At 36.9% G+C, this 72,089-nt stretch overlaps 4 protein-coding genes across 13 annotated transcripts in view; 3 read left to right on the top strand and 1 right to left on the bottom strand.

Annotated features, from left to right (window-relative positions):
- The first annotated feature begins 1,404 nt into the window (after positions 1 to 1,404).
- Positions 1,405 to 7,024, top strand: LOC128232659 (bcl-2-like protein 2). The gene is made up of 2 exons (XM_052946352.1): positions 1,405 to 1,953; positions 4,474 to 7,024. The coding sequence occupies exons 1-2, from the start codon at positions 1,525 to 1,527 to the stop codon at positions 4,594 to 4,596; spliced, it is 552 nt and encodes a 183-aa protein (XP_052802312.1). The 5' UTR covers positions 1,405 to 1,524; the 3' UTR covers positions 4,597 to 7,024.
- Positions 7,025 to 18,501: 11,477 nt separating this feature from the next.
- Positions 18,502 to 34,610, top strand: LOC128239209 (ribonuclease P protein subunit p25-like protein). Of its 3 annotated transcripts, none has more exons than XM_052955766.1 (7): positions 18,502 to 18,576; positions 18,912 to 19,133; positions 30,929 to 31,082; positions 31,234 to 31,326; positions 32,200 to 32,276; positions 33,147 to 33,221; positions 34,157 to 34,610. In XM_052955766.1, the coding sequence occupies exons 3-7, from the start codon at positions 30,942 to 30,944 to the stop codon at positions 34,539 to 34,541; spliced, it is 771 nt and encodes a 256-aa protein (XP_052811726.1). In that variant the 5' UTR covers positions 18,502 to 18,576; positions 18,912 to 19,133; positions 30,929 to 30,941; the 3' UTR covers positions 34,542 to 34,610. The 3 variants fall into 3 exon arrangements, with proteins under 3 accessions (XP_052811726.1, XP_052811711.1, XP_052811719.1); XM_052955751.1 differs by having other exon boundaries at positions 18,554 to 18,750; XM_052955759.1 differs by lacking the exons at positions 18,502 to 18,576; positions 18,912 to 19,133 and adding an exon at positions 28,193 to 28,285.
- Positions 34,611 to 41,264: 6,654 nt separating this feature from the next.
- On the bottom strand, positions 41,265 to 42,386 carry LOC128228102 (uncharacterized). The gene has a single exon (XM_052939212.1). The coding sequence runs from the start codon at positions 42,384 to 42,386 to the stop codon at positions 41,265 to 41,267; it is 1,122 nt and encodes a 373-aa protein (XP_052795172.1).
- Positions 42,387 to 44,537: 2,151 nt separating this feature from the next.
- Positions 44,538 to 72,089, top strand: part of LOC128229120 (band 4.1-like protein 5) — a 40,307-nt gene continuing 12,755 nt past the window's right edge. For 5 of the 8 annotated variants that reach the window (XM_052940811.1, XM_052940860.1, XM_052940827.1 and 2 more), the window contains exons 1-18: positions 44,538 to 44,838; positions 50,105 to 50,209; positions 52,337 to 52,379; positions 56,125 to 56,203; positions 57,082 to 57,179; positions 57,839 to 57,959; positions 58,721 to 58,808; positions 59,150 to 59,238; positions 59,493 to 59,562; positions 61,192 to 61,361; positions 61,820 to 61,990; positions 62,422 to 62,568; positions 63,610 to 63,698; positions 65,814 to 66,023; positions 66,455 to 66,533; positions 68,304 to 68,468; positions 69,830 to 69,931; positions 70,596 to 70,695. In XM_052940811.1, coding sequence (XP_052796771.1) covers positions 44,698 to 44,838; positions 50,105 to 50,209; positions 52,337 to 52,379; positions 56,125 to 56,203; positions 57,082 to 57,179; positions 57,839 to 57,959; positions 58,721 to 58,808; positions 59,150 to 59,238; positions 59,493 to 59,562; positions 61,192 to 61,361; positions 61,820 to 61,990; positions 62,422 to 62,568; positions 63,610 to 63,698; positions 65,814 to 66,023; positions 66,455 to 66,533; positions 68,304 to 68,468; positions 69,830 to 69,931; positions 70,596 to 70,695 — 2,067 coding nt within the window. In that variant the 5' untranslated portion in view covers positions 44,538 to 44,697. The remainder of the gene's footprint in view (positions 44,839 to 50,104; positions 50,210 to 52,336; positions 52,380 to 56,124; positions 56,204 to 57,081; positions 57,180 to 57,838; positions 57,960 to 58,720; positions 58,809 to 59,149; positions 59,239 to 59,492; positions 59,563 to 61,191; positions 61,362 to 61,819; positions 61,991 to 62,421; positions 62,569 to 63,609; positions 63,699 to 65,813; positions 66,024 to 66,454; positions 66,534 to 68,303; positions 68,469 to 69,829; positions 69,932 to 70,595; positions 70,696 to 72,089) is intronic. The other 3 variants (XM_052940819.1, XM_052940836.1, XM_052940844.1) reach the window with 3 other exon arrangements.

Below are 72,089 nucleotides of genomic sequence, written 5' to 3' on the forward strand. Positions count from 1 at the left end.
GCACTTTAAAGTATACCAAAGGCCAAATTTAGCATTCAGCTATTAGTTCAAACACTTGTTTCATTTGTGGATACGGTAGATAAAATTATGCGTTAACACAACAAGATCTTACCTCTGGCAAAGAAAAACAACTGCATAATTGTCTGTTTAGTTATCACTTTTTGAGCTATATCCGTTGTCCGTTCCCACACAGTGATGATGATGATGATGATGATGATGATGATGATGATGATGATGATGATGGTGGTGGTGGTGGTGGTGGTGGTTGTGGTGATGATGATTTTTATGATGAGGAGGAGGAGAAGCGGAGGAGGAGGAGGAGCAGGAGGTTGGTAAATTGTGACGGAAAGAAGTAGCAAGATTACTTATCGAGAAATAAAACATAGCTAATATTTTTTGGTCACATGATGATCATGATGACGATAATGATGGTGATGGTAGTGGTGGTGGTGGCGATGGTGGTGATGAGGAGAAGGAAGAGGAGGAGGAGAAGGAAGAGAAGGCCGGGTGGAGGTTGATGATGATGATGATGATGATGGTGATGATGATGATGATGATGATGATGATGATGATGATGATGATGATGATGATGATGGTGATGATGATGATGATGATGATGATGATGATGATGATGATGAAGATGATGATGATGGTGATGGTGGTGGTGGTGGTGGTGGTGGTGATGATGATGACGATGATGATGATGATGATGATGATGATGATGATGATGATGATGATGATGATGATGATGATGATGATGGTGGTGGTGGTGGTGGTGGTGGTGGTGGTGGTGATGATGATGATGATGATGATGATGATGATGATGATGATGATGATGATGATGATGAAGATGATGATGATGATGCATGGCCTTTGTCGGGGATTCCGGAATCATCGTTTGGCACACGCAGTAAGCTACTCGAAATGTTGTTCATTCATTAGAAGTATCTGAGCATGCAAACGACTATTTTAGTAAAGTTGTCAATATTAGATACTTCCGCTCCATGTTCAGGGAGTCCGCGATTCCCAAGTATTTCATTGGACATATATCGATACAACTAAGAAAGTAATTCCGGACCACTACGGCTCTTCAACAGTAAATCGCAAAAAAAAAGATTATTGTTTATTTCCTTATTGATTTGTGTCGGGTTTTTACTCCATATCATCAGCTTTTTAAATAATATGCACATTTTGGTAAACAAATATTAAAGCCGACGTGAAACCTGCATTAAACCATTTAAGCCTTGAACGTTGTTTGTAAACAACTTGAATCGTCAGCCAACCAAAAACGAACAGACATCGGAAAAACTCGCTATAGCGGTATAGTGTTTATCGGAAAGTTAACAACGATAAAAATAGCTCACGGAAAATTGCGAACTTTAACTATTAACACGGCGATCGATTCGACTCTGTTCATTATTATACTCTGGCTTGTATCGTGTAGCTGGGTTAAGTAGAACACGGACAAAACTTAACATATTTTAAGATATTTCAGAACTTTTGGGTACACGATCAGAGGTGAAAATGGATGAAGATTGTTATACGATCAATACAGCGTGTGTTGTTGCAGATTATATGAATTACAAGATTCATCAACATGGATTTACATGGCAAACTTCGCCGACAAGAAACACTCACGAAAACAAAGTAACTAGCACAGTGCGGGCGCTATGTCGAGAGTTTGAACAAAAGTATGAAAAGCATTTCGACGAAATGTGTCGGACTTGTGCGTCTGTAGAAACGAATTCTGACAGTTACATGAACATTTTAAGTGAACTAGTTGACGGCGAGCTTAATTGGGGTCGTGTAATAGCCATATTTGCATTTGCCGGAGCGTTGGCAGTTTATAGGCTAGAAAAGGGACACGAAAAGGATGTCGATATGATCCGAGAATGGACGTGCTCCTTTATGCATAAACATGTAGATGAGTGGATCGCGAAGGAAGGCGGATGGGTAAGATATCATTAACATTCTGTGCATTATTTTGTAATGATCAAACAGGTGCGCCGAGCAGAGCTAATAACTGGCAGGTAATGGTTGTCGAATGTCGGTCGCAGGTAAAATGAGCGTGTTCGATTCGTTGTGCGGAGTAGTCCGATGAACATTTATTTGAGATTATTTAATAGTATCGCATTTTAGTGAAATCATTTAGTAATTAAAACAGACGAAAAATTTAGAGATATGTTGTCACAGTTGACAGAAATGAATGCATTTTACATAAAAACTGCATACATTCTAGTTAAATATTTAAGTATTATTATAATGAAAAATTAGACTCCCCAAGTTATTTTCTTTTGGGATACTGGTATTACAAATTTTTGTTTTGATGTCTAGGATTTTAATGTCTTAATAACTGTTCGTGTATTTTTAACATTTCAAATCTATTGACTTTGTTTTGTAAGAAAAGGGTGAATATAAGAATAAAATTGCAGGGTATTTTGTTAAGAATTTTTTAAGAATAATGATATTTATTGGTACAAAAGAACAGATAGTTGTGGTTAAACGATATTTAAAACCCTAGGTTGGCCAAATACCAATGCTTCAGAAATCTGCCGATATGTAACAATGTATTGTTCACTATTGTTATGCATGAATAATGGATTCATTCCATGGTGCCAAGGTTCAACATAGGTAATGTTACAGGAATGTTTGCCAAATCTGATGTTTACTGCCATAAGTACTTATCGACTTACTTAAATACTGAAATATTCTGAGTGGTATTATATTCTTCAAGGAATTTGAACCAACGCGTTTTTGAAAATTGACAATTAAGTCAATTAAAAATAACCGAACTACGGTCTAGAATTTGAATCAAAGATCAGTACCTAGCTGTGTTCATGTCATTGTTCAGATGAAGACAAGTTTGAGCAATGTCCACATAGTTACAACCATGTATGTGTCCCAATAACCTATTGCCCCAGATTCCAGCCTTATGCCGTAACTTCTTTTTTCAAAGTTTAAAATCAAAGATGAAGTAAGACACTCGTGCCCCATAATTCAATAATTGTATGATAAAAAATACACAAACGAAACATTGACGTGCGATGTCTCCTAACTGTGTCACTGTCATGCAGTGTCATACATTTTAATACGGGTAGCTCTTGTTAAAGGAGTGTTAGTTCAATTAATAGAATGAAATTAAACATAGTATATTATTACGTGGCGATGACTTGTAGGTGGGTGAAAAAGTAGACCGACGAAACGCCAGTCAAAGCATGGTATTTAAATGTTCGATCTTCAAGTACAATAAATCGGAGAGATAACAGTCCCTGATAAAGGAGACTATTGATAGATCCATCTGTACAAGTACTGTGTACGTCTTTTTGAACTTGGTGAACTTAATTTGGCCATCCTGTGAATGATTTCATATTCATGATTATGAATAAGATCTGGTATTTCATTATACATTTATTTATTTCTAAAGTACAAAAGTACACCCATAAGCAGACTAGGACTATGAGCACGTGATCGAACTAGACTGTGCTAAATTTCGTAATTCTTCGTGACACTCTGTGCCCATGAGCCGTTCGTCACACCTTAAGTACCGTATGATAATGATGTTAATCAGGACAATTACAGAAATGTTTAAAGTATGTAGACAGTTTTGACATAAGTGTATAAAGTGCACTTGCAAAGCTAGATAGATACAGGATGTTCCTTATTAATAATTTTGCGACGTATTCGATTGTATTGGCCGATGAGCATGTTTTACGTCTTTATTGACGTACATAGATACATGTTGAATAAATTGATTAATGATAAATCACTTAAGAGATATGAGTGTTAAAGTACATTGAATGACATTTGTTAAAATACGGAAGATTTTTATCTAAACATTTGTTATAAACATACATTTCCCTATGCGAGGAAGAGTTTCGGTAGAGATTGTTAAACATCGTTTAGTGGTTGATTCCCGACATTGTCATGATACATACATAAGTGCCAGTAATGCTGTATGCCTTTTATCCATGTTAGTCAGTGTTTTATTTTGCGGAAACCGTAGGCCGTTATGAAATGTCTAGTCAGTATATGAGGCATAAATAAAATATGAGGAAAATTGTGCACGCAGGTATTTTTATTTAGCCACAAATCGATTCAGCAAACCTGTTCATGACGTTCGAAAACCATTACCTGTGTTCAATGAAGCAGAAACTTCATTGTTTCAAGTTGGGTTTAGCCTGGCCAAGTTGTTTTCCTTCATTTATAACGTATACTATTGAATGTTGAGCAAAGTTACCGAAGTTGGTGTATTTGCCCCGGCGGAAAACTACATCATATGAACCTAGCTTTAAAGATGAAATGAAACCCTGATAAAATAAACTCGACACATTATTGATTTTGCAAGAATGTTTAGTTACATTTCATTTGAGGCGTTGCGAAATTTCAAAGTTACACATGAAGATAAAGGATGTGATATTTAGTAGTAAAGTCTTAATTGTTTTCTAAGTCTTTGTTCGATTTGTCTCATTTCAGAAGGAACTTGTCAAGTTCTACGAACGTCCGCAAGAGGAAAAGAAGAACGGAGGATGGGGGTCGTTAATCGTCGGGGCGCTAGGGGCCGTCTGTCTGGGGGCACTGATCGTCAACAGGAGCTAAAAAGGAGTCATGGGCTACCAGGTCCAAATTTAGACACAACGCCTTTAACAATTTGCATTGGCCCAAAATTGTGCTTAATGGACGCAAAGGCCAAAGATTGTGCTTAATGGACGCAAAGGCCAAAGATTGTGCTTCTCTACGCTCTCTTCGGAACAATGGTTAGGCTTAGACTTTGACTTCGAATGCTTTTAAACTATGACCATTAAGAGGTTTCTAAGCTGAATAGAACTAGCAACGGCGTTCGCATTCGGATAGATATCTGGTTTGGGAAAGTGTGTGCGAAACACACACGGTCTGCCAGTATCAAGTTTGGAGGGATAAAGATCTGCGCTCCGCTAACGAATACATTTTGTGTCGTCATGAGACTCAGACGTGATGTCGTCGTTAAAACCAAACAATAGACGGATAGCACCAAGGTATTCACAAGAGGTTGCTGAATAATCAGAATACGACAATAACAATAGAAAGAAAAAGACCAAAAACTATGTTAAAATGAAGAAAACTTGAATAAAATAATATACAAGACAAGGCTGTTATTAATATATGAAGAATAGAAAGGAAATTAGTAAGACTTGTAAGGCAGCTTAAATCCGATCGTGTGTATTATGAAATATGTATCATATTTATTTTAATGATTCTTTATTTCTAATTTTAAATAAGATTTTAAGTGCTGCAGTTATTAAAGGCAAGTTATTTTATTTATAAAACAACATAACAAAATTGGAAATCCAAAATGAAGTCAATTTGCTTGAAGTGGTTCTAGTCACCATACTTTCATGCCATCACTATGTAAGTATTGTAATCATATGAAGTGCTTATTGTACAAAGTTTCATGATTGTACCCACTTGTGTTTTAGATGGCTTGTCTGATAAATCACTCATGAGGTTATATTTTTCCAGTAAAAACCGCGCTGTTACAGAATGATTCATTCCCTTCGCGGATTTCCATAGAAACATATGGCTCTTAATCTTTGAACATGTAGATCCTGGTGCGTCGAAATGTTATCCAAGTCGATCTACTTGTTTTGTTGGGGTTTTAGCTGTAATTATGGTATTTTTCGGAATATAATAACCAATTTTAATTGACGAAACATGTTCATTAAAGGGACTCGTTCACGTTTGTAGGGTCAGACATCGAAAATAATATGTCCAAAAAAAACAATAACCAAAAGTTTTTTTTATTGTGAAAAAACATCATCGAAAGTAAACATTACTGCTCTATTGATAATCATGTAATGGAAAATGATCTTTTTGCCGAATTGCGTAGTAACGTTTTTAAAAATTGAATAATTTTAGGTTTTATTTCAAATGAGTGCTGTATATGTATATATCTGTCAGTTGCTGTTAATAAAAGAAAGTAAAATATCTCAATTACAACAAATCTACAAACGCCGTTTCCAACATAAAGTGTGTGAGTGATTACCTAATGAAACGAAATTAATTTATTTTTATTTACTTTCCCTTTTTAAATTTTCCAAGAAAATCTACGTCTTGCAAACGTACATGTACACTTAACCAATATATTTCGCCCACGTACAGATATTTATATTGCTTAAGTTTCTATCAGACCTTTTGGCTGAGCTGTTAGATAATTCAACCACAACTATGCGGTTATCCCTGTCAAAACAGCGTAGGTGCAAAAGCATGTAGCAGGGAAATGATTGCCAGGTTTAACCAAATATCGATATGAGTTTATGCATGCAACTTGTCAATAATTTTTTTGATCATTGATATCAAGTTCATTTCAGATAAAATGGTGTTCAATCTAATTTACTGCGCAGTGGTTTGAAGAAATTAAGCATAAATTTGTATTCATAAATAACTCTGTTTTTTTACCGAAATATAAAACAGCTGTACTGATTTTTTTAATCTCTCTCAAGTTACAAATATGAATTTGAATCCGGGGGTTCTTTTGTGATACACGAAACACGCAAAACGGCTGCAGCTAGTTCCCCTTTCCATCATTAGTGGCAGGAAGTTTGATATTTGAAACTGGCAAACAATGTGAATGAGTTGTTTAAACTGCATGAATCATTCTTTAGTATCTAGAAGGTTACAATTCAAGTTTTCCTTACTTGGAGAGAATGGTATCATTACTCATGCAGTCTTTCTACTTAATGTTATGTTCGCTGTATTTATTTTTAAACTCTTAACATGCACGAGCACCCAATAGAGTAAATACTATGGTGAAACTGAATTTCATTGCATGAAAGCTTATGTAATAATATGCAATTTCTTTTCATAAGTAACTATATACGAACTAAGTTTGATATAGGTAAAAAAGCTTACCTGAGTGATTTTATATATGTGTATATAACATAATTGCGACATCATTTGACATTACTTTCTTTGTAAATAGTCATTCAAGTATTTTATTGTGTGAATTGTTAATGATATTTGTTATATTAAAAATAAAATGTGAATATTACTTTGTATGTTTGTTTTTGCAACAGTATTGTGCAAAATGGTTCGACTTCTTCGACGAACTTGTTTTTAGCTCAAGCTTCGAGGTTATAATTGATGTAGATGTCGGCGTCGTGCAAATAATTTAACCTTGGCCATAACTCAAAAACAGTTCAAGATATTCTAACGAAACTTGGCACACAAGTTGCCAGAGACATGCCTGTAGAATATTCTAGGGTTCCGTAGTAAGGACACTTAAGTCCCTTTAAGACCCCTTTTTATAGAAAAGGCATGTCTGAAGTGTTTATGCGCTTAGGGCCGTGTGTCTGGGGGCACTGATCGTCAACAGGAGCAAAAAAGGGGACAAAGGTCGCCAGGTCCAAACTCGGACACAACGCCTTTAACAATGGGCTTACTGAATCATACACGGGCTCTAAATCTTGCTTAATAAACGCAACGACCCAAAACTGTGCTTCTTAACGATCTCTTCAGAACATTGGTTAGACTTAGACAAAGAAATTGATTTCTTTGAAACATGCGAGTGGAAATAGGTCCCTTAGCTGATCAGAACGAGCAACGGCGTTCTCATTCGTGTAGATATCTAATTTGGGCAAGTGTGTAAGAAACAGAATTGTATGGAAAGCCATACGTCTTCCATGAAATGGTGTCTGTCAGTAGTAGCAGCAGCAGCAGTACCAGTAGTATTTGTAGTGTGTTTAATTTGCGCACAGCAAATAAACACAATGTGCAAGTATTGATTATGTGCTAAATATAACAAGACATTCAGTGTCAACAGTCTGTTGACTCGACCTTTTTCTATGAGAGCTTATGTAATATCGTTTGCATTTTTGCAAAATGTTAATCAGTAATTCTATACACGATCTAAGTTTGACTTATGTAAATAAAACCGTATTCAACATACTGCGCAGTAATGTAACGTTTAAACACTTACCTGCGTGAATTTGATATATGGTGTAAACCTAATGCCACACCATTTGAAATATTTTTTTGTAAATAGTCATGCAAGAAGTTTTGAGTACTTTAGCCCCCTCTAAAATTGTTAATATTTCAGACTTAAATGTCTCAATCTTTCCTTTGGGACGACTTCAAGCCCGAACTAACCCATTAAAACAATGTATTAATCGTATTCTTTGTGAAGGGAGCGTACGTTCTTTAAGGCACTTCCAAAGTGCGCCCTCACGCGAAATCCTGATCTAATTTTTTAATTAGATGTGCGTTTGATTTCGTAAAAAGTTTGGGTGAATTGCTCGACTTTTCGACAGAATCGTTTTTAGCTCGTCGCAATGCTTTTGATATCGGTGTCAGTGTCGTGCAGACACTTTAACTCTGGCCATAACTCAAAAACAGATCACGATATTCAAACGACACCTGGCATATAGAGACATACCTGTAGAATCTTCTGGGTTTTATCAATCGGAACACCTCAACCATTATCCAACAGATATATCCGGAAGCTTGCCGGAGATGGCCGATTTGTTACGATTTGGGTTCTGTAATAGGAACACCTCGCCCATTGTCCAACAGATATACCCGGAAGCTTGCCGGAGATGGCCGATTTGCTACGATTGGGGTTCTGTAGTAGGAACACTTCAACCGTTATCCAACAGATATACCCGGAAACTTGCCGGAGATGGCCGATTTGTTACGATTGGGGTTCTGTAGTAGGAACACCTCGCCCATTGTCCAACAGATATACCCGGAAACTTGCCGGAGATGGCCGATTTGTTACGATTGGCGTTCTGTAGTAGGAACACCTCGCCCATTATCCAACAGATATATCCGGAAGCTGGCCGGAGATGGCCGATTTGTTACGATTGGTGTTCTGTAGTAGGAACACCTCGCCCATTATCCAACAGATATATCCGGAAGCTTGCCGGAGATGGCCGATTTGTTACGATTTGGGTTCTGTAGTAGGAACACCTCGCCCATTATCCAACAGATATATCCGGAAGCTTGCCGGAGATGGCCGATTTGTTACGATTGGTGTTCTGTAGTAGGAACACCTCGCCCATTATCCAACAGATATATCCGGAAGCTTGCCGGAGATGGCCGATTTGTTACGATTTGGGTTCTGTAGTAGGAACACCTCGCCCATTACTCAACAGATATACCCGGAAGCTTGCCGGAGATGGCCGATTTGTTACGATTGGTGTTCTGTAGTAGGAACACCTCGCCCATTATCCAACAGATATATCCGGAAGCTTGCCGGAGATGGCCGATTTGTTACGATTGGTGTTCTGTAGTAGGAACACCTCGCCCATTATCCAACAGATATATCCGGAAGCTTGCCGGAGATGGCCGATTTGTTACGATTTGGGTTCTGTAGTAGGAACACCTCGCCTATTACTCAACAGATATACCCGGAAGCTTGCCGGAGATGGCCGATTTGTTACGATTGGGGTTCTGTAGCAGGAACACACAAGTCTCTTTTTCTGTAGAAACGGTATGACAGAAATTTCACTTGCGGGTTTGTGCTATGTTTTAGAAGTACGATGAAGTGGTACGCATTGTTCGGTAATGCTTGCCTCTTAACAGCACATATTTTAGCCGGATTAAGGATATTGTTATTTCTGTGCATGCCGATCGAACAAGATCTTCAAGTTTTGTTCAATTTTGATTTGAACAGCATCGAGTGGCAGAAGATTCCACATATTAACAGCACGGAAAAATTGACCTAGGGTGACCTTGGCTTCTCTGTCTAGTTTTTGACTCTGAAAAAAATGACCGCACTTGTCAATTTGAAAGTTTTTATAGCAGCAGCTTGGTAAATCTTTCACAGCACGAAGATCTTTGGTACATGAAACAAGAATGCTGGTAGCCTCTGTAGTCTGTCAATTGAGAGTCAATATTTAGCGAATTCCAAAATGTGGTCTTACCATCTCACATCACAACATGCTTGTCCATAACACTGAAGGAATTCCTGATTAATGACAGAATAATGTTTGCTTTGTGTCATTTCTTGCAAATACATGTATTAAAGTTTGATGAATTTCATGTCCCTTTCACACACCCCCCCCCCTCCCCCACTATATAGCAATTATCAAAAACATTTTAAAGTTCTCTTCCTTGCACGGAGTATTCGTTTTCAGGATGTTTGTGCCCACAGTAAATAACTGCACCCATTCACATTGAACGGCAGGTTCTTATCTCCAGAAAAAATAGACAAACTATCATACAACTTGAGCGAAACTGCACTGTACTGCAGACAATGTCTGGCACACCATTCACGTAGATGATAAACATTAAACGTCCAAGGAAACTTCGCTTGGGAACGCTATTCTCCAAAAAAAAATCGGAGCCAATGTACTGCCTTTCATAGACACATACTTCATTTGTTAGAAAGTCCACCAACCAAGCTTACATCAATGAATGCCCTGTGACGAAACAAAAAGATGAAACTTGGTCGAATGCTTTGGTTATGTCTAGATAAATTGTAATCCAACTCACCCAATCAGCAATGAACTCACACGAGTCAATCAGTACACGAGTAAAAGCTGAAGGTGACATAACCCACATGCGTTGAAAGGGCCATATCTCTGACTTTAATAATCATCGAGTTATTCACCTTGTTCGACTGACAGAAAAACCAACATACGAGCGTTGCCGGTGTTCAACCCACGGTGTTCTGGTTTATATAGCATAATCAATGGTAAACATATTTTAAACTAATCGAAAGATTTTGAAACAAATTATGACAATAGTATACCAAGCATTCTCGTTGGCTCGATGTTACGTCAGAGTGTGGCGTACAATATGCTGGGCTAGATCGCATAAAGCTAATCTCGGATATATGCGTTACGTGTGCGTTACGCTAATGGCGGTACTTGTGCGTTACGCTATATGCGGTACGTGTGCGTTACGCTATATATGGTACGTGTACGTTACGCTATTTGTGGTACGTGAACGTAACGCATATAGCTAGTGACAAGGTAAGCGTGAGCTATATGTGTAACAGTGGGGAACTTTCACACATGTATACAGCTCACGCCTTGATGTGTTTAGAGAGCCGGGATTCCCGGGGAAGACGCTCTGTCCCGGGCTCGGTGACCACAAACTTAACTCAAATGCCCACAGGACGCCAGGAAACTATATACAATTATAGCATTATCATAATTTTTATTTGCTTTTATTATGTAAAATGTAAAAGTATTCAATGTTTTAAGTTCAAATGTGTATACTAATTTCAAACTATATACATGCAATTTCTCACGCCAACTTAAATAAATAAATAATGTTTGTAAGGTATTTTAACAAAAATGTTCAAAAGAATATTTGTCATAGCCTGAACGATTGATCTTTTGATATGTATTACATTTTTGGGCAAATATCCAGCAAATTTTGCCAATAATTGAAATTGTCTATGTTGACTGATTTGGAAAGTTCTCTAAAGCAGTTTTGCACTAACTCAGGGTGAAGTGACCTAGAAAAGATTTGAATTGGTACAATACTTGACAGGTATTTAAGCCTTTGTCCACGGTTAAAAGGTTATTATATACAAAATAAACTGTTTGTTACGAGCGATCACAGGTAAAAATAGAATTAAATACTAGAATGTCGATAATCGGATGACGTTTTTGAGTCACTGAAAATGTACTATTAATTAACTGTTGCCGTTGTTGTTGTTGTTGTTGTTGTTGTTGTTGTTGTTGATTTTATTGTTTTTGTTGGTGGTTTTCCATCAACACGGGCTGATATGAGTCCCGTCAAAGGCTGTTGCTTCAATATAACCATACCGGACTGTAAACCAGAACTCGCCGGGTTCGAACCAGTAACCCCTACAGTGATACAAAACACATAACAAGGTCGATGCATTATCTTTCTTTGGTAAGTTGTGTCATTTATCCCTATACGCATCAGTCTGTTACTAACTTACTACCGCTTCCCATATGTTTAAGACGCAAGTAACATGATATGCTAGAGTTAAAAGATGGACTGTAACTTATTTAGTGCTTTTGGTGCATTGATCAGAATCGATCTCCGTAAAATAAATGAGTAGAAGATTTCAAAAATCCCCGTGGTCATTTGCCCACACAAAAATGCAAAGACAAAGATTTTATAAAGGACTTAAATTTAGCTTATCAAGATTTGCTAAACAGCATTCTCTTCCTTATTTCAATTTTCTCATTTTCCTCAGTTAACGAATCTAAACAAATGGTTTGTAAGTGACAGGGAAGAAATGGGGAAATCTGTCTTCTCCAGATCGTCATGGCCGATATGGAGAGCCACTTGTGAATGGAAGACAAATCATTGACTCGTTCTAATAAGGAAACCAAATAAAAAGGAGGCTAGAGAAACAGGCTGTGAGCTTCGCGAAATAAAGGAAATTATGTGAGGATGTTAAGTGTTTCTATTTCGGGATGTTTTCTAAACCACAAACTTTTCATTTGATTGTATTACACTTTGTAACAATAATGATTATTTGAGAAGGGTATTGCCTTCTCGTGTTCCTTGGATTGAGATGATAACAAAACTCGAGACGAAATGGTTATTTAATGATAACATAAGAGAAACCCTTCTGCCGCTCATAGGTCACAGATACACCGAAGGAAATAGTACAGACATGCTTTTGAGGACATGAAAGATAGAATAAAATAAGTCCCATCATGTCCGAGTTCAGTGAAGATAAAGAACAAAAACAGGAACTGTGATATCATCATCTACAATGAAGTTTCGGCCGTTTAGTTTATATGTATTAAAGTTATCAGCAAACAAGTCCTATTCAAATGATATCAGAATAATAGAGGGACATCAGGCATCCACCCACATATAGCATTATTGCCAATGGCTCTATGAAATGTCAAGCTTATTGTACCTCGGATACGATGGTTACCTTATATATGCGCTACTGTGCGTCAAAAAAGGACATTGTTCTGGTCAGGTTGATGCCGCCGTCTTTTCTCAGTTTATCCACCTAGACAACCTGCTACCGTAGCATGGTGTCTGTCCACCCGCCAGTCCTTCATTCCGTCCGTCCGTCCGCCCGTCAGTATGGACGTTATTAATCGGTCTTATCTCTTTTGTCTTGTTAAGTGTAGTGTTTTATCTTTCGATTCAATATGTACTGTTTCTTTTTTTGTTTCTTTAATAAAATCGAAATGGCAATATTCTATGTTATATATATGCTTATACTAAAGAAATGCATCCATGTATTTCATTCATGTACATACTACTAAATATAGAAATGTGTCGATCTATTACTGTAGCAGACAGTAAATTTCATCATATTATATAAACCAAAATTCTTCCGAGCCATGCATGTAGCGAGACGATCGTTGCCACAACTTTATACATTGGTTGTGAAATAGCAACTATACAATTTCGATGTATACACCTATTTTGTACCATAAAGTGGTCTTATTTCGATTTACATTAGCTGTTTTGAGCCCATCGATTCCGCGTCTTGTATCATAGACAAAAATCGAACCATACTCGTAAATATAAAGGTTGATCACGAATATATGACTCCTTTAACGTCATTTTATTGAACACAAACTCTTTGTATTCATTCGTTCTCGGGTCTCCAATTAATGGTATATTCAGTAAATAAAGTGTTTTCAATACGAACATTAGCACTATTGTGTTTCATTTATAATCTATGGCAGCTGGAACACGGAGTTACCTAAAAATAGATTATTTTTGTTTATGTTAATTAAATTACAAATACATACAAGAAACGGGAACACAACATAGGCGTAAAAATGCAACGCCTTTCTGCGTTAACAAAATGTACTAAATACTTATACAAAATAAAAGAGTGATTAAAATTGAATACGAGCATATAACCGATCGAAATAGCCTGTTAAGTAGTGTTCCTATTGCGTGGAAGAAAAAACATATATAATATACTAAGGTTTTTATCACAATTATCACAGTCGATTTCGAGGACCGGGTACGGGGGCGAGGGTTGTGGTGTAAGATGTGGAATGGCGATGAAGATGGGAACACATCATAGTTTCTTATCGTAATACTTTAAAACATGTTCTTATCCTATCCTTCTGAAATACTTAAAATGAACGCAATCATTAAAATTTAAGCCCAGGAATTTTGCTGATTTTTTTTAAGGATACAAGTACAGTTCGTCTTCTTGTTAATATATTTGTTTAACAGGCCGATACTGATTGAAACATACCCTTGGACATACCTGTTCATTTGTCAGTTCATACTCAAAAAACCCATTGTATCGTGGCAAGCCTATTGCACTAATAACAATATATCTACAAAACTAAAGTGTTAAGTTTCAAAGTTTCTGCTTGTTTCGACCGCAAATTTTATCTCGATGCCAGATAGGAAATGCCAATACTGTTATTCTAACCTACTAGAGAGTTGGCATTCCAGTAAACTGGTCATTAAAAAATAAAACATACCCGGCATGCAGAACTGACAGAAATTGTACTAATTAATTATATCTGTATTATGGATTTAATTAGAAATATTTAGCTTGCAGACGTCCCTTTATTTGCAATGGTATCTGGTATGTAACTGAGTATTTTCCGAATACTTATGTTTTATACTAGTAATTTCATTTCACGTCAACTTTGGGTGAGAGAGAGAGAGAGAGAGAGAGAGAGAGAGAGAGAGAGAGAGAGAGGGGGGGGGGGGGAGGGAGGGAGGGGGAGGAATTAGGAAGAGAGAGAGGGGGGAATAAGGAAGGGAGAGAGAGGGGGGGGGGGTAATGGAGAAGGGAAATGAAGGAGGGAACGAAGAGGGGAGGGTAAGAGAGAATGAGGGGGGGGGGGGGTAGTTCTGAGAGCCGGTCCGCCAGTTCTATTTAACGATGCACTCTAACTCCCAAATAAGAATGACCACTATTAATGTAATTGTTTTAAAACATTAAAACGGATGACTATATGTAAAAAACAATGGTTCTTATGAAGGATACCAAGTTTTATTTAGGAAAGGTGCAAAAACACGGTATTTCTACCTTATGGGACGATAGTAGATCACAGTAAATATTTTAGAACTCACCAAATATTTAAGTATTTTGCTTTTTCATCTATTAAATACACAGTTACAAACTTATCAGTAATTAATATTTTCTATAAATGCATTTTTAGTTAGTAGTTAAAGGTTTTCCAGTCAGAACTTATGGTCGTTATATATGTGTATGTACTGATGTTGAATAAGAGTGTCACTTTAAAAACTCATCCAAGATTTGAAATCCTTGGTGATTGTTTGTCTTAATAAGAAATACGATGTTTAAACTGCAGATTTCTATTACAATGTCATATTTTAAGACAATGTTTTCTGGATTTTTTTTTCATCGAAATTGCGTAAGTTGTTAGTTGTTGGATTTATTGATGTGGTTCTGTTTTCCGTTCGTTTCCGTCAGTATACTTGTAAATATTCTAAAAAAAAATATTATGATCTATGTTTTATTATTGCGCATTTTGTGAGCGAAAAATGTATATGAATGACAAAAATGATAATAACTTAAGTATCGAAATATACATGTAAAATATTGCAGTTCAATTGTTAAGTCATGGAGGGTGTGTGATTGGGGGGGGGGGCGGGGGGGTAACAATCGTATTCACAAGTGGATCACTTGACGACGTGATTTAATGTGGGTTTTGACCATATTTGTATTTATTTTTATTTATAAATACAGTCACTTATCGGTATATTCCATTTCTTAACGTCCAAATATCATTTGAAAACACATATTTTTCCTCCAAAGTTCAACTTATGATTATTCACAATAAGTCAGAATAGTTTCTCAGTCACCACCGCAACAGATTTCCCCGAAGAAAAACTGTGACATGTTTTAGCCGAAACCTCCTTTTAAAAGTACGTATATTTGAAATTGAGACTAACTGAGTTTTCCTGCATTTGATGGTAATTGTATTTATGACAAGCTTATCAGATTTTAACTTAGTTGTATACCATTTTAAGTACGGGATTTCCATTGGTATGATCTGTTTCAGTATTTTGAATTTTGACCTTGTTCCCACGTTCAAATCAAACTTTAGCGCGCACAGTGCTGGGACACAATTTTAATGACGTCGTTTCCGACATGACGTTATGTTCGAATACAACTTGGAGTGTTTTTCTTAAAAACTACAGTAAATGTCATTTTATATCCTATTAAGGCATATAACGAAAAGTTCACCTCATGAACACTTAACGAGAATATTTCACTCGTGGTTATGTGACTCGTGAAACATAACTGTTGTTGACGACTCGGTGAAATATACGATCTTACACTGGAAAAACAAGTATCCAGTATTTAACATGATCTTATGAAGATGAAGGTTTATTAATTATTGACTACTTGGGCCAAAAACACATGAATGAAAATCACCCGCGCCCCCCTATTCCTGTTTTTATTGTTTCTGTTGCACCAGTCAATTGTCCCCCCCCCCACAAGGTCCGGGGTATACCGGAGAGAGCCGGGAAAATGGGCCGTGTTTTTACCTTTCAGGTGGCCCGGTGATTGTGGTGGTTTTGTCTTCGCGCAAAATATTGCGGGGAATTTGCCTAGGGCGTGGGGGCATTTGGTGGGGATTGACCCCACAGGGCGGACATTTTACCCGGGGTTGGCTGGACCGAAAGTCAAAGTCCCCCCTGGGGTGCGTGGTTACAATTGACTGGTGCATGAGAAACCCACAAAGATATGTGTTATTGATATAAGTCACAAGTTAACTTCTTCTCAAAATGAAAACTAATTCATTTTCCTCGATGCATGAGAAGATTTTCATACCCATACACGGTTGATACAAAATTAACACATTGGCTCGAGATGAAGGGCAAAACCTTTTTACAACACACATATATCAACGATACAAAAGCATGCATGCCATAATAAGATGTGCATGCCTCAGAAATAAAACGTCAAAGGGCAATAAATTCAACAAGATCATCCACCATTCAGTAATAAGTTATTTTCCCAACTGCATTTGCCCAGGAACTACATAAACGTGTAAATGGGATACTTTGTAATGTAGTCTCACGCAACCTGGCCCCAATTTCTCAAAACTTCCTTAGCTTAACAGGTTTAAATCACTTATTTCAATTAGCCAAAATACGTACTTAAAATCAATTTTGATAAATGAAAAATGGTTTATTGTGTTTAACGTACAGATAATTCCTATATAGCATCTAAAAACTGTTCAAAGCTAAATAGAACGCATATTATATAAAATCAAAAATAGAGAGCTTAGCTAAATCCTATTATAAGGGACTTAAGAAGTTTCGAGAAATTGGGGCCTGAATTATTGTGTTTTTGTATTTCTCATGTGACACTTGTAAAACTGTAATGGCGTAGTGTTTTTTGTTCGAGTTGGTACTATTCTGCTATTTTCTACCCGGATACTGCGTTACATGTATTATTTAACGAGTCTGCGTACCAAACGATGCAACATTTTGAGTTTAACACCTTATTGAGGGCAGATTAACGCATTCCAAAAATAAGGTGAGTTTAGTTGAAGTAAGGATTTGACATCGGCAATGTCCTAAGCCGGCAGTGTCACTGATATGGACAAGGTGACGTTTTATAAAAGAATGCTCCAAAAATAGGAAAATAATGCTAATTGTCTTTGATAACACCATATAAACAATAGAATTTACATGAGACAAAACTCTCAAAATATGTCAGGACTTCGCAGTTCATGTTGGTTTGTTTTCTTCTGCACCTGTTTAACCAATGTGACAAGTGTATTTTATTTACAGGCTGAATGTCATCAGAGACATCTCTGCCAACTCATGACTCTTAATTGTCAAGTCCCTTTAGTGGCGATAGCCAGTAAAATCATTACATAATGTGAGGTAGGGTTCCTATAAAGGCGGTAACCGAAACATATAGGAATTTGTTGCAACGGATTCCAGTAGTAATTGAAGGAATATTCAGTACGCAAGAGGGTGAACGATTATGTTACACCTGCATTCAACTTCAAACCTTTTTTAGGTAAATGAAAACGAATGTTAATTTCTGTAGTATGTATTTTTTGCGTTTTACAAATATACATTATGCAAAATAAAAGTAACTTTCACAAGCTTGTTAAGCGTTGCATAATTGTATTATACCCATTCTATGTCCGTTCTAACAAAAGTAATGCACTGATATAATAAAAAGATATTGCGTGTTAAACATGATACTATATATAAGCTATTTAGCTGGTGATATCAAGGACGCCTTTTTGTATCCTGTTCCATACATATCTTTTTCGAAATTGCTAACAGCGGTTAATAAAATCCGTTTATTAGTTAATAAAAAGCAATAAACATAATTACCGTTATATATGTACATGTAAACCAATATAGAGACTTATTTTTGGAAAAGAAACGTAATATGCTTTTCGCTATAACAATGTATTTTATACATTCTGAGAATTGCCCCCGATTTTTGAAAACAGATATAATTGCCCAAATTTCACTCAGTAACCGAGTTTAGTGTTAATTTTTTTTCCTTAGCCTGCGATTTGTTTTGTAAAGTTGATATGAAAATAAGAAACTTAGAGCGGTAATCCTATCAGAATCGAGATGTATTTTGCTTCCTGTGATAACCAAATATGACTTCACAAACCTCGTGGTATTTCAACACTGTACTGATGGTCGTGAAAGGTGTGTACTGCTCCGGTTCGCGGTGCGGTTGTGTTGTCTGTTTGTGTTGGGTTCGGGACTTCGTAGCTTCTTAAAATCATAAATATTTTCATAAAGTAATAGAGGAAAAAAAATATATGCCTTTTCTTATTTAGTATCTTTTAAGGCCACAACAACGGATTTTGCCAGGAAAAGGTAGGAGCGAGCGCGCGATAAATATTCGAAATTGACTTTGCAGGTTTAAATTCTACGTAAAAAAAACAGAATATAGGAGAAATACATTAGGCTAACAATGAATATCCGCGCAGCCAATAAATGTGTGCTAGGGGCTAATAAAAATAATATTTCCATTTTAGGTGCGGCAAATGCGACGAAAAAACAATGATCAACTTGTTGTGGCCTAAAGCAAAACCTATTGGATTTGTTAGAAAAGATATATTCGAACTTGTCAACAATTAAATATAATTACTTGCTTTCTCTAGTCGCCATTAATCGACAGTAGTCGATAATATTGCAGGAAGGGGTTTTCGACTTCGCTGAATTCTTCATGGAGAAATTCTCAGAACGAAAAGTTGATGGTAAGCAGACATATGTGTATAAGCTTTTAAAATGCCTATCAATTTACTATCACAATAGCCCCATTGAACTACTGTCTATTTCTGATCCCGTATCATTCTAGTGTTGCATATTGAGTGTTCGCACACTGCATTTTAACAAAGGCCTCGTACTGGCTTTATTGTTCTTTGGTCACATATATTTAGTATAAAAATATAAGCATATAAGTTAAAAATCATAAATCATATATTAAGAGCAAAATCTTCTTATAATAGTATTACCATAAGAAGCACCATGAGATCGCGGATACATTAATACCAGCAGAACTACACACGTACAGGGGCAAGCCCAGTAGTCGAAAAATCTAAAATAAATCATGTTCATAGGCACCAGACGAGACTGACTTAGAGACAAAATCATTTAAACACAACATGCACAAATCCAAATAAAGTCAGACCACGCGTCCGCCTTGGTCAGCGAACCACGTGTTCGAAAACGAGTCTATTGGAAGCTTTTACTAGTTTGTATGGTCATTATCTCCCATTTGTCGTAGCATTAATCAATAATAACACAATTAAAAATATAAGCCTCCTCAAGACCAACATCACCTTGTGAAAACATTGAGGAATACGGTAGAAATGGCATATAAACTGATAAAGTAATTTCAAGTACTCGGTGAGCGGCTGCAAACATCACCTGTAAACAAGCCGGAACAATTTTATAGCTCTTAAAGTTATCTAAAGAAAGAGATCTGACAAAGCTCGCCTTAGCATGGTTTACTACGTCTTCATGTAATCTAATAATGAAAGCATCATTGTAAATAACCGGAAGGAAAAAAACAATCAAAGTACATGTAGATTAAAGGCGGAAAATATAAATTGATGCATAAATGAAACGTATTATTTGTACTTATTGTGTTTAACTCGTTGCACCTAAAAGATGCACTCTCACAGATATACCATTTTTACAATCTTTTTTATTTTCTTGTCTTGGAAAAAGCAAATTTTTGCGTAAATATCTGCAAACCAATGATATAAGATTGCTGACAAAAAATCCGATCGTAGATTTTTATATTTCCGTTCGAAAATTAATGTTCCATGGCTTAAACCGTTTACTAAGGGTTTAAGAAAAATGCATAAAACATCAATTTTTAAACTTAAATATAAAATATGCGATCTAATTTTTGTCAGCATTCTTTTATAACTAGTTTCCATGGATTTTTTTTTTGCAAAAATTGGCTCGTTCCTAGACAAAAAAAATAAAAAAAGGTTTCAAAACGTTAAATCTGTGAGAGTGCAGCTTTAATGATCAAAACCAAAACAAATCATGCTATTTGTGAACAGATAAAAATATTAACTTTTATAAATGAGGTTTTCACTTAAAAGATACGTGATTAAAATTCCCAATTCATAATGCGCCAAAATATCGCATGGCACGCCTCGAAACGTGGCGCACGTTTGTAAAAAACGGTCATGCGATACGCTGAAAACTTCCGTGCATGCAATGCGATATATCGGCGACAATACTTCGAACAGCATACCCAGTAAATACGGTAGCAAGTCGACATAATTTTGACAAAATCTGGTTTAAACAAGTCGGCTATGCAGACTAAAGTATCAGTGTACACAGTGTACGCTTCGTAGATCATCATCTGTTAGACTAGTCAGGGGGAATCATTATCTGCAAGACTGGTCAGGGGAGCATATAGTAATCGGACCTACAATCAGGTTGAATTTTAGGAAATTAGGTCAAATGCCAATTTCATGGTGACTTAAAGCTGAAAAAATATGTTTCCGATGAACAAACGCAAAACTTTCGAGAGCCAGGGACTTTTAAGCTTAGTAAGAGGTTTGTCATGACCAGCAGGTGAACCCTGTTCATTTTGAGGTCAATTGGTCAAAGGTCAAGGTCGTGATTACCTTAAACATATCGCTCAAGCTCTGGGACCTCAACCTTGGTAGTCAGGTTGGTTATGACCAACAGTTGAACACTTGATTTTTTAAGGTCAGTGGGTCAAAGGTCAAGGTATGGTGACCTTCAGCTGGATACATGCGGTTTCAGATTGTTTTTTTATCAGTTATTTGTTTGTTATTCATTTTGGCACTTACATAATTGATAAAAGCTTAAAAAGGTAATAAAAACGCACATGCTACAACAATGTTTTGATATCTTTATTAAATAATTTAAGCTGAGTTGTGGAATTAATCTAGCTGATTCAGTGGAAAATTTGGTTTTGAAAAGCAAAAAATGAATTGTTTGTAATCGTAATGTTTAACATTATTTAAATTATGATAAAAAATGCCACTTTAGTGTGGCTGTCAAGAGAACAAAAAAGCGGTTGCGGGTGTAATTAGGTCGTTATGGGTTTTTTCCTCAAAAAAGCTAAAAAATGAATATGAAGCTTGATTAATAATTAAGTCCTTTTATTTTTAGGACATTTATTTATCTCAACAGACATAAAGGACAAAAACTTATACAAGTTCTTAACTAATTTGGCATACAACTCGTTTAGTTTCACGTATTTCAGTACTTTTGTACACACGATCAGAGGTGAAAATGGATGAAGAGTGTGATACATTGTCAAGCAGTTGTATTGTTGCAGATTATATGAATTACAAGATTCATAAACATGGATTTACATGGCAAATTTCGCCGACAAAAAACACTCACGAAAACAAAGTAACTAGCACAATGCGGGCGCTATGTCGAGAGTTTGAACAAAATTATGAAAAGAAATTCGACGATATTTGTCGGACTTGTGCGTCTGTAGACACGAATTCAGACAATTACATGAATATTTTAAGTGAGCTAGTTGATGGCGAGCCTACTTGGGGCCGTGTAGTAGCCATATTTGCATTTGCCGGAGCGTTGGCAGTTTATAGGCTAGAACAGGGACACGAAAAGGATGTCGATATGATCCGAGAATGGACGTGCTCCTTTATGCATAAACATGTAGATGACTGGATCGCGAAGGAAGGCGGATGGGTAAGATATAATTTACATTATGTGCATTATTTTAAAATTGATATACTTAATTTGGTTATCCTGTGAATGAGTTCTTGGTTATGATTAAGAAAAAGATAGTTATTCCATTTGTACTCCACATTTAATGTTTAAGTACAAACCAAACAAGCAAATTCGTTGAATTGATATCCCCCGCCTGATTAGGCAAAGTTCATTGATTGGAAATGAAAAGTAGGTGGAATATTCCTATATTAACATGTAATATGGCTGCAAAGAAATGGACCGTTATGAACGTTGGATATAAGTTTGAGTTTGTTTGGAATTATTTGAAATAAAAGTATATAGAGTAACATTTAAAGTAATTGTTTCTATGAATTTTTCTAAGATTTGACATAGTAACCTAATTTTCGATCATATGTGACCCAGTTTCCAAGAGTTCATCAAGGAAAACATTTTGATTAAGTTTCATGAATATTTGACCATGTATAATGTTTGTTCCAAAAGTTTTTCTAAGATTTGACATGTGACCTAGTTTTTGACCCCATGTGACCCACTTTTACAAGTGGTCGAGATATGATCAAGGGGAACATTCTGACCAAGTTTGAACATTTTCTGGTTAATACCTACCAAAATATGGTTCCGGACGGGCGGTATGACGGACGGACGGACAACGCCAAAACAATATTCCTCCCGAAACCTTCGATTCCGCGGGGGATAATTAACAAAATCGTTCCGTGAGCACATGGTCAAACAGTACTGAGCTAAATATTTTACGAATTTCGTAATTGTTCGTGACACAATTTGTCTTCGAGCCGATCGTCACACTTTAAGTACATTTGATAATGATGTTAATCAGGAACATAACAGAGGTTCAGGTTTGTAAACAGTTTTGACATACGTGTATAAAGTGCCCTTGAAAAGCTAGATAGATACCAGGATGTTCCTTATTTACAATTTTGCGGCATATTCGATTGTATTGGCCACAAATCGATGCATCAAACCTGTTCATGACGTTCGAAAACCATACCTGTGTTCAATAAAGCAGAGCCTATATCGTTATGCCCCCCCCCCTTCCAAGATGAGGGGGTATATTGCTTTGCACATGTCGTCGGTCCGGCGGTCGGTAGGTCGGTCGGTCCGTCGGTAGACCAAATCTTATCCGAGTAATAATTCGACAATTTATGGGCTTATTGTCATCCAACTTCACATGAAGGCTAGGCCTGATCAGTAGATGACCCCTATCGATTTAAGGAGTTATTGGGTCAAAGGTCAAGGTCACATTGACCTTGACCTCAAACTCGTCAATTCCTGGACCTATGGTCATCAAACTTGACATTAAGGTTGGGTCTGACCAGTAGATGATCCCTATTGATTTAAGTGGTATTTGGTCAAAAGTCAAGGTCAGAGTGACCTGTAACGCAGAAGCTTGACAAAGATTCCCCGGGTGATAACTCAAGAATGCCTGGACCTTTGTTCATCAAACATTGCATGGAGGCTGAGCCTGACCAGTAGATGACCCCTTTCATCAGGTCAAATGTCAAGGTCACGGTGACCTTGAATGCGAAAAGGTTGTCCTAGTGATAACTCGACAATGTCTGCACCCATGGCCTCAAACTTGACTTGGAGGTTTGACCTGACCAGTAGATGACCCTTATTGATTTTATGGGTCATCGGGTCAAACGTCAAGGCCACATTGACCTTGAATGCGAATCAGCTGTCATTTCGGTCAATGCAAATTTAATTCAATTGTCCAAATATTCTTGACAACATGGCACACAGGGGGGGGGGGGGGGGGGGAAGGGTAATGTTTGACAAACGTCTCATATCTCTTGTTTCAAGTTGGATTTAGTCTGGCAAACTATATATATTTCCTCATATAAACCTAGCTTTAAAGATAAATTAAAAACTCTAGTAAAATAAACACGACATATTATTGTTCTTTAATCAATTAATTAAATCTTTGTTCGCTTTGTCTCATTTCAGAAAGGACTTGTAAAGTTCTACGAACAGCTTCAAGAGAGGAGGATGGGAGGATGGTGGTCCATAATCGTTGTGGTAATAGGGGCCGTGTGTCTGGAAGCACTGAGCGTCATCAGAAGATAAAAAGGAGTCATGGGCTACTAGTTCCAAAATCGGGATCAACGCCTTTAACTTTTTATATTTGTCCAAAATTGTGCTTAATGGACGCACAACGTTTATTCCCAAACGTTTTTAAATAAGGTTTGAAGTGATGCAGTTCTGAGAGAAAAGTTGTTTTTTTATTTTTAAAAAAAACGTTCATGTTCTATCATGTTTGGTTATCAAAAAGTGTTGGCAAATACCCTATTTTTGCTACTTTTTAAACAAAGACTAACAGATACCTTTTGTCCAAAATGGTTATAGTAGACTTAACGATTCTTCCAGGCTTATTTTATAGAAATATTTTCCAATTTTATTTTCAATTTTATTTAAAATGTGTTTATATTGAAAACTATAGGAATGCTCTCAGCAAATTGAGATTAACATCCCATAAGCTTAATACTGCAACTGGCCGGTTGATGGATAAGACTTGTCCTCGTGTAACCTTTTAGAAGATGAGTTCCAATTTTTGAATTTAATTTGAATTTCGAAATTTGACACATATACCTGCTCAGATATTATTGTAGACATCCAAGAATGATTAAAACCATTGAGCTTTTCATGTCAAAGAATGTTAATACAGTTAAAAACCTCATTGTTTTTGTATATAGAGCTTTTGAAATAAGAAAACATTTTACCCTGTAGCTAAAGCATGGTATGATGGTATTTCATTTCGTGAATGTCTTAAGAAAACGTAATAACTATTGACATGTACTGGTCTAATTTCCATTTTTTTAGAATTAAATTAATGTATCCATTATAATATATCATATTGTGTTCTTAAATACTAAATTCCTTTCGTTTAATGTATTGACTCGCCGATCGCCATGCTTATATTTACACGTATTATCTCTTGTCAATGTTCAAGTGTCATTTTGATCTATTTCTTTGTATGTAATTATGTTGAATGTTTGAACTGAAATAAATTTATGTTTTGTTCTGTTCATGAGCATCCAATAAATACTACTTTCTATGCTTGTTTTCGTAACAGTTTTGTGTGAATGGCTCGACTACTTCACAGACCACTTTTTAAGCATGATTTCGAAGTATTGATGTCGGTGTCGTCGTGCAGACGCTTTAACCTTGGCCATTAAATTTTCAACTGAAACCTGGCATATAGAGACATACATGTACCTGTAGAATCTTCTATGGCTCTGTAGTAGGGACACCTCGCCCATTATTCGACAGATATACCCGGAAGCTTGCCGGAGATGGCCGATTTGTTACGATTGGCGTTCTGTAGTAGGAACACCTCGCCCATTATCCGACAGATATACCCGGAATCTTGCCGGAGATGGCCGATTTGTTACGATTGGTGTTCTGTAGTAGGAGCACCTCGCCCATTATCCAACAGATATACCCGGAATCTTGACGGAGATGGCCGATTTGTTACGATTGGTGTTCTGTAGTAGGAGCACCTCGCCCATTATCCAACAGATATACCCGGAAGCTTGCCAGAGATGACCGATTTGTTACGATTGGGGTTCTGACCTAAGGACACCTACATCCTTTTATCCGAGACGTTTTCGATATATATATATATATATATATATATATATATATATATATATATATATATATATATATATATATATATATATATATATATATATATATATATATATATATATATATATATATATATATATAGTATTTATTTACCATTTAACATTACATGTTATTTATACACGTTGACATGATGTATGAAAAAATGTCCCTGTAAAGATGAAAACACATAAATAAATTGATTTTATATATAGTATTTATTTACCATTTAACATTATATGTTATTTATACACGTTGACATGATGTATGAAAAAATGTATGTATATGTAGACGATGTACATTGTACAAGTCTGAATAAAATGTATGTGCTGTTCTTTTCTGAAAATCAGATAAAAGGCATGGAACGTGGTGAAACATAGCAATAAAAGCAAGTATAACATATACAAATTATTTCATTTATATTAGTTGAATGCAATGTAAGATTCAGATCTTGACTTTGAAAGAATCTATTTCTGAAAAAAACACATCGGAATTTTGTTACAGTAGAAAGACAGTTTCTATTTTAAAACTAAAAAAAACGTGTATAAATTTCCTTTACGGAAGTCAACCAAAAAACGACGTTTGTTTGGATCAAATGTCAAAACTCAATGATTTTCGCTGTTATTCTTCCTTTCTCCATTTAGAATCACCTGTTTTATACAAGTTCTATTAACTTTTATTATTTATATAACTACCTTAATGTTTTGCATAATGCAATGAAATGCAAAACTGTTCAACAAGCAACAAAGAAGTTACAAATGATCATAACGTAAGTCATAATCGATGCACAAGTTTATGCTTTGGCGCATTTACAAGGATGATTTTGTTTTATCAATACGTATATATTTTTTGTGATATGCTATTAGATCAATTATCGAAATTTTAAAAAAATGTAACTGAAATCATTTTAAACTGAGTTTTCTTCATTCCTGAAAGCAAACTTAAAAGCAAATGTATATGTCTTGGATTTAAAACATTACGCAAAATAAGGAGAACATTTTAAGAAAAAAAGATATTATAATATCGCCAATATTACACACTAAAATTGTTTTTTCCGGCCGCGTCATGTTGATTGCCAATGACTCTATGAAATGACAAGCTTATTTGTACCTTGAATACGTTGTGTGTGCGTGTGTGTGTGTGTGTGTGTGTGTGCGTGCGTGCGTGCGTGCGTGCGTGCGTGCGTGCGTGCGTGAACGAGAGGGAGAGAGCGAGAGGGAGAGGGGGTGGAGGGGAGAGGAGGGACGGAAAGAGAAGGGTTAAATTAGGAGAAAAATAATAGCTAAAATAGGAGATAAAAACAGAGCTCGTACCACGACCGGGGCGGGTAACAATCGTATTCACAAGTGCGTAACTTGACGATGTGATTTGTTGTGGGTTTTGGCTATTTTTGTATTTATTCTTATTCATAAATACGGTGACTTATCGTGAATTCCTTTTTTAATCCACGAAATACTTTGAAAACATATATTTCTCCTCTGAAGAAGAGCTTACGATTACACACAATAAGGCAAAAACGTTTCGAGGTCACCACCGCACCAGTTTTCCCCTTAGAAAAACTGTGATATGTTTTTAGCCAAAACTTTCTTTTAAAAGTGCGTATATATTTGAAATTGAGACTATTTAACTTTTTTTCTGCATTGGTTGGTTAATGTATTTTAGACAGGCTAATCAGATTTTAACTTAATTGTATACCATTTTAAGTATGTGCTTTCCATTGGTATGATCTGTTTCACTGTTTTGAATTTTTACCCTGTTTCCATGTGGTGAAACATTGCAATAAAAGCAAGTATAACATATACAAATTAGTTCATTTATATTTATTGAATGCAATGTAAGATTCAGATATTGAATTCAAAATAATTTATTTTTAAATAACATCGGAATTTTGTTACAGTAGAAAGGCAGTCTCTATTTTATATCCTATATAGGCATATAACGAAAAAATCACCTCGTGAACACCAAACGAGAATATTTCACTCGTGCATTGGTTATGCCACTCGTGAAATATAACTGTTGGTGCCGACTCGGTGAAATATATTGCGGTCTTACACTAAAACAAACAATTATCCACTATTGAACATGATCTTATGAAGATGAAGGTTTATGAATAATTGACTATTTTGGGCGGAAAAAAAATCAATAGTGATAAATCATCATCCTCGAAAGCTGAAAAGATGTTCATACCCATACACGATTGGTAAAAATGTAATACATTGGCCAGAGAGGAAGAGCAAAACGTATTTAAAAATATTTTAATGTTAAATAAAGCATGAATACCGCGTTCCAAAAATAAGGTTACATCATCATCGACCCAGTGAAACATTCATGCGGGAAATAGGCTTAAAACTTCGTTCTACAAGGAGAAATATAATGTTTCTTACACCAGAAAGTGATTCATTATAATCTATTGCGCCCGGGCAGAATCAAGACAACACAAATTACCTTGTTGTGTGTTTCGTTAATTCAGCAAACTGTTGTCTGCTACGCATGCAAAAAACTTCAAAAAATATTTTCATTTTTTTTCTAGTTTCAATGGAGTGAACTAGTAAGTTTATTTATAGATCATAAAACAAAGCTTGAGCAAAATATCTCGAAACAGCACTTAAATCATATCGTGTTAATTGTAGGTACATATCAAGCAGTTTTACTTGCCTGAAACTCCGGATGTTTACATATTCGGATATCAACACTCCATCTGCAGGTTACACGGGGTCTGAGACTTGTTTCAAATTTTGTTGACCTAATACTGCCCCTGATCACAATAATTTTAAGATCAATGGGGTTAGTTAAGACTGTGGAACTTTCATTGTTTGGTTTACCCAGTGATTTCCCCATTCCCCTAGTCCAAATAATTGTACGTTGACGGATTTTTTTAGATTTTTGATATGGCAAATCCTTCATGTACAAATTGTTTAGTATCAAAAGTGGGTAGTTGTTCCGATCAGGATTCCGGGTTAAAGCATATAGCGTCTATAAAATATCATAAAAACAAGAAATATTACCAGATAATGTTATTTTATATTAGTTCTGTACACAAAAAATAAATATCCAACATATAATTATGAGTTTGACGGGTTTTCTTCATTTCATTCTGTCAAAACATAACGATATATACATGAAGGGCACCTGCAAGGCTTTAGGGCACAGTTTTAAATTGCTCGGTACATTTCGGCCATGGCCGAGTTGTTACGATTGTGCAACGAAGTCTACCTCGAAGCTTTATCGGAGGAGGCCGAATTATTACGATTGTATCGAGTTGTTCCCCTTCGCATAATTGTTTTCTGTGTCAGTCAACTTTCGTTCTATTGGAAAGGTAAACAACCTGATCAATTTCAACCATAAAATACTTCACTTAAACAATTTCAATATTTTTAAAACACCCCCGTTTTTTTGCACATTCCCGTTTAGACGTTAGGGATTGGAAGAATCCCGTATAACACGTCTATTATTTTAGACTACCCATTCCCCTAGCTACAGTAATGAGCGATCAGGGATACTTTTTAATTATTTTGACATTTCTTATGTATCCCTGTAACGCTACTACTCTCTACCATTTAACAACGGGCGAAATGATATACTGTAATAATATGCATTGATGTTGAATAATAATGAAAAAGTTGTTCAATTTTTATCCGACAGTGATCTGAACTGGATTTAATATGTCATTAGAGTTGTTATTTTCACATTAATATATAATGGGTCACGAATACCGTTATACATGTACACAACCAGTCAGCTTTGCCCCAGATTTACCGATATCGGGATACTTGATAAACAATCGACATTTGTAAGTGTTTTATGATAACTTAACATGTTTTTTGGGCAAACTTAATACGTGTTTAATAGTAGGCAATAATATTTTCGTAGAAATTTGAATTTATAACGGAGATAATTTCAAAATTGTGGCTGCGAGGATTCTCTGCGCAAGGACCGCTTGCTACTTTTTGCTGGGATGGTGGACGTCACGAGTCTGCCATATTAAAAAAAAAAGGATTCTGAAGTGGCTGTTTAATTATATGGACAACATCCCACTATGCTCTGAACATCCTACCAGCATATCCAACCGTTGACATTTGGCCATGTGAGTGCTATAGGTCACAGACAATATAATCTGACCTATCATCATACATGCCATATTTTCTGGAGATTCGGGGGGATTTGTTCAAAAGTCTGAAAATTCAGGGGGATTTTGGTAGTATTCAGGGGGATTTTTTAGCGGATCTAGTTTGGCAAAATTTTATTGTAATTTAAGATGCAAGTATGAAAAAAACAAATTGCTATAATTTTGAAAGGCTCCCGAGGGCATTATGTCCAGAATTTAAGGGGATTTGGGTCACTTACCAGGGGATTTTCATCATCGCCAAGTAGCATTACGGGCATGACACACGTGCAAATTCAACTTGTTACCCCTTTTTCCCTTGATAATCATTACCATGATATGATTCCTGACAAAAAATATCTTAAGATCTGACCTTATAAGTAATAACCCAGTTTTAAAGATTTCATGAAGTGGAACATTCTGATAAAATTTGATGAATAGTGGACCAAATATAATGCCTCCAGTGAGATTTTTTCAAGATTTGGCCATGTGACAAAGTTTTTGACTTCATTTGACCCACTTTTATAAGAGACTTGATCATGAATAACATTCTGAACAAGTTTAAACATATAAATACACATGTATACAGATGTACGGGCGGACCGACAGACAACGCAAAAAAATATCCCCCACCCAAAACCATTTGTTAGGTGGGGATAAAAAGAAAAAATATATAAAATTAAAATGATTGTGTGTGTTTGTTCAGTTTTTGTCAGATTTTCTCTATTAATTTTATATTAGAATATATTTAATATAAGATAGCTGGTTATGGTACGAAAGGAAAAGAAATTAAGATATACAATTGATATTGGCTATATTTCAAAAAATGATGTCCGAAATGAAACAAGTGGAGGATATCCATAGGAAAAATTATAAAGGAATACAAATACTGACCATACATGTAGAGTCGGTCATTTCTGCAATATTGTGCCTCATCTGTTGAATGCCAGAAGGATGGAGCCATTTGTACCATTTTTAGAATGACAGACTGACATGGTCATATTGGGAATAGGACCCATGGACCTCTCCTGACAAAATTGAACCCTAATAACTGATGAACAAACAGAGTGTATAATTTGTTTATTTCAGACAACTGATAGTAATGGAAAACTATGAAAAGGGTGAAGTAAAAGAAGTAGAAGATAGCCCAGTTTTCCACCTGGGAGAGAGTGATGTCTTCATGCGGGTTTCGGGAGGAAGCAAGATTCGTAATGTGATGGGCTATGCCATGAAAAAAATAAAGGTAAATATAGAATTTCAGATACATCAATGATAAAACAAGTTAAAATGCATGGTAAATTTGGCATTTACCTTTTACCATTGTAAAAGTATATATTAAAGACTTGTCAGACATGGATTAATATGTTTTTATTAACATATTCTACATTTATTAGGAACCAGAGGTAAAACAGGTCTGCTGGACAGGGAGTGGAAAGGCAATAACAAAGACAGTCTCATGTGTGGAAATTATGAAAAGAAAGGTCAAGGTCTGTAGCATGAAATAAGATAGTATACATGTGAGTTTTATTTTGAATCAGCAAGGCATAAAACATACAAACTTGCACTCCTTAGAGCTTTTAAAGTGGCACTCTTATTCAAAATCAATAAAATCACATGTATAACAAACATAAATTTTGAGTGATAAACCTTTAAGTACTTACGAAATAATGCATTTATTGAAAATATTAATTACTGATGACAAGATTGTAACAGTGAATTTCAAAGCAATGACCGCAAAAATATTAATGATTGGTGAATGCTTAAAGATTTACTGTAATCTACTATAGTTTCATGTTTGGTGCTCATTTCTTTCAAATTAAACTCGGTATCTTTTATAAGAACCATTGTTTTCGACATTTATTCATCCTTTTTGGAATATTAAGTTTAAAATGATATTATTAAATGTGGTGAATCTTATTTGGGAGTAAGAGTGCATCTTCAAAACTCCAGTAGGAGTTAGGTGTTGTTAATGGGGCACAAATACATTACTTCTAGTATTATGCATGTAAGAGTGAAGTAAGTGTGTGTTATCTATTCATTGATTAATCTTTGTCCATTATTATCTAACCCATTGGTTAATAAAGCTTCTTCATGATAAAAAGACTGCCCATATGTTAAGCTTATATATGCTTAGAGTTAAGGGGCCAGATTTCATTTCCCCCCTTTCATTTACTTTTTGCAGTCGCCCATATTTTTTTTTTTATTAACACCGGACCATATTTTATCTGACCATTGACTTTTAATGCTTTCGGAGATATCATTTTTTTATTTTCCTGTTATGGCAACATGCATAAATATACACTAGACCATTTGTCACCTAGACCCTGGACTAACCCAATAACCAATATTTATATTATCAGGGCTTACACCAGGTCACAAAGCTCCGATACAGAAGGGTGGAGGAATACTGGGAGCCAAAGCTGGAAGGATTAGAAAGGTGACGTCATCTGATTTTATTATAGGTTCCGGTTTCATCAAGTCAGAGACTGAAGTTTTGGGTTTATACTAATTTCTTTTAGCTTCATTGTTATAGAAGGTGCTAGCTTATAGAATCATGCTTGAGTCCATTTCCTGGGTAGAAACCAATTCTAATTTCAATTTTGAGAGGCCACGAGAAAGGTTAGTTAATGGGGATGGAACCCACAATGTCTCTGGTGAGAGGCAGACATATAAACCACTGGACCACTCTCGATCTTTAAAGTTTCAGGAATTGTGAAAGGTTATACTAATATTAACGGTGGAAGTGAAGAGAAAAAGTTGAGGTTTTGTCACAGCCTTGGTGCCATTGGCTGCATCATCACAATTGTTGTTGTGCAAAGTTTGACCTTCGGCATTACTCAAAAGCTGTTCAATATATTCAAATGAAAGTTGATACACATGTTGCGACGGCAAATATGTACATGCTACAATGTAAACAAGGCTCATATCTCTGGCTTAAATTATTGTTAAGCTTGTTATTGATAGATTTTGCAGATTTAATTACCGGTAGTCAGAAAAAGTTGTGGTTTTGTCGTGGGCAATGTTGTCAGTCTGGAGAGTTGCTGTTGTCACTGTGCAAAAACATTAAGGATACTATATTTGGCTTATTGTTTCAAAAGTTTCAGACGTCACATGTTTTATAAAAAAAAATCAACAAAAATTCAAAAATATGACAACTGGCCTTTGATTCCTCCATCTAAGCAATAGCATATACATAGAACAAACTCCCCAAATATGTTATGACTTCACAGTAGAACAAGTTCAAGTTGGATTGTTTCCTTCTATACCTCTTTGTACAATGTGACTGGTTTCCTTTTAATATTTTCAGGCTGAAGGTCAACAGGGACATACCTGCCATATCTATACTGTTGTCTAAAGAACCACTGGATAAAAATGAACCTGGGTAGGTACACAATAAAATTATAAGTTATACCTTTAGGTTGATAAAGTTTGTATGCAAAATAAATTCACTTTTGCAGGTGTAGCCCTGTCCAAACATGAGCGCCTTTTTCAGCTTTATTTCATGTAGTAATGATAGTGTGGTTTAGAAATGAACTTTTGAATTGCCAGTAAACTCTGTGTTAATTGAATTTCATTGTGAATTTATGAAATTGAAAATTACTGCACTCACAGCCCGAGTTATTGTTCAATCACGAGGGTAGCAGGTGACATAACTGTTTTGTGCCATTTTGTCAGGAACAATGTTCAATATCAACTGTGCGGTATAAGTGAAAGGCGTTTTCATGTATCCGCATGATAGTTATTGAACAGTAAAGCTCCACCTACTTGTTACCATTCTTAAACGAGAGTTATGTTTAAACAAAACCAAAGACAACCACCCTCAAAGTTGTTCCAATATTTAGTAAACATAAATTATTGATCCTATGGTATTATGTTGTTCACTAGATGATGATTAGACGGCCTTTTTTCCCGACCCAGATAAGTAGGTTCAAATATTTGGCCATGCTGGAAATGTTTGTCTTGCCAACAGGCAAAGATAAAAAAGTACCCGTGTGTGTAAAATAAATTGAAATACATTTTTACTATATGTGTTTAACTGAGATGGGAAGAAAAGCATCTACCATTGCTGCTCGTGTAAGATAGGTTCATCCCAATCCTTGCGAAGGGTATTCTGCAGAAACTCTGTAGACCCAGTTTCCTCAAAACAACTGTGCCCGGGATGGGATGAAATTTTACTTACACTCTCGGCCAGGGAAGATATAATCTTTACTACATATATCATTCATCTCTTGTCGTTTCAATATACATGTAGCTCTAACTTAACACTTTTGTTATCTGAGAATTCGTATTCCTTATTATTTTTTATTTTCTCAACAGATATCAAGCACCTGGGTCGTTCGATGAATTCTGGAAGGAAGTTGTAGATAAGGACAAATCTAGGGGAAGTTCCACCAGGAAAAAGCTTCTCAGTGAAGGAAAATCTGACCATAGACAGACTGATAGTGGGGATCGATCGAAAAAATCTTGGAAAAAGCGGAAAGGCGATAAAAAAAAAAGTGCTGGTGATCAGGGAAGAGAATATAATGGGGATAATAAGAATGCAAGAGACAAGGGGCATAGACAAAAGACAGGGGGAAAACATGGTGGAGGTCGTGGTGGGTCTAACAGTGCAGGTGGTACTGGTAATAAGGACCAAAGAAGAACTGATAGTGCGAGTGGTGGTGCTGAAAGTCATGACATGGAAGTTGATAACACATTGTAATGGTAGCTATTGTTTTACATGTAAATAGTTGTGTCATAATAAATCGTTAAAGAGTAAACACTGGAAGTACATGTGGGGTTTTCCTGCTCTCTGAAGGGAAAGCAAAAAAATGCAACCTGCTTGAATAGGTACCGAGTGACCTTTTTGTGGCTGCTCAATAACTCTTCAAGGCGGATCATGAAGTTAAGGAACATTAAAACTCCTAATATTGTTTTTTTGTAGTAGAAGTAGTAGTTTGTAAGAAAATCAAAATATTCCAAGAAGCTTGGCATAAATGTCCCATATTTCAATCTGGTGGGCAGAATGCATGTTCTGGCCACGTTCTTTCAAGGTCAAGGCCACACCTAAATCAGTTAGCAATCGTCAAACTTCACAGCCATAACTCCTCGACTAATGGAAGGATTTCAAGATGACTTGATGGTTATCATGCAGAGTGCATGTTCTGACCATGTACCTTCAGTCTGTTAAGTGTATGCTCCATTATGCTTATATGAGAAACATGTAGTTGGAAGGTGAAGTAAGGGAACATATAGTGGCGGTTGGGAGTAAATGGGATGGCCAGAGGAGGATCGTGAAGTAAGGGAACATAAAGAAGCGGTGAGAGAGAAAATGGGATGGCCAGAGATGGATCGTGAAGTAAGGGAACGTAAAGAGGCAGTGAGAGAGTAAATGTGATGGCCAGAAGAGGATCGCGAAGTCAGGGAACTGAATGGGCGGTGGGAGAGTTAATGGGTTGGCCAGAGAAGGATTGTAAAGTAAGGGGACATAAAGAGGCGGAGCGGCAGTAAATGTGATTGCCAGAAGATCGTAAAATAAGGGAAAATGGAGTGGATGTGAGAGAGTAAATGGGATGGCCAGAGGAGGATCATGAAATAAGGGAACATAAAGAGGTGGTGAGAGTAAATGGGATGGCCAGAGGAGGATCGTGAAGTCAGAGAACATAAAGAGGCGGTGAGAGAGTTAATGGGATGGCCAGGGGAGGATCGTGAAATAAGGGGACATAAAGGGGCGGTGTGAGAGTAAATGGGATGGCCAGAGGAGGCTCGTGAAGTCAGGGGATATAAAGAGGCGGTAAGAGATTTAATGAGATGGCCAGAGGAGGATCGTGAAGTAAGGGGACATAAAAGGGCGGTGTGAGAGTAAATGGGATGGACAGGGGAGGATCGTGAAGTAAGGGGACATAAAGGGGCGGTGTGAGAGTAAATGGGATGGCCAGGGGAGGATCGTGAAGTCAGGGGATATAAAGAGGCGGTAAGAGATTTAATGGGATGGCCAGAGGAGGATCGTGAAGTAAGGGAATATAGAGAGGCGGTGAGAGAGTAAATGGGATGGCCAGAGGTGGATCGTGAAAAAAGGGAACATAAAGAGGTGGTGAGAGAGTAAATGGGTTGGCCAGAGGAGGATCGTGAAGTCAGAGAACATAAAGAGGCGGTGAGAGAGTTAATGGGATGGCCAGAGGAGGATCGTGAAGTCAGAGAACATAAAGAGGCGGTGAGAGAGTTAATGGGATGGCCAGGGGAGGATCGTGAAGTAAGGGGACATAAAGGGGCGGTGTGAGAGTAAATGGGATGGCCAGAGGAGGCTCGTGAAGTCAGGGGATATAAAGAGGCGGTAAGAGATTTAATGGGATGGCCAGAGGAGGATCGTGAAGTAAGGGAATATAGAGAGGCGGTGAGAGAGTAAATGGGATGGCCAGAGGTGGATCGTGAAGTCAGAGAACATAAAGAGGCGGTTAGAGAGTTAATGGGATGGCCAGGGGAGGATCGTGAAGTAAGGGGACATAAAGAGGCGGTAAGAGATTTAATGGGATGGCCAGAGGAGGATCGTGAAGTAAGGGAATATAGAGAGGCGGTGAGAGAGTAAATGGGATGGCCAGAGGTGGATCGTGAAAAAAGGGAACATAAAGAGGTGGTGAGAGAGTAAATGGGTTGGCCAGAGGAGGATCGTGAAGTCAGAGAACATAAAGAGGCGGTGAGAGAGTTAATGGGATGGCCAGAGGAGGATCGTGAAGTCAGAGAACATAAAGAGGCGGTGAGAGAGTTAATGGGATGGCCAGGGGAGGATCGTGAAGTAAGGGGACATAAAGGGGCGGTGTGAGAGTAAATGGGATGGCCAGAGGAGGATCGTGAAGTCAGGGGATATAAAGAGGCGGTAAGAGTTTAAATGGGATGGCCAGAGGAGGATCGTGAAGCAAGGGAAAATAGAGAGGCGGTGAGAGAGTAAATGGGATGGCCAGAGGTGGATCGTGAAGTCAGAGAACATAAAGAGGTGGTGAGAGAGTAAATGGGATGGCCAGAGGAGGATCGTGAAGTCAGAGAACATAAAGAGGCGGTGAGAGAGTTAATGGGATGGCCAGGGGAGGATCGTGAAGTAAGGGGACATAAAGGGGCGGTGTGAGAGTAAATGGGATGGCCAGAGGAGGCTCGTGAAGTCAGGGGATATAAAGAGGCGGTAAGAGATTTAATGGGATGGCCAGAGGAGGATCGTGAAGTAAGGGAATATAGAGAGGCGGTGAGAGAGTAAATGGGATGGCCAGAGGTGGATCGTGAAAAAAGGGAACATAAAGAGGTGGTGAGAGAGTAAATGGGTTGACCAGAAGATCGTGAAGTAAGGGAACATAAACAGGTGGTGAGAGAATTAATGAGATGGCCAGAAGATCGTGAAGAAAGGGAACATAAAGAGGCGGCGAGAGAGTTAATGAGATGGCCAGAGAAGGATCGTGAAGTAAGGGAACATAAAGGGGCTTTGAGATAGTAAATGGGATGGCCAGAGGATCGTAAAGTTAGGGGACATAGAGAGGTAAGGGAACATAAAGGGGCATTGAGATAGTAAATGGGATGGCCTTAAGAGGATCATGAAGTCAGGGAACATTAAGGGGCGGTGAAAGAGTAAATGGGATGACCAGTGAGGGATCGTCAAGTAAGGGAACATAAAGAGGCGGTGAAAGAGTAAATGGGATGACCAGTGAGGGATCGTCAAGTAAGGAACTTAAAGAGGCGGTGAGAGGGTGAATGGGATGGCCAGAGAGGGATCGTGAAGTAAGGGAACATAAAGAGGCGGTGAGAGGGTGAATGGGATGGCCAGAGATGGATCGTGAAGTAAGGGAACATTAAGGGGCGGTGAAAGAGTAAATGGGATGGCCAGAGAAGGATCGTGAAGTAAGGGAACATAAAGAGGTGGTGAGAGGGTGAATGGGATGGCCAGAGAGGGATCGTGAAGTAAGGGAACATAAAGAGGTGGTGAGAGGGTGAATGGAATGGCCAGAGGAGGATCGTGAAGTAAGGGAACATAAAGAGGTGGTGAGAGGGTGAATGGGATGGCCAGAGAGGGATCGTGAAGTAAGGGAACATAAAGAGGTGGTGAGAGGGTGAATGGGATGGCCAGAGGAGGATCCTGAAGTAAGGGGACAAAGAGGCGGTGAGAGGGTAAATGGGATGGCCAGAGGAGGATCGTAAAGTAAGGGAACATAAAGAGGTGGTGAGAGGGTGAATGGGATGTTCAGAGAGGGATCATGAAGTAAGGGAACATAAAGAGGTGGTGAGAGGGTAATGGGATGGCCAGAGGAGGATCGTAAAGTAAGGGAACATAAAGAGGTGGTGAGAGGGTGAATGGAATGGCCAGAGGAGGATCGTGAAGTAAGGGAACATAAAGAGGTGGTGAGAGGTTAAATGGGATGACCAGAGGAGGATCGTGAAGTAAGGGAATATAGAGAGGCGGTGAGAGAGTAAATGGGATGGCCAGAGGTGGATCGTGAAAAAAGGGAACATAAAGAGGTGGTGAGAGAGTAAATGGGTTGGCCAGAGGAGGATCGTGAAGTCAGAGAACATAAAGAGGCGGTGAGAGAGTTAATGGGATGGCCAGAGGAGGATCGTGAAGTCAGAGAACATAAAGAGGCGGTGAGAGAGTTAATGGGATGGCCAGGGGAGGATCGTGAAGTAAGGGGACATAAAGGGGCGGTGTGAGAGTAAATGGGATGGCCAGAGGAGGCTCGTGAAGTCAGGGGATATAAAGAGGCGGTAAGAGATTTAATGGGATGGCCAGAGGAGGATCGTGAAGTAAGGGAATATAGAGAGGCGGTGAGAGAGTAAATGGGATGGCCAGAGGTGGATCGTGAAGTCAGAGAACATAAAGAGGTGGTGAGAAAGTAAATGGGAAGGCCAGAGGAGGATCGTGAAGTCAGAGAACATAAAGAGGCGGTGAGAGAGTTAATGGGATGGCCAGGGGAGGATCGTGAAGTAAGGGGACATAAAGGGGCGGTGTGAGAGTAAATGGGATGGCCAGAGGAGGCTCGTGAAGTCAGGGGATATAAAGAGGCGGTAAGAGATTTAATGGGATGACCAGAGGAGGATCGTGAAGTAAGGGAATATAGAGAGGCGGTGAGAGAGTAAATGGGATGGCCAGAGGTGGATCGTGAAAAAAAGGGAACATAAAGAGGTGGTGAGAGAGTAAATGGGTTGACCAGAAGATCGTGAAGTAAGGGGACATAAACAGGTGGTGAGAGAATTAATGAGATGGCCAGAAGATCGTGAAGAAAGGGAACATAAAGAGGCGGCGAGAGAGTTAATGAGATGGCCAGAGAAGGATCGTGAAGTAAGGGAACATAAAGGGGCTTTGAGATAGTAAATGGGATGGCCAGAGGATCGTAAAGTTAGGGGACATAGAGAGGTAAGGGAACATAAAGGGGCATTGAGATAGTAAATGGGATGGCCTTAAGAGGATCATGAAGTCAGGGAACATTAAGGGGCGGTGAAAGAGTAAATGGGATGACCAGTGAGGGATCGTCAAGTAAGGGAACATAAAGAGGCGGTGAAAGAGTAAATGGGATGACCAGTGAGGGATCGTCAAGTAAGGGAACTTAAAGAGGCGGTGAGAGGGTGAATGGGATGGCCAGAGAGGGATCGTGAAGTAAGGGAACATAAAGAGGCGGTGAGAGGGTGAATGGGATGGCCAGAGATGGATCGTGAAGTAAGGGAACATTAAGGGGCGGTGAAAGAGTAAATGGGATGGCCAGAGAGGGATCGTGAAGTAAGGGAACATAAAGAGGTGGTGAGAGGGTGAATGGGATGGCCAGAGAGGGATCGTGAAGTAAGGGAACATAAAGAGGTGGTGAGAGGGTGAATGGAATGGCCAGAGGAGGATCGTGAAGTAAGGGAACATAAAGAGGTGGTGAGAGGGTGAATGGGATGGCCAGAGAGGGATCGTGAAGTAAGGGAACATAAAGAGGTGGTGAGAGGGTGAATGGGATGGCCAGAGGAGGATCCTGAAGTAAGGGGACAAAGAGGCGGTGAGAGGATAAATGGGATGGCCAGAGGAGGATCGTAAAGTAAGGGAACATAAAGAGGTGGTGAGAGGGTGAATGGGATGGCCAGAGAGGGATCATGAAGTAAGGGAACATAAAGAGGTGGTGAGAGGGTAATGGGATGGCCAGAGGAGGATCGTAAAGTAAGGGAACATTAAAAAGGTGGTGAGAGGGTGAATGGAATGGCCAGAGGAGGATCGTGAAGTAAGGGAACATAAAGAGGTGGTTAGAGGTTAAATGGGATGACCAGAGGAGGATCGTGAAGTAAGGGAATATAGAGAGGCGGTGAGAGAGTAAATGGGATGGCCAGAGGTGGATCGTGAAAAAAGGGAACATAAAGAGGTGGTGAGAGAGTAAATGGGTTGGCCAGAGGAGGATCGTGAAGTCAGAGAACATAAAGAGGCGGTGAGAGAGTTAATGGGATGGCCAGAGGAGGATCGTGAAGTCAGAGAACATAAAGAGGCGGTGAGAGAGTTAATGGGATGGCCAGGGGAGGATCGTGAAGTAAGGGGACATAAAGGGGCGGTGTGAGAGTAAATGGGATGGCCAGAGGAGGCTCGTGAAGTCAGGGGATATAAAGAGGCGGTAAGAGATTTAATGGGATGGCCAGAGGAGGATCGTGAAGTAAGGGAATATAGAGAGGCGGTGAGAGAGTAAATGGGATGGCCAGAGGTGGATCGTGAAGTCAGAGAACATAAAGAGGTGGTGAGAGAGTAAATGGGAAGGCCAGAGGAGGATCGTGAAGTCAGAGAACATAAAGAGGCGGTGAGAGAGTTAATGGGATGGCCAGGGGAGGATCGTGAAGTAAGGGGACATAAAGGGGCGGTGTGAGAGTAAATGGGATGGCCAGAGGAGGATCGTGAAGTCAGGGGATATAAAGAGGCGGTAAGAGATTTAATGGGATGGCCAGAGGAGGATCGTGAAGTAAGGGAATATAGAGAGGCGGTGAGAGAGTAAATGGGATGGCCAGAGGTGGATCGTGAAAAAAAGGGAACATAAAGAGGTGGTGAGAGAGTAAATGGGTTGACCAGAAGATCGTGAAGTAAGGGGACATAAACAGGTGGTGAGAGAATTAATGAGATGGCCAGAAGATCGTGAAGAAAGGGAACATAAAGAGGCGGCGAGAGAGTTAATGAGATGGCCAGAGAAGGATCGTGAAGTAAGGGAACATAAAGGGGCTTTGAGAAAGTAAATGGGATGGCCAGAGGATCGTAAAGTTAGGGGACATAGAGAGGTAAGGGAACATAAAGGGGCATTGAGATAGTAAATGGGATGGCCTTAAGAGGATCATGAAGTCAGGGAACATTAAGGGGCGGTGAAAGAGTAAATGGGATGACCAGTGAGGGATCGTCAAGTAAGGGAACATAAAGAGGCGGTGAAAGAGTAAATGGGATGACCAGTGAGGGATCGTCAAGTAAGGGAACTTAAAGAGGCGGTGAGAGGGTGAATGGGATGGCCAGAGAGGGATCGTGAAGTAAGGGAACATAAAGAGGCGGTGAGAGGGTGAATGGGATGGCCAGAGATGGATCGTGAAGTAAGGGAACATTAAGGGGCGGTGAAAGAGTAAATGGGATGGCCAGAGAGGGATCGTGAAGTAAGGGAACATAAAGAGGTGGTGAGAGGGTGAATGGGATGGCCAGAGAGGGATCGTGAAGTAAGGGAACATAAAGAGGTGGTGAGAGGGTGAATGGAATGGCCAGAGGAGGATCGTGAAGTAAGGGAACATAAAGAGGTGGTGAGAGGGTGAATGGGATGGCCAGAGAGGGATCGTGAAGTAAGGGAACATAAAGAGGTGGTGAGAGGGTGAATGGGATGGCCAGAGGAGGATCCTGAAGTAAGGGGACAAAGAGGCGGTGAGAGGGTAAATGGGATGGCCAGAGGGGGATCGTAAAGTAAGGGAACATAAAGAGGTGGTGAGAGGGTGAATGGGATGGCCAGAGAGGGATCATGAAGTAAGGGAACATAAAGAGGTGGTGAGAGGGTAATGGGATGGCCAGAGGAGGATCGTAAAGTAAGGGAACATAAAGAGGTGGTGAGAGGGTGAATGGAATGGCCAGAGGAGGATCGTGAAGTAAGGGAACATAAAGAGGTGGTGAGAGGGTGAATGGGATGGCCAGAGATGGATCGTGAAGTAAGGGAACATTAAGGGGCGGTGAAAGAGTAAATGGGATGGCCAGAGAGGGATCGTGAAGTAAGGGAACATAAAGAGGTGGTGAGAGGGTGAATGGGATGGCCAGAGAGGGATCGTGAAGTAAGGGAACATAAAGAGGTGGTGAGAGGGTGAATGGAATGGCCAGAGGAGGATCGTGAAGTAAGGGAACATAAAGAGGTGGTGAGAGGGTGAATGGGATGGCCAGAGAGGGATCGTGAAGTAAGGGAACATAAAGAGGTGGTGAGAGGGTGAATGGGATGGCCAGAGGAGGATCCTGAAGTAAGGGGACAAAGAGGCGGTGAGAGGGTAAATGGGATGGCCAGAGGAGGATCGTAAAGTAAGGGAACATAAAGAGGTGGTGAGAGGGTGAATGGGATGGCCAGAGAGGGATCATGAAGTAAGGGAACATAAAGAGGTGGTGAGAGGGTAATGGGATGGCCAGAGGAGGATCGTAAAGTAAGGGAACATAAAGAGGTGGTGAGAGGGTGAATGGAATGGCCAGAGGAGGATCGTGAAGTAAGGGAACATAAAGAGGTGGTGAGAGGGTAAATGGGATGACCAGAGGAGGATCGTGAAGAAAGGGAACATAAAGAGGCGATAGGGAGTAAATGGGATGGCCAGATGGGGATGGTAAAATAAGGGAACATAAAGGGGCGGTGAGAGAGTAAATGGGATGGCCAGAGGAGGATCGTAAAGTAAGGGAACATAAAAAGGCGATAGGGAGTAAATGGGATGGCCAGAGGGGGGTGGTGAAATAAGGAAACATAAAGGGGCGGTGAGAGAGTAAATGGGATGGCCAGAGGAGGATCGTAAAGTAAGGGAACATAAAGGGGCGGTGAGGGAGTAAATTGGATGTAGTGGTAGATGTTGAAGTACAGAGCATAAAGAGGCGGATAAGTTTATGTGATGGATTTGTGGAGGCAGAGGTAAGGATACGAGGAAAGGGGTGTAGGGCGAGGTGAAGTTTTGGAGAGGGGAATGTTGAGGTAAGGGTGTGTGTGAAGGGAGAAACAGCGATGGTAAGGGAAACGGAGGTGTCAGAGGTTGCCATAAGCAAATGAAGATGGGTTTAGGGAAAAGAGAGAGAGGGGGGGGGGGGGGTAGATCAAAATGAATTTGCGAAAGGTGATGTAAGAGGACTGCTTGAATGGAAGGTAAGGTGACGAGTAAAAGATGGAGGATAAGTTAAAGGAACAGATAGGAAATGGGTGTTTAGCGGACAGAGGAATGGGTGAGGTTAGGAGTGGCGAGATGTGGAGGCTGAAGAAATGGGTGAAACGGAGAGAGTAAGGTAATGGTACGGAGAAATGTGACGGGAGAAATGGGTTCAGAGAAAAATGAAGACCGGTCAAAGAGAGGAAGGTGAGCAAATCGGAAGATGATAGAAGGCAAGGGGACGTAGATATGGATGACCACGTCCATGGTGCTTAGTGATTACGCGTTGGTCGTTCAGACGCGCTTGACTGAATCGACGCTCAGGGCCGGCGTACACTGAATGATAGTGGCCTCCGCAAATGGCCTGTTCTTAACAATAGAACCACGCGTGAAATCAGTATAACGTATGTCAGTGACGAAAACGTTCTCGGATTTTCCGTTGCTTTTCCATCAGTTTACACCGATTCGTATGCATATATGCAAACGACCAATTTGATGCTATATAGTCAACCTAAAGATCACCTTAGGAAATTATTACATACAATTTGTTAAACCCTCAGACAACCCAACATCTTACCCAAATTGGTGGATTTCGGAGACCGTTATTCGGATTTTTGTCGTATTTTACAATTTTGCCGGAGTGGGCTCAGCATTATTTTGCCACAATGGTAAAAAAAATCACCTTATGCAACTGTCTTTGATGTGTTTTTTTTATTATTTTTCAGAGTAAAATGTTAAAATGTAATAAAGTAAACTATTATACAGCTTAGATTTTCGAAATAAAACGTGTGTTGCCGGTTGCCCGACCATCCCTTGTTGTATTACCAGCTGACAATGTTTTGTTGACCGCTATTTTTGCTCCCTTTTGGAGACATTTTTGGTACTTACTTGCACGTAAAAGACGCGTAAATGTACCCAGACCAAATCTCGACCCTTTATACTGTGAAAAGGATATAATACACAGCATAAGAAGACTCTTGCAAAAGGTGTAAAAATGAGAACTGTTTCATAAGCAAGGGCCCTTTGATGTTTTAATAACAAAGTGCAAGTATGTTTTTCATTGCAAATAATGTAGTTCCCCTGGAGAGATTGTGTATACAGGTCTCGGGTCAACTCGGCCCAATTACCTCTTCGGCCTGGTCAAATATGTATACATGGGGAATATTGAGATTTTTTCTAAATAAACGCAAAAGCTAGCATAGAAATGCCATGAGCTATGTGTACATTAAATGCTCCTTATAAATGTATATCGAACGATTGATCATCGGCCGATTTTAGTATACTTTAACCGTTCTGTTTCTTGTTGTAATATTTTCTTTGGACTTCAAAAAACCAGTCTAAAACATTCCAAATAAGGAAATTGTCGGTCGTTTCCGTAAACACACGATTTGTTCCGGTTTAAAGTCAACTACCACAAAATGATATTTTATCCGCAAAACGATTGTTTTTTTAGTGAATTTATAAATAAAATAAATAATAATCGCACAATATTGTGATGCACTTTATTGAGCTATGTTTTATCTTCAATTTTAAGTAATTTGTGGTAAGGAATGTCGCGATTTTTTAGGTTTTTAAGTCGAAGACGAACTGGGAGGGGGGTCAAAAGCTCCTCTCACCCCTTGAAAAAGAAAAATGCCATTACCTGCACGGTTATGCTTCTAGATGGAACGGACTATACGACAGAAGTTCATGTAAGTGTGCTTTGAATTGAGTCAACAGTAAAATGAAGATCTATTATGGGCAATGAAATGTGAATGAAACAAAAGGCTAACAATAAATCACAAAAATGAGTCATTCCTTATTTTGACTTTATCAATTGAAACTGTCTTCTTATTACCAACTTTCATGTAAATTGTGTCAAAAATTAGCTTCTATCCCACTCAAGAATGGTATACAAACTGTTGAAATAAATTGATATTAAAAAGAAAGGTGCTCTTGGTGTGGGCTTAAAGTAAACCAGGGAGGAAAAGTGCGCCCGGTGTGGGGCTCGAACCCACGACTACCGGAACACTAGCACGGCGCTCGAACCAACTGAGCTAACCGGGCGGCTGGTTCTAACACACACACACTACACTCCTCTCCCCATTAACCTTTTAGGCTGACGGAGGCACTTGGTAGCACAGCTCCGGTTTAAGAATAGTACTGACCATAATATTATGGACCAGACATAATGATCGATATTTCTCCAAAACCGGCATGTATTTCTTTAGACCTTACAGTCAATGATAACCCGTGAAAGTGCAAGCATTTATTTCCAACAGTTTTTTATGCTGAAGGGACAGCACAGTTTTTTATGCTGAAGGGACAGCACACGGAAGAGACTGGTGGGTCTGAGTGTGATACCTGGCTCTTATTTGGTAAGTGCCCTGTGTAAAGCAGTGACATACAAGGGATACACAGTGTTCTCAAAAAGAACCAGCTGCCGGCCAAAATGGACGGCTCAAATGGCAATTGGGTTGGTTCAAATTTGAAAAAACTAAATGAATTTTAAGTAGAATAAGTAGAAGCTGGTCAGTTACTTTACTATTTGAGACAGTTTAACCGAAACTTAATGAGAACCCTGGATACAACTTTCCCGGTTAAATCAGTACTGAGTACACACCCTTTTCCAAGCAAAACCTTTAAATGCCTAGTGCCAAGCAAGGGAGCTACTTGTACCATTAACTTTAAATGTCATCACGCAGCCATGGATTGTCCCCACAATCCTCCACTCCAAAGGCAGATGCTGTAAACCACTAGGCCAAAGACGGCAATAAAACCGTCTATGTTAACCTGACAATTGGTTTTCACCCCGCACACTACAGTCATACTGAACTGTGCCTAATTCATAAATGACAGCAATACAATTTCAAAGTGCTCGGAACCCTTTCCAGCATGTTTTTATTGAGCTATATTCTAATATTGATCTAACAAATGTTTTTTTTACATAATGTTGGCAGTGTTTGAGATTTCCTTCAGGAATCATAGTGAAGGGTCATGAATAATGCCTTTAATGGATAAAATTGACACTTGCTGTTTATACTCATTTTGTAAAACAATTTATATCTATTTTGTTTTAAATTCTTCCGTATTGGTATGGTATTCGGCTCATCATCAGTGTGATGGTGTTTTCATTTGACTGCCAGAGCCCTCAAGGCTTTTTAATATAATTTGGACTGTCAGTATCAACATCACAAAGCTGGGATAGCACTGAAGCACATTTTATTAAGACATGGTTATACAATCTGGATAACAATTTTACATGTACAATGGGATTTTTTATGAAGATTTTGGCATCTAGACTCAAAGTGGTAGTCCAAAAATTGTACTTAAAGAGTCTCAGTCGACCAGACTCCTGCTTATGTCAAATTTTGAATCAGTCGTAGACATATTGTCAAATTGCACTGCTGAGGAACGAAATACGAAACAAATTGCGAACAAAATTGAGGGGTGCATAGGATCTGTCACGAGTAATATTATTTCACCCGGTTAGATGACATATTAATTTTGTGATATATATTCATGCACAAGATGTTATTTTCTGTTTCAATACAGAAACTGGCGAAGGTTTTAACTTTAAAGAAGGTTTTCATAAAGTCAGACAACAATAAAATAAAATATAATACTTAACTTTTTACTAAAGTAGATTTCAGAATCCCTCTTGAAATTGAGATTGGGTTTTCATTGGCTGGAATATGTCAAGTGTCTTAAAGACCATTCGCAAGTCAATGGACATTTTCTTAAATTGTCCTTTTAAGTTTTTTGGTTAATGTTATTTTAACGTTAAGCCATGAGTTTTCAAGTGTCACCAAAATGTATGCTTTCATGAATTTCTCCAGGGTTAAGTGAAATCTTAGTGGATGATGCCTTTAAATGGCCAAGGGACTGAGTGCTATATACAACTGTTATATACATATAATTCGTAACAGGACCATATTATGACAATGCGATCACTATGTAGAATGTATCGTGTATTAACAGGTTGAACAAATCGCTGTGTGTATCTGAAGAGGGTCAAACCCATGACCCCTCACACTATCTCTTAAAGCTGCGTGTGCATCTATTGACTTATAATAACAGTCAACAAAATTAAACATTTCCATGAACAAGCCAAAGTACTAGCACATGGCATCAAATTCTTTCAAAATGTTCTGTTGTATTAAATAAAGAATTTAAGAAAGCCCAGAAATGCTAATTAATTAATATCTGTTGAACTTTATGGGAATTCAGACAATACCAAACAGACTGCATATAAAGAGCAGAGGCTTGATTATGTAAGAAAGTGCTATTAATTGGACCTAAATGTAAGCATACTGATATTTACTGGTTATATCCCCAGTATCTTTTCATGCCAAGATAAAACGCCCCTTCATCATTTATTCCCTTTATACATAGAATCATTGAGTTAATTTGAACAGCGACAAGCAGAAATGTTCCTTTAAAATTGTCAGTTCTCTAGCATCATGCCCAAAATAGTGTATGTAAAAAGGAACAGAATATATCCTTCCTTCTATATGTGTTTATCCATTGGTACCGGCATTTTTTTAAAGTCAAAGCAACCAACCTATGACATCATATTTCGGCTGATATCATATTGATGATGAGACTGAAAAAATGATGTATACTGTAATACATTACCTTAGTCAAGTAAAATCATCACAGATTCTTACTGTAAACAGGTTTTGAGTCACACTACAAATACTGGTATTTATGTCATCATTTAAATTAAAGGTCTTGTTATCTCTAAAAATAAATTCAGTCTAAGATACAATGTACACATACACCTACCAAATGCAGTCCATGAACATGGAGGGAGAAATAACCCACTATGACGATTCATCATTGTTTGGTAAATGAAGCGCTTTTTATGAAAACTGTTCCATTGATAAAATTACATCAAAACTCGGTGGAGAGTTAAACAATCTCTTAGCTTGAGTAGATGAAATGGTTGGGGGAACCTTTTTCTTTTCTGTTTGCAAACATAGATAAACACTATCAGGGCATTCTCCTGTGTTTGCTTGGTAAACTCACAAATTGAGGGAATGTTAAGAGGGTTTGTTAATATATACAGCATAATAAATACTGCATAATGACTCTGAGTGTTTGTACATATGAACATTTTAGATATGGGTCAATATTTGAGTTACTCCATTTAAAATATGTTGGAGTGACAGATGGGGGTCATTTAATGTCAGGTCATTTAAAGCTGTGTTGTTGTTTTTCTGTTATTTTTTGTTGAGGGCCTGTTTTTTCAAGATTTAAGGTTGCAACTGGCTTTTTTTTCAGATCAACTCCTGCCCCAAAAATTAAGAAAATCCGCTTCATGTAATTTTTTGTATTAAATGTAGGTTTTACCTAAAGGGTTATGGACAGGTGCAGACTGTTTCCTTTTTAAGTAGCAACATTTATGTATGTTGCATGTGTACCCTTCTGCATGGATGCCAGTATCTGTATCCATTTGCTTGGAGACCAGCATGTGTACCCTTCTGTCCTCATGGATACCAGCGTGTGTACCCTTCTGTCCTCATGGAGATCAGCATGTGTACCCTTCTGTCCTCATGGATACCAGCGTGTGTACCCTTCTGTCTTATGGAGACCAGCGTGTGTACCCTTCTGTCCTCATGGATACCAGCGTGTGTACCCTTCTGTCCTCATGGAGACCAGCGTGTGTACCCTTCTGTCCTCATGGAGACCAGCGTGTGTACCCTTCTGTCCTCATGGAGACCAGCGTGTGTACCCTTCTGTCCTCATGGATACCAGCGTGTGTACCCTTCTGTCCTCATGGAGACCAGCGTGTGTACCCTTCTGTCCTCATGGATACCAGCGTGTGTACCCTTCTGTCCTCATGGAGACTAGCATGGACTCATTTTCCTTCTTTTTTTAGCCAAAATAACCTTGACATTGATCTTTCCTACACTACACACAATATGAATAACTTGAACAAATATCTTTTTATAATATGTTCAAATATCCAAGTGTATTTAAGATACCGATCAAGCAACTTGTATTTCCTATATTCCCACTCTTGACCAGTGGTTGTGTACAATTTTAGTCTGATTCGACGTACCAGTCAGGTTGCGAGAAAAAACAAAATATACTAGGCGGGGGGTATAGCCGTCCTAAGGACTGCCTTGTTAAAACCTGGCTAAAACCCTAGAATTGGTTGATAACCAACTGATTTCTATAAACCTTACCCTGTTTTGTTATTGCACACAAAACTAGAATTTGTTCAACTGGTTTTAACAAGTTGCAATTAACAAAAGTTTTTTATCCTAAAAATCAAGATGTATAGTTGTTTGTTCACATAAAGATTGTATAAGTTGAATGAGGGTCATGAGACACATACTTATTAAGTTCTTTGTTATGAGATATTATCTTCCTGGCAGGCAATTATTTTACATATGTTTATTGTTGAAACAATTCTGTGTACACCATCATTGTTAAGGGGACCTGAATATACTACCTTCTTGTATCCATTCATGAAAGACTTTGGGATGAATTCTTCCGCAACAGTCACTGTTTGGCCTAAAAAACATTGTAACAAGCCCTGCTATATGAAATTCTGGGTGTGTAGTGATTGTGGGCTTGCGCTAATTTCCTCCATTGTGTTATCACTGTTTCTCTTATTTGATAAAATATTTATTAACTTTTGTCTTTGTTAATAAAATCTGTCTAGGGCACAATCTAGAAAAAGATCTTAATACAGTTAGAAAATCAATGCTCTTGTCGAATTTTACATCATTAAGATTTCCTAGAACAAACCTGAGTACATGATATTTTCATAATACTGAGATTATGGCCCGCATGCCCAAAAATATACTCACTACAAAACCCAGATATTTTAATAAGCCCTCGTTTCCAGGTTCCTTCAGCTTCAAATTTTGATCACTAAGGCATGATAAAGCCTAAACTTTGTTTTCTTATTTGTATTATAATTTTTTTTTTCCATTAACAAAACTGTGCTTCCCTTTTTTCCAGAAACGAGATGAGGGAAATGTCCTCCTAGAGAAGTGCTTCTTTCACCTCGACATTATCGAGAAAGATTACTTTGGTCTCCAGTATACGGACCATAACAATGTCAGCGTACGTATTCATGCAGCTGGTCTGTCTGTAAAATGTGGTAATAATTAAATTAATTAAAATAAAGGGTATAAATTTTATTATAAATTTTATTAAGCCTTGACGTTGTTGAAATTTTTTATTTATCATTCATACGCTGATCATAACAATGTCAGGTCTGTAGTATGGTATATTTCCATTTAGTAAAAAAATTCAATAAAAAAGCATAGAATATTCATTATTTCTTTCACTTTGACCTTATAAAGATATATTATTTACCATTACACTATTCACATGGAAGTACTGCAGTTCTGTTCATTATCTGTAACACGTAATTTTGAACCCTCTGTCCAAAGCCAAACAGTTCTATAATGAGGGGATAGTTGTAAGGAAAGGGTCATGGGTTGCCAGTAATATATTTATGTTGTACTTATGGTTAATCCTCATTGCGTGTCAATTTTACATTCGTATAGGGATCATATTGTGACAGAATATTAATATTAATACTGTAGAATTGACATTAAGATTTAATCTGATTATTGCCGCTCTCAGTACTAACCTACTTTGTTAAGCACATTTTTAGCTCGACTATTCGAAGAATAAGGAGAGCTATACTAGTCACCCTAGCATCAGCGTCAAACCTTGGTTATGGTTTTGCATGTAAGCACCTTTAAGACATTATCTCAGTAAATGCATCATGTATTGCATTGAAACTTTAGATGTGTTCCCAACCATCCAACCTACTTATTTAATGAAGTTTTGGGTGTTTATTAGTTAACTTTCAAAATCTGGTTAAGGTTTGCATGTAAGCAAAAATAGGTTAAAATCTCAGCAACTATTTGATGTATTGCATTGAGACTTTATAAAAAGTACTCAATCATCCAACCTACTAAAACACCCAAGTTAGATAACTCTATTTTGCATTAAATGCAAGTTATGGCCTTTATTATTCAGCTTAGAAATTTTATGTAAGGTTTTGCATGTACCCAGCCGTTTTTAAGTCAATATCTCAGCAAATATATCATGTATTGCATTGAAACTTGAAGTATTTTTATCCAAAATATCTGACCTACATGATTAATCAAGCTAGATAACTCTATCTTGCATATAATGCAAACTATTGGTCTTCATTATTTGCAAATTCTGGTAAAGGTTTTGCATTTAAGCAAACATTATAAGGCTTATACATTAGCATTTAAATGAAGTATTGCATTGAGACTTTATACAATGTTACTCAACCATCCAACCTACTTAAATAACCAAGTAAGATAACTCTATTTTGCATAAAATGCTAATTATGGCCCTTTATTATTTGACTTCAGGTTAAGGTTTTGCATGTAACCACATTTAAGTCAATATCTCAGCAAAAACATCATGTATTGCATTAAAACTTCAGACTTGTGTTCCACACTATCCAACCTACTGGATAGACCTAGTTAGATAACTATAGCTTGCATATATATGTGTACAATGCAAATAATTGCCATTTATTATTGGTTTTGCATGCAAGCACATATAATTATGTCAATACTTCTGCAATTACTTCATGTATGGCATTTAAACTTTATACAATCACTTATGATAACTCGTATTATCTTGCATGTAATGCAAATATTGCCCCTTTACTTTTTACTGGTTAAGGTTTCACCCAAACTATGCAATCCTTTTATTTAAAAATGATGGAATAGTCCAGTGCACTGTCTCTGTGACAGCTCTTGTTTTTATTGAATCAAAATCCATCCAGAGTTATATGTTATACTATACTTATTGGGATGGTTCTGGTCATATCAGGTCTATTGGTTATTCAATATCCTTCTGTAATGCCTATGATTTCTTTAGATTAGACCAGTTTGTACCGGTATGTCTGTCTTTTATTTGGTCTACTGTTCTCTAGAATAAACGGCTAGACTGAGCTTTAATATCAATAGGAATGTTGATGACTCAAGTCACAACTTAAAACATACAATTACATAGCACTTTTATTCCAATATTATTTTTCCCTTTGTCTGTGTTTGTTTTCAGACATAGATTCCTCACCTAAACAAAAACAACGATATATTAAAAGACCAGAATGCTACATATGTATGGTGACATGTATGTTAGCATAATCTTGTTCTTGCTTGTATAACTTTGTTGTTTTGTTTCTTTCAGCATTGGTTGGATCCAACTAAAGGCATCAAAAAGCAGGTTAAAAGTAAGTAGAAAATAAAATAATATATTACAACAAACAATAGAGCCTTCTATACTGACAATTTTTATCTTGTACCGGTTCCTGTCAAAATATCCTTGAATGAAAATAAAACAGACCAGTACTAAGATGTACTTTCAGAACCATTTAAGGTGCCCTACTTGGTGAAGGTTTAAGTGTCATTTAAGGTCTACACATTATTGAAAATTGGAGGTTTATGATTATGTCATTTTCAGAAAACATCAGCGAACTACAAACTACTTAGTATTACTAAGTAACTGTCAAAGTAGAAATAGATCCCATTTGTAGGCATATTTTTGAAGCATATAGAGCTTTCGCTGTATTTTTTTGTTTATGATTCACAAAGACCTGAAGTTTCTGTGGGGGGATATCTGATAATCTGATATCTTCTCATATCAGGAAGGTGTCTAAAAGAACTGTGTCTTAGGTCTACCAAACTCCTTTTTTGGTAAAGGGGTTATTATCTTAGCAACAGTTTTGTCATTCCGAATATCAACCAGATTTACAAAACAATCATGAAAAGGTGCAATATCTTTCAAGTATAACTCTTAAATTATTTAGTGCAAACTAAACTGACAATATCCTTTATTTAACACCTCAATTAACCGTGAAGTTACTTCACAAACATACTAAAAACAACCATTTATTTTTGCTTAATGGGTTCCTTCCGATATACAAAAGCTGTGTAATGTTCTGTGAATCTTTGTAACAAGTTTTGACACGGGTCTTTAATTAACTGGCCTAATTATAGTGCTTGTTCTTATCAGGGTTTGACAAGAAGGCATCTATTTATCACAATTGATTTCATTGGCTAATGTAATGTGATACTGTCCAATCAATTATCTGTTTACAGCATCACAGTTCTCAAGTATCTTAATATGGGGGGAAATGCAGAACAATTCAGTCATAACAAATTTCACACATGCATGCAAGATTTACGGTAGGTGAAGAATGGGCCATTGCCTTCTTCTTAAGGACAAAAGATTGGTTTTAAAATCTCAGTAGAGGAATGAATATTCAAGATATTACTTCCAAGTTTTTTGGGGAAAACTGCATGATTGAAAATACTGTTTATAGAGGAATACATCTGTTGAATTTCCCTGGTTTTGTAGAGTAGAAACTGTGGCATTTCGGTCCGATATTGCTAGACAGATGGTGCATCCTTAAATGTACCATAGGTTGTCTATAAAAATGTGTTTAGCGTAAACTTTTGCAGTTTGTTATGAAGTGTAAATAAGTACTTTCATGAATGATGGGTGAAAGTGAAAATCTCCACAAAAGCATACTGTATCTAGTTCATTTTGAGACTTATAATATAACTGCTAGCAGTAAAGATAAATATCTGCAGCTCAGATAATTATTTGCAGCTCTATTTTTGGCTGAAAAAATACTGGGATTATTTAAATGGAACTTAGGGAAAATTGTAAAACATTTTTTTTAAAAAGTCATTCATATACAAGAAATCACTTATTTTTGCAATCTTATACTTTATCACAAAAAATGTGTTAAAGGTGTCACATTTCAGTCTGTTTTGGTTTGAAAAGATAGGTATCATTTGAAAGTCATAAAACAGTGTTGACTTAAGTCGAGATGTTTATATTGACAAAGAAGACGTAAAAGCCATTTTTCACTCGGCTTGCTACATTCCTTTTCATTTTAAATCAGTGTCTTATGTAAGACTGTACCTGTGAAATGTGAAAAGCAAGAGATAGCCTTTCTGATAATAGCTGAACATGCATAATACAATCATGGCTCAAATTACACATACTTACCCTGCTTGGGAAGAAGATAGTAAACAAAAAAGAATAAAAAGTTATGAATGAGTCTTAACTTATGTAGATTTCACAGTTTTCTAGGCTGGGCACTTATTATATTAAATAGATAATAAGGTTTGTACTTAGCTTAGATATTACCAGTAAGTCTGAGCTAGGCCTTAGACTCTAATCTGTACCTACCATTGAAATTTAGAGGATGTTTACCATGTTAAGTCATTACTATAGATTATTGTCAACTTGGAGGTCTTTATGGAAATTAAATGTTCAGAGCTAGCACAGCGATTCCATAAGTATGGCACGTCTCTCAATTATGGAATACTTGAATATTAGGATAAATACTGCCATCCTATTGGTTCAAATTTGATTTCAACCATAGTGGGATCGATACAATCCTTTTTTGAAAATATTTTAATATATTTTTCATTTCAAAATGAAAATATATACATGTTAAATATTTAAATTTGGGAAGGTGTAGTATATTTATATGTGTGTACTTTTTCACATTTCAGCATTATGTAAAACTGCAAGTTAAATTTGTGGTTAGACGAATGAAGGAAAGTTATCTTCATGATTTATTGAAGCTGTTTAATTGTATGAGTCATTCTTCAGCTCTAGATAATGTTTTTATCACTTGAGTAATTTATTATCAAATCTTCATGCATCTATGGACAGTGCAATTTAAAATCATAAACTTGCACTTAAAGTTACAAAACATATTAAATTATGTATATGATAAAGTGGTTCATTAAGGTATTTGATGTAATAATGTGAATTCTGGATGCCTGGTGAACCTTTATCATTTTAGTATCAGATACCTATGTGAAAAGAAAGAATATGTAAAACTTTTACACAGAATTATATTACAAACATGATTTTTTGGCCTTAAAAGGTGGCAAAATAAGCTATTTCATGTCCAATTTTGGTAATGTAAAAACAAAAAATACAAAACGCAGTATCCCTCTGATCTTGATTTATTGGTCACAGGTTTACATATTTATATGTATAAAAACAATTATAATCAGCTACTAGTAACCTGAAAAAATGATACCAAAACTATATGGGTCAACAGTTACGAAGTGTTTGAAAATCGGACTGCTATCAAAATCGGATCAAATCGGACTAAGCATTTCGATTTACTATCAGACAATAATGGAAAGTTTATAATATGATTTGGGAATACATTCTTTATACAAAGCACCAGCATGATAATTTAAATGTTTAACATTGAATAGCAAGTGTGATACTATGGTCATCCTTTTTTTAACAAAGAGTAAATGTCCAAAAACTTTGACGGACTTAAAATACCTAACATAAGAATGTAACATTAAAGAACACATCATGTACATGTATGCCACCACATTACAAAATAATGCGTAATTACTGGAAGTAACATTAGCAACATGGTTTTGGGACAACCATTATCGATTGTTGCTGACATAAAATTGTCAACGACAATTTATCAATTGTACTCCATAATCGTTTCAACACTAGACAACAGTGATCAAAATTTAACTTCCTTGCCAATAGTTATATTATGGTATAATGAAAAGCAGGTGTACATCAGATACCCACAAGAACAGTAGGCTTTTAAAATTATGTGTACTTACATAATGTAGGCATGTGAGACCGAATTAATAATGCTTAAACTACAATGAAAACTAAGTGTCAGCATAAACACTGCTGCTAATTTTTAAACTCGATTGGACACTTTTGGCATGGACTTGGCACAGAGTTTCATGTAAGAATGGTACTTACAATGCGTAGCACATAACTGGTTTCTGTCTGACCTATAATTCATAGTGCCTCATGTATGAAAATATTTTCACCAATGATTCATTAAAATCAGTGAGAGGGGTGGACACATTAAGCATATAGCAGTAACTATTAGACCACTGTTACTACTGTATGTGTATGTGCTTATAACTTCAAACAATTATTATTCTTTTCCATTTCAGTTGGGCCCCCTTACACGTTCAGATTCCGGGTAAAATTTTATTCCTCTGAGCCCAACAACTTACATGAAGAGCTTACGAGGTTTGTGCTAAGTTTCGTCTTCTTTGTTTACTCTGGTTTTAATAATTATTTAGTTACATCTATTGTTCGCCTTAAAAAAAGGCAAGAGTTGGTGTTCACTCCTAATTTTCATGCGCCCCAGAAAAATTGGGTTGGGCAGATATAGATTTGCCCTTGTCAGAAGTGTATGAGCAAGCTTGTGTGTGTGATTTTGTCCAAAATTATTATGAGAACTTGTTTCGCTCAAAACTTCCAAATACTATTTAACCTTTAATAAAACCTTAGGGGAATGTAAATAAAATGGTGTGATAAAGTTGTGCACCTTGGGTTTTGTTTCCTGCTGTACTTAGTAAAACCCTTGTTATGGCCCTTGAAATTACAAAACTCAACATTCCTGGACTTGTGTTGCTCAAATCTCATAAAAAACTATTTCACCAAGAGTCGAGATACCCTGGATGAATGTTATTTAGGTGATGAAATTGTGCACCTTTGATTTTGTTATCACTGCATTTTGTTTGTTGTAACTCATAATTTTTGATGCACATCTATGAAGAATGGAGAAAATAATGACCATTGCATTTGTTATGATTGTAACAAACGTGGCCTTTGAAGACATGCATGTCCGATGCACACGTTTCTAGTTATAATGAGTCTAAGGAAATCTTAATCAGAACTATTGAATGAACAAAAGTACCAAAACTGTTTCAAAATAGGCAGTAAAACCAAGTGTTTATCCTTGTTGTCAGTATGTCTGATTCTACTGTTACTTAACAGGAGAATAACTTAATCAAACTGCACATTCTAAAACTTATTATATACATTTGCCATGGTGCCAACTATTTCTTTTAAGTAAGATTTATTATTATGGATAAATCATTAATAAACAATTGTTTTTGCAGGTACCAGTTTTTTCTCCAGTTGAAACAGGACATTTTCACGGAAAAATTGCCATGTGAGGATGACACACTGCTGGAGCTGGCAGCGTACGCTCTGCAGTGTAAGTATTAAATAAGTTTAATCTGGGTTATTTTTACCAGTCATACCAGGAATATGTGCCTATTTGATGAAGATTCTTTCATTTTAAAGTGACTCAACCCAAAGTTATGAATGATGGACAGTTTGTATCAAAAATAATATTTTCTTTGTTATTTTAGTTTGTTTAGAGTGTTATTAGTAAACTGTTAGAGCTTATTATGGAGCTTTTTGAAATTGAATGGAGTCTCCTTTCAAGTGTTGTGAGGATTTGTTGTAAATTATTCCCATCTCACCATATATTCATTTATTTTTGTGTCTCCTGCAAAGCATGGCATACACCTAGGGATAAAATTTATGGCATTGTTGAGGGCATCACACTAACTTTAAATTGACTTGTTGTAGAGTCTTCAAAGTTGGTATACACATTAGTCATGGTAAGCAAATGACCGTCATTACTTATCAGGGTGAGTAGATTAAAGGTCAAGGTCATAATGATCCTAAAGCAAAAATGATGACCCGCCTTGACACGTGACATAGCAGATTGGTGGAATTCTATTTCAAATGAGTTTCATTGTAGGTTTCTTGATAAAAAAGTGCACAATCAGTTTGTGTAAGTTTCACTCTATACTGTGTCTAGAATTTGTAAATTTTGATTATAAAATATATTTATCCATTTTTCAGCTGAGCTTGGAGACTATGATGAGGAGATACACACACCAGGGTATATTTCCGAGTTCCGCTTTGTACGGCATCAGACTGAAGAAATGGAATTGGCTTTTGTGGAAAAATTCAAGGAGTGCAGGTTTGTGATAGTACTTCTTGTAACGTTTAAATGCTTGCTTCGTTCGACTATTACCTCTTGTAATGTTAAAAGCTTGCCTTGTCTACTAGTAACGATTGTAATGTTAAAAGCTTGCCTTGTTCTACTAGTAACGATTGTAACGTTAAAAGCTTGCCTCATTCTACTAGTAGCTCTTGTGAGGTTTACTACCAGTACCTCTTGTAATAAAAAGCTTGCCTCGTTTAACTAGTAGCTCTTGTAATGTTTGCTACCAGTACCTCTTGTTATGTTAAAACTTGCCTCGTTTTACCTTGTTCTGTATTGCTTGTACAAACTAATTGTAGCTGTATACATATATATAGAAACAATATATTTTTTAATTAACATGATGCCAATGGAAACCTTGCTCCCTGATCACTGGTCAGCCGTTGTTTGTTAAGGATGGTCAAAATATTCCTTGGATTATATATCCAAGTTATTATATTTATGGACAAAATATGATCTCTTTCTTGGTCAATTGAATGGTTAAATGACGACCAGCATCATATTCATTATGGTGCAGTAACTCACTTGTTTTCATGGAAAATATACCAGTATGTCATGGGCATCAGATATTGATAGGTATTATTGATGATCAAATTTTGGACATCCTGGTTAAGATGCAAACTCTTACAAATAAATGAACTTAAAATATAGAATTGAGTGACTTAAAAGAAAGTAAATAGCATTTTTTTTTAAAGTTCTTTATTGTATGTGTAGATAATGTTTGTATTATGTTACAGTGGTATGACTCCAGCCCAAGCTGAACTAAACTACCTACAGAAAGCCAAGTGGCTCGAGATGTACGGGGTGGACATGCATGATGTTATGGTGTGTTAACTTTTACTTAGGCTTATGTTAAATATTATAGAAACAGGTAACAGAAATATGTTAAAGACACTTTTTTAGCTTTTCTGAGTTTTGAAGAAAAAGAGTCTAGTTATTCTAATAGCCTTCATATCATCGTCTGCATTATTGTTGTGACCTCTTGCCATTACTGAAAAAACATTTGAAGTTATTTAAATTAAACTTGGTTCACATGTTGTCATACAATTTACACTTGAGTGCATGAAACTGTCGAAAGTTGTGTACATAATACTTTAATGCCATTGCAGCATTCATTCTTTGTGGCCTTGCGCAGCTAGTGAATTATTAAAATCTTTAATTTTCAGGGAAAGGACGGCAACTTATACCATCTTGGTCTCACCCCTACTGGAATACTGGTGTTTGAAGGGGAAAATAAAATTGGACTTTTCTTCTGGTATGTACATGTACAATAGAAAGGAAAACATTGTACTCATCAACAGTGTTTGATATTACATAACTGAATATAACAATAAAAAACGAGCATTTTGCATTTAAAAACATCAGTATTTTCGTTAACTTTGGAGCACTCTTGTTTTAGCTTAATTTTGTAATGCAAGAATAGCATGCTCATAAGCTTATTGTGCAAGAAAGCTTTGCCAACATGCAACGTGTAATGTAATATTTCATTTGCAATTCCTATTGTCGCAGGCCTAAAATGACGCGGTTGGACTTCAAAGGGAAGAAATTGACGCTGGTAGTCTGTGAAGATGATGATGAGGTAAAAATGGACTGTTCACATCTTTGTATTTCAATGTCAGATGTTTTTAGCTCGACTATTCGAAGAATGAGGAGAGCTATGCTACTCACCCTGGCGTCGGCGTTGGCATCACACCTTGGTTAAAGTTTTGCATGTAAGCACCTTTAAGTCATTATCTCAGTAAATACATCAGTTATTGCATTGAAACTTTGGATATGTATTTCCAACTATCTTACATACTAAATTAATGAAGTTAGATAACAATTATTTGAATATAATGCCTTATTATTCGACTTGGAAATTCTGGTTACGGTTTTGCGTGTAAGCACACATAGGTTAATATCTTAGCAACTACTTGAGGTATTGCATTGATACTTGATACAATGGTATTAACTATCCAACCTACTTAATTAACCAAGTTAGATAACTCTAGTTTGCATTTAATGCAAATAATTGCCCTTTATTATTCGACTTAGAAATTCTGGTTAAGGTTTTGCATGTAAGCACACATAGGTTAATATCTCAGCAACTACTTGAGGTATTGCATTGAGACTTTATACAATGGTAGTCAACTATCCAACCTACTTAATTAACCAAGTTAGATAACTCTAGTTTGCATGTAATGCAAAATAATTGCCCTTTATTATTCGACTTAGAAATTCTGGTTAAGGTTTTGCATGTTACCACATTTAAGTCAATATCTCAGCAAATCATGTATTGCATTGAAACAATAGATATGTATTCCCAGACAACACTTTTTTGAATATAATGCTAATTATTGGCCTTTATTATTTGACTTAGAAATTCTGGTTAAGGTTTTGCATGTAAGCACACATAGGTTAATATCTCAGCAATTACTTCACGGATTGCATTGAGACTTTATACAATGGTACTCAACCATCCAATCTACATAAATAACCAAGTAAGATAACTCCAGTTTGCATTAAATTAAAATAATGGCCCCTTTTTTATTCGACATAGAAATTCTGGTTAAGGTTTTGCATGTAACCGCTTTTAAGTCAATACCTCAGCGAATACATCATGTATTGCATTGAAACTTTACACACAGGCTCCCATCTATTTAACCTTCTTATTTAATCGAGTAAGATAACTCTATCTTTTATAATATATAATTTTTGCCCCTTTATTATGCGACTTAGAAATTCTGGTTAAGGTCTTGCATTTTAGCACACATAGGATAATATCTCAGCAACTATTTGACGTATTGCATTGAGACTTAATACAATGGTATTCAACCACCCAACTTAATTAAAACCAAGTTAGATAACTGTATTTTGCAAATAATGGCCCTTTATTATTAGACTTAGACATTCTTGTTTATATTTTGCATGGAACCACATTTATGTTAATATCTCAGCACACCATGTCAATTGCATTGAAATTTAATCTAACAGTGATCCATGCATGTTTCGCCCAAACTTTTCCATCCTTACATTGAAAAGCGGCGGAATAGTCGAGCACGCTGTCTTTGTGACAGCTCTTGTTATTTAAAGTATTAAACTAGCTAAGCATGGATTTGTCCAAAAAAAAAATCTTTGTATTTGAAAGGTTTGTAGAAGTCTTATTGATGTTAAAAAAAGGAAATAAAATGTATGATTATCCATAATTCTTCTTTTTGTTTTCCTACAGGGTCGTGAACAAGAGCACTCTTTTGTATTCCGTATGCCCAGTGACCGAGCATGCAAGCATCTGTGGAAATGCGCTGTCGAGTATCACGCCTTCTTCCGACTTAAAGGCCCTGTTAAGGACAAGAATGCCAGACAGAACTTTATCAGGATGGGTTCAAGGTTCAGATACAGGTATATTTTGGTCTGCTTTAGTTTATACTCGTATGGACATTTGTGTTAGCTTGATTGTGAATGCTATAGTTCACCAGTTCGGTCTGATATTTTGTTTGTTAATATGTCAGTTGGTAGACCATGTTTTGCCTGTACAATAACACTTAATCAGTTTGACGTAGGACCATGAAACTTCAGTGGTACAAGCTTGCCCTTGATCAAAAGATGTTCAATAAATAAGAGCTGAAAACTGTCTGCAATTCTAAGTTTGAAATATTAGTCTCCACTTTCTTGAAAATTTTGTGCAACCATTCATCTTATTTATTCAATATTCCACATGTATGTGACAAAACAGTGCTCAAGGGGCATATTTTTTACAAATATCTCTTGTTGTGTGTATGCTGATTTGCTTCAGGGAGGGGCAGTGATACTTTCTTGTCTTGGATTGTTTATAGTAAAACATTTCTATTTTTATCCAGTGGAAGAACTGAGTTCCAGACAGCCTCCACAAACCGTGCTCGGCGAAGCGTGAAATTTGAACGTACAGCGAGTAAACGTTACTCCAGACGGCCGACATTCGAGAAAAAGGAAAGGGAGGAGGCAATGAGACGGCAACAGGAAAGACGGAGACAGGAACAGGGGAGAAACTCGTAAGTGGTTTAGAAGGGCAGAAACAGGGATTTCATTATTCGGCATCTTTGTTCAGCATTGTCTGCTTCACTCTTTGGCTTGCATTGGCTGTTACTTAGCCATGTATGTAGGGGGTTTGAATAAAAATTATCACAAATGTTCACCACAAGAAAGTGGTTTGTTGCGTTCCACACCCATGTGGGTGTTCATGGTGACACTCATAGTTTATTGATCAAATTTTTTTGTATTTTTGCTTATCCAGGCAGTCACATTTGGGATTTTGAAACAGCTCGGAACAAATGTTCACCATTTTAATAGGTCACAAATCAAGGTCAAAATTTACATGAAATGGGAACAAAGCCAAAGTTATCAAAATTGTTATACAACTTTAAGTATTTATAAATATTGTGAAAATGCTGAATGCTGTAATTATACCTACCTTATTTTACAGGACGAAGGTTGAGACAACTATCGGTGTTGAGCCCACTCCTTCCACCTCCAGTGCCTCTCCTGCGAAGACTCCCACCAGCCCTGCGCCGGGATCACTTCCCCTTGCAAATGCTGGTGGGGCTGAAGGTGGCGACACTCTCACCAGAAGGTATGTACCCATTTAAATGGCCGGTCCTTGGTTCAATTGAAATTTATTGTTGATGTGTTGAAGTTGCTGACCATATTTCTCAAAGTTCCTGAACTTCAGCGGGAAAATTACTTAGGCTCCTTGTTAAGGAAAGTTAGACTTTATTGAAATATTTTCATTTATTGTTTTTAACATCAAAATAACCTTGATATTTAAGACTCAACTGATCAAGCTCTTTGTTTTAAAATATACATGAACAATATGTATGCATAAACATTATGTTTGAAAATATTCATAAACTGAATTTAAATTCTGTCAATCTACAGGAATAAGTTTCAGCATTAAAAATTATAATAAAGTTATTTTCACAAATTAGGAAAAGTATGTTAGCAAGTCCGCTTGATGGTCAGATACCCTTCTTTACAATGACTTACTTTGAGCTTACTGGCCTTAATAACTGCATACTTCCTGGTTGGTGCGACGGTGACATTACCATCTACTGTCGCGTAACGCTACTGTTCACTTAACTTTCGTGATAGTTCGCTCAGTAACCAACCAACAACTGTTCAAGTGTTCTAAGTCTTTATTGTTCACCGTTCTTTCTAAGTATAATAATCAGTATATAATAAAGTATCATACGGGCCATATGTCCAGTCCACGCCCAAAACCTAATCTCCACTACAAGAGTAACATGCGTTCATATATACTGCTGATCTCGTCTAGTTTGTGACAGGTATGCATATCTAATATCTTGTTATAGACGAAAGGATGTATTCTATAGTCATGAACTGTCACGCTAATTGGTCTAATAGCCAGCGGCTATCACGAACTGTCAGCATCTAAGTGTATCTACATTTGATCATCATGATGAAGTATTTACTTTTTGATACAAATAAACTTTGAATTCTATTATTGATTTTGGTTTTTACTTTAAAGTGTTTCATACGTAACTTTTATGTTACGTAACACTTTAAAGTTGATACGTAACGACGGTTACGTGACACTACATTACTTGAACAGTATATCTACGGTAGATGTTATTTACAACACTTTTGTTTCCAGGTCTCGGAAGCGAGAGACATCACAAGATAAGTCCTCCTCTCCGACCTCACCCCCTGGAGCTGTGGGCGGTAAGGAAGTCAGTCTGAAAGGTAAGGGCTACATAATCACGATTATAGAGACTTATATGATCAAGCATCCAGTTGCTACGGAAGAGGACCAATCTTTTGTCCATCAGTAGGGATTTATATTTATGATCTCTAAGGCCACACCAAATTAATGTTTAGTTCCTCGGATTTTTGCCCCAAAAAAATGGAGCGAGCGAGCGAAAAAAAAAATAATTTTTTTTTTTTTTGTCAGTTTTCATAAAAACCAAAGCGAGCGAAGAGCGAAAAATATATTTTTCCTTATTTTCAATATAAATAAGAAAGATTGTTCAAAACAATTGCCCTTAAACCCATTTTAATGTCATCTTGAACTGAACCTCTAATGGACATTGGGAAAATGTCGGAATACATACTATTTATTCATCTGTGTTTAGTACAAACATTATATGGATAAATCTAATTTCTTATATAATTAAAACGTACTTTAATATGACGATCATTCATAATAATAAATATCCCTGCTTTTAGTAAAAAGTTTGAAATGACTTATATCAATCTACCTGAATCAGTTTAACATAATATGCAACTGTATTTAGACAGAACTTAGGGACAGAACTTAGGATTGATTTTGAATTTGTAAAAAATGATCACTTACACACTGGCATCATCAAACATCAGACTCCATATAACATAGAACAAATTTTGTTTTTATTATCACAGGAAATGCAATGACACGTGCTTATTAAAACAAAAAAAACAAGGGTATTTTCAGAGTACTTTTTTTGGTTATTTAGATGTTTTTATGCACCAGCCAATTGTATATGCCCCCCCTAAGTCCGGAATAGCGGGGACTTTGACTTCTGGTCTCTCAAAACCCGGGTAAAATACCCGACCTGCAGGTACACACTGCTGGTAAAATCCCTGCCAAATGGCCCCGCAACCCCAAATACCTATGTGAGGCCCATTCCCGACTATTTTCAATATGAAGACAAAACCACATTCACTAGGCACTGCGGGGCCACCTGAAAGGTAAAAACACAGCCCCTGCTGTCCCCGGTATACCCCTGGAACAAGGGCGAGGGGTGGGTGGGGCAGTGGTTACAATTGACAAGTGCATTACAATCCCGTATTATGTTGCAAATAAAAACAAAATATAAGGTGATAAACTTAGGCTTACTTATGTTGAGGTATATCCCGACCAGTGTTTATATCGCTATTTGTCACATTTTGTGAAAAGATATTTGTTCAAAACTGTTGCTTTGTCAGAATTTGATCAAAAATGAGCTTGATACATCAATTTGGACCAAACAATGACTCATGTTCCAGTTAAGTTGTCCTGTGACATCTTCAGCATTGTCGTAACGAGGTAAAATTTTGGTCCCTTGTATTATGACTTGAATAAAATAGTACTAAGTTGATCATTCCGATTTCCATTCAAAACGAGTCAATATAATCGCTACCAGTCTCTGTTGCATAATGATTGCTTTAAATAATGATCGTTTAGTGCATGAGACGATCAACAATGACTTCAAGCATGCTCAAAACATATTTATTGTCAAAAATAAGATTTAATTTACAAACTTCAAGCCACATTGTTTATACCGGAAGCGGCCATTTTGATTGAATTTATTGAAACCCATGCTAAACCGATCGATATACAGTATAAAAACAGTTACGCATCGGTAACTTCCCTTTACAAAAACACGAAAACTAGCGTAGAAAAATTATACTTGATTATTTTTAGCCTTTTAATAAATTATTACCTGAAAAAAAATCTGCTTGGCGATCAAAATGGAGGTGCGGGCGCACAAAAAAAAAATAATTTTTTTTTACATTTTCAAAAAAATAGGAGTGGTAAATCCGCGGAACGAAATATCAATTTGGTGTGGCCTTATATTAGATGGAGAATCAATTATTTTGAAGAAAAGAAAACAACTTAGGCATATTTCATAGTATTCCATAAGATGCTCTGCATATGCAGTCAAAATTGAACTAAATTAAAACGGTTTAAGAAATAGAATTAACCACTAAACAACAAAAAATATCCTGTTATGTTGTTAAACTAGTTAATATATATATATATATAATTCTCCAAAAAACAAATTGTAACTTCTGTTACCATCATGCCGTCAATTTAAATGTGTTTTTTCTGATATACAGATGCCTCAGAAGCTGCCCAGGCGCGACTAAAGGGTCTTGACAGCTCTGGCCCAATGGCCTTGCCCCCTAAACCACCCGCCAAGGACGTTAACACGTATCAGAACAATCAGACAAAGTTCGCTCCTGGGTCTGGGACAATTCCTGCTGACCAAATGAAGTGCAATATTTTAAAAGCAAAACGTGACGAAGAAATAAAGAAAACAGGTGAAGGTTTGTAGTTATATTACATGCAGATGAAGATATTTCAAAAGATTAGTAACAGCAACAGATAAGTTAAGCCATTAATAGTTCTGGGACCCACAACCTGAGTTATTGAAATATACTCAGCATTAGCTTGAGTGTATAATTTCAATGATAAGTTTGTTGGTGACGTCACTATTTTGTAACATGTTGTAAAGAACAAAGTTTGACCAGCATGATATAAAAATATAAGAAAAAAACCCCTAGGTTTTTAATAAATAGAGAATTGGACTGATGTGTGATAAACGCACAAATAAAATAAAAAAAGGGTTTGGCATGTAACTGTTTGAACGTTTTTATTGTTTAGATTGATAAACTTTCATATATCATTGCTAGTTATATTCATTCCTTAAATGAATGTAGTCTATAAATGATGTTTGTTTTTTGTAAAATCTCTCCAGGATCTCAAGTTAATGGAAATCTGACTGTAGATTTGCCAGAAAAGAAAGGGAGAGAAACAGAAATCTCAGATACGGCAAGGTAAGTAATTTGTGATTATCCCCCTTTACCCCTATAATCCCTAGTTCACTCCCATTGTGTGGATATTGTCACAAAAGAAATCCCCTGTAGTGTTCTTTGATGGTATTCCTGTATATTGTAAAATATATAGATAATTTTTTATGTTATTCCATTTTAGCCTGTATGTTTTTCAAAGAAAAAGTGAGGTACTTGCATACTGCTGTTTGTTAGCGGCATCAGTTTGCAAAAAAACTTTAATCTTGGCCATAACTCAAAAATCGTTAAAGATATTTCAAATGAAACTTGAAACCCATATTGCCAGGGACAATATGGACAACAAGGCCTATACCCCTGGTTAAATAGGTGCCGTGTTATGCTCCTTTTTAATTGAACAACAACAGACATGCATTTGCTCTGCTGCACTCTTGTAAGCTTGTCTGTTGTGAGAAAAATGTGAAGTTTATGTCCTAGCCTTGGTGCCTTTGCATCGTGTGAACATTTTTATGTTGGTCATGACTTGTTAATCCTTAGAAAACTTTCAACTTGGAAGGCAAACTTTACAAGGCAAAGTATGTATATCATGGGCCATAAATCTTAACTGAAATATTTGTTGAATTACGACCCTATCATCATCTGAGGAAAAAAAAATAGTGATGGCCTCCTCCTTAGTTCCTCATTTTAATTTTTCTCTGACAATTACTTACGAAAATCAGATACTTTTTCTCTCATAAATGGATATTTATTGGTTTTGATTGGTGTAATGTTGGACTCTTAATTGGTTTAATTTTATTAGCTAGTCAATAAGTTCAAAGCATGCTAGAGATGAAGTTTAATGCATAAGTTTGCAGTGGTTAATATTACTATAGTTGGTAATGTTTTTCTATTGTGATTCAGTTTAAATATTGTCCAACCTCATTGTGAGTGAAAAATCTTTCCTTTACATGCACAGTGTTAAGACGAAAGGCCTTCATTTTGCTTCAAAAAAGATAGTATAAGAACAGATTGCTATATGCCTGAATATTTGAGCTTTTGCTAGTCGGAAGTCATTTGGGTCATTTTTTGTTCACAAAGTCAATACTGTTCTCATAGTTTATAAGAATTGAAAATATTTTGTAAATTCATTTAAATTGGGTATCAATTGTGATTTAATTAAAATTAAGATCAAATCTAATTAGGTACTGACTGAAAATAAATAAAATACAACACTCACAGATTTTGAAATATTTTTGTTTTAGTCACAATATAGTGTCATGCACTTACTTAATTTTTGAAATATTCTAGATAACTGGGACAGAAAACATCAAATAGATATATGGGGCAGAAAAACAACAAATAGATATATGGGGCAGAAAACACCAAATAGATATATGAGGCAGAAAACATCAAATAGATATATGGGGCAGAAAACAACAAATAGATTTATGGGGCAGAAAACATCAAATAGATATATGGGGCAGAAAACAACAAATAGATATATGGGGCAGAAAACACCAAATAGATATATGTGGCAGAAAACACCAAATAGATATATGGGGCAGAAAACAACAAATAGATATATGGGGCAGAAAACATGAATTCATAAATGAAAAAGGAAAGCATAAGAATAATATAAATTGGGTAGAACACATGAGTATTGAAAAGCTTTAAAACAAAAGCTCATGTTAGGTTTAATATCATTACGATGAAGAAATGGATGACTTGATTGTTTACATTGTGCATGTAATGGAAGAAGGTGTTTTTATTAATGTTGTTTTTCTTGCTTTAATGCTTTCGCTTACCCCATGCTTACAGCGTTTCTAGCGAAACTTCAGAACCTTCTAGAGAATCTTCACCCCCGAAAGAGGCCAGCCCCAAAGAGACATGTATAGATGACGTTGCCCCACCCGCTTTACCCCCTAAAGTGAAAAATGTGAACGAATTTGTTCCTGAGAAAAGTCACGATGAAGAAGTTGATAGGTATTGGGATGAGATGCAATGTTCAACCATATATATTCAAGCTGTATTCGTCTATATGTACTAATAACTACATGTATGAATATTATATGAATGATTAAATTGACATTACCAGAACATACATTTACTAAGGCAAAGCTTTTTAAGGTAAATTCTATAATTAATAGTCTCTGTTTAAAGTTTGATGAATATTTCGTGTTATTCCATGTTTAACTTTTAAAAAGAAATTTTGAAACTGGATTTGCTCTACAAAATATAAAAGAGACATTGAATAAGCCTTGGTCGGTGGTCTGAATGTTTATGCGTATTCATATGTTATGTTTGAAATGTCATTCAGGTTATTGATGTTTTTGCTCCCTAATGTGTGAATTAACATATTCCAACTGTGTGACCTAACAAGATATATACATGTACCTATATGATTAACATGTTTGAAGATTGAATACCTGAGTGTGTGTGTTTCTTTTAATATATAAGGGTAATTAAATTGTTTGGAATTATAAATTTATTATACATTATTTTCAATTGATCTTATTTAACAATAATGTATAAAGCTTGTTTGGTCTTCAAGAAACTTGGTTTTATTATTCTATGTAAGATATACCCTACATCAGATGGCATGATTTTCTTAATCTAATATATAATATGCATCTCTGAAACAAGGAAATACCAGGTTTGTTCTACTTAGAATGATACTCTAAGCAAAGTCTCGAGAGAATGTAAAATTAAATTTTGATAAAAAAATAATAAGAAGGATTTTGTGTATCATAGTTTACCCTTATATAAGTATTTGTAACTCTTAAACCAACGAAGAGATTTACTGGTCACATGGTTACTTTGGGCAAACCGAAGGCGGTCAAAGTCTGATATATATTCATGGTAATTGCATCTCTGAAACATTAAACACATAAGTTCTATGAATAATCTCTAAATGAAAGATCAGAGATTCAAGAAAATATATATTCAATGTTGATCATAAAAATGATGACTTTAATGCATTGCTTACTCCGGGTTTATCAACCTTTTGTTTGATTTTGTGGCATGCAGGTTTTCCCATGTATTCAAATCAAGAGTTTTATCTCGCTAGTTTGCTACTTATTGCTTTTCAAATACTTATGCATTGTGAATTGCATTGTAGGAAATAATTATAAAGTTAGAATTAGAATTTAAAGAAAGATAGAAACTAAGATAGAAACTTAAGTTTATATAAAAAGTGATATTATAATGATATAAACACAGTTCAACACTTGATATAAAGTAACCAGTCTTCTTGCCACGGTAATATGAAATTTACTAGTGATTAAATAGCGACATGTATTCCAAGTGTATATGCTAATCTATCAATACAAACATCTGTTTTTCAGTGTATTTCACAACAGTGATACGTTACCATTGGTTCGTACCAATAAACGAGCTTCCTCAAGTAGCAGTCACAGCTCATCGCACTCCGCTCGTGTACAGAATGGGTAAGTAATATTTCAAGCTTGTGATGAACAGATAGCTTCTTCCTGACATAATGCAGTAAAGGCCTAACAGTTGTGAAACAGACTGTATATAGCTATATGTGCTCTGGTTGTGATATTGAAAGCATGGCCCCTTAAACTACAGTTGGACACTTTCGTTCTAAATGTTTGCTCTTAAGCAGGACAGTGTTCATGAAATTTTTATCATAAACACAACCACCCATTTCAATAAACTTGCCAATGGTTGTCATTTAACCATTTAATCGACGTATAGAGTGATTATATTTTGTTAATGAATAACAGTATATTGATGTATAAGCCAATGAACTTCTTTGACAAGCACCCTCTGATTTGTTTCATTACAGAGCAGTTCTATCAGTGTCAAGTTAATCACTAAAAATGCTTAACTGTCAATTTTTAATATTTTTTTATTATATTTTGTGTAGAATTAGAATTATATGTAGAATATGAACAGAATCTGATCTCAGTGATGAATGTGATTGATGGTGTTTGTCAAGCTTCCAGTGATGAAACTTTAAGCAATTTTGAGTTTTTTGTCGGGGAAGGACAGAGACAAACTTTGTAGAGTTTCGTCCATAATGCATTGAGCCTTGATCTTTATTTATGCATATTAATAACATGAATTTAAAAATAAATATCATTTTAGGTATGCGAGTATTGAGCGCAGGAAGCCAAGCAGCTCGACAATGAGCCCTAATGAAGTGTTTACCCCCTCGCCCGGGGCCTCAAAGCCAACAATCTCACAGGTAGATACCCATTGGCAGGGCCTATAACACACAGTTGGGAATACTGACAGTTGTGGTGGTGTGGGCAGGGAAATTGTTTTACCTTGAAAATATTTAAAGGGTGTTGAAAATTGTTAATGACATTTTAGGTTATGGTAAAAAAAATTAAGAAAAATCATTTTATGAAGAATCAAATGCCTGACTGGTTGATATTTAGAAACACCGCTAGTAGTCCAAATTAGCACCAGACTGCAAACCGGACACTTGTAAAATGCTTTCAGAGCTTGCTAAAATTCTGGATTAAATATTACAGGGCTAGTTGTTATTTTTATGCCTAGTCCTAGTGTTAGAATTCAGGCTTGTTCATCCAAGAGTCTAATTTCTATGACCACCCTTCTCATTCTTTTGCCTGCTAAATATAGTCATAGAATAAATATGCCTTTGAATATCTTTAATGAACAAATTCAAGAACACAAATTCGAAAGCTGCTCACAACTGTCAGTCTACTCTGTGAATCTTTCAAGGAGGGAAATGGAAAAAGTAATCAGAACTGATATATAAGTTTTATCAATTATTTTGTACTCAGATATTTTACAACACTTCAAATTCAGATATTGTCAAATTGTGCATAATAATGAGGAAAACCAAATGTGGCCATACTTCTGACAATCTTTGTACAAGTTATCATTAAAAATTTACTGATGAATTATAAATTCAAATTAATTTACAAACCAATCTCAGTTTCAAAGCATGATTAATAAGAACTTGAAATCTGATCTTAAAAAACTCTATCCACTGTCCTCAATGGAGTCACAAAAGAATCCTGGTGCTGTTTTCAATACTCACCTCAGATTTAACTTAACTTTAAGAGTAGAACATTGGCTGCTTTGATAGGACATTTACTTGGACAACAGGCTGATTGGAATCACTGAGGATGGGAACTATATTGAATGCAGCCCCTGTCTGTTCTGAAACGAGAAGTGTTGTGATTTATACAGTTAACTTAGATATAAAGCAGGGGACCTATGTTTCAGTATCGTTTGAGCACCTATGTTTGACTGCGTTTAGATGTTGCATGGTCACGCAGAGTAATTTTAGAACTTTTATATAACCCTTTTGCAGCCAGATTGCAGCCCCTTTTGAATTAATTGTGCAAAGCTTTCCAAATGGCTTTTACTCATTGGTCTAAAATTGTATTCTGTTTAATTCTGATTAATTTGCTTCCTAAAGACCGGAGTTCTGAAGCTTAGCCTTCAGATTGATGGAAGTTTAATGTCAATTGGTCTTACTTGAAAGGCAAAGCTCGCTGATATTCAGTTTCTTTCTATATCTGATGAACCAGGGTAAACATAGCTTTCACTGTTGGTTACACAAGTACCATGAACATACAGTAAAACTGCGGTCGTTCGAACAAG

Source organism: Mya arenaria, chromosome 1, assembly GCF_026914265.1.
Source record: "Mya arenaria isolate MELC-2E11 chromosome 1, ASM2691426v1".
In the NCBI taxonomy this organism is placed as follows: domain Eukaryota; kingdom Metazoa; phylum Mollusca; class Bivalvia; order Myida; family Myidae; genus Mya; species Mya arenaria.

Coding starts and splice junctions, on each gene's coding strand:
- LOC128232659 (XM_052946352.1), top strand. CDS start 1,525: ATGGATGAAGATTGTTATACGATCAATACAGCGTGTGTTGTTGCAGAT. Junction 1,954..4,473: donor TCGCGAAGGAAGGCGGATGG/GTAAGATATCAT, acceptor GTCTCATTTCAG/AAGGAACTTGTCAAGTTCTA.
- LOC128239209 (XM_052955766.1), top strand. CDS start 30,942: ATGGAAAACTATGAAAAGGGTGAAGTAAAAGAAGTAGAAGATAGCCCA. Junction 32,277..33,146: donor AAGCTGGAAGGATTAGAAAG/GTGACGTCATCT, acceptor TAATATTTTCAG/GCTGAAGGTCAACAGGGACA. Junction 33,222..34,156: donor CTGGATAAAAATGAACCTGG/GTAGGTACACAA, acceptor TTTTCTCAACAG/ATATCAAGCACCTGGGTCGT.
- LOC128228102 (XM_052939212.1), bottom strand. CDS start 42,386: ATGATCCCTCTCTGGCCATCCCATTCACCCTCTCACCACCTCTTTATG.